This window comes from Melanostigma gelatinosum, assembly GCF_949748355.1.
Source record: "Melanostigma gelatinosum genome assembly, chromosome: 20".
In the NCBI taxonomy this organism is placed as follows: Eukaryota; Metazoa; Chordata; class Actinopteri; order Perciformes; family Zoarcidae; genus Melanostigma; species Melanostigma gelatinosum.
The window spans coordinates 18,821,152-18,893,240 of NC_136653.1; the positions used below are offsets into that span (position 1 = coordinate 18,821,152).

The 72,089-nt window shown below is 44.4% G+C and overlaps 2 protein-coding genes across 3 annotated transcripts; both read right to left on the bottom strand.

Moving 5' to 3' along the window:
- Nucleotides 1-7,154: 7,154 nt before the first annotated feature.
- On the bottom strand, nucleotides 7,155-32,138 carry epc1a (enhancer of polycomb homolog 1 a). Of its 2 annotated transcripts, XM_079292109.1 has the most exons (15): nucleotides 32,054-32,138; nucleotides 31,241-31,352; nucleotides 22,727-22,886; nucleotides 20,501-20,646; nucleotides 19,826-20,032; nucleotides 19,421-19,569; nucleotides 17,737-17,890; nucleotides 16,505-16,663; nucleotides 16,231-16,320; nucleotides 15,877-16,025; nucleotides 14,235-14,653; nucleotides 10,318-10,439; nucleotides 9,910-10,051; nucleotides 9,230-9,629; nucleotides 7,155-8,710 (listed from the first exon to the last, which is right to left on the bottom strand). In XM_079292109.1, exons 3-15 carry the CDS (start codon nucleotides 22,824-22,826, stop codon nucleotides 8,638-8,640), a joined length of 2,310 nt encoding a protein of 769 aa, XP_079148235.1. In that variant the 5' UTR covers nucleotides 22,827-22,886; nucleotides 31,241-31,352; nucleotides 32,054-32,138; the 3' UTR covers nucleotides 7,155-8,637. The 2 variants fall into 2 exon arrangements, with proteins under 2 accessions (XP_079148235.1, XP_079148234.1); XM_079292108.1 differs by lacking the exons at nucleotides 31,241-31,352; nucleotides 32,054-32,138 and adding an exon at nucleotides 29,241-29,604.
- Nucleotides 32,139-51,363: 19,225 nt separating this feature from the next.
- On the bottom strand, nucleotides 51,364-60,496 carry LOC306794357 (serine/threonine-protein kinase H1-like; the record flags this gene model as incomplete). The annotated part of the gene is given in 4 exon segments (XM_079292390.1): nucleotides 51,364-51,672; nucleotides 58,826-59,292; nucleotides 59,295-59,440; nucleotides 60,231-60,496. Coding segments are annotated over 4 exon segments (1,188 nt in total).
- Nucleotides 60,497-72,089: the final 11,593 nt, after the last annotated feature.

Here is a 72,089-nt window from a genome sequence, read left to right on the forward strand (position 1 = left end):
AATGTTAAAAGGCAAACCAATCATGCCACCAGGACTATTCATTCAAAGTGATCTGTACATCAAGAAAAGGTGGAAGCAAGTACAGTACATGGCTGAACTCTTCTGGAAGAGATGGATCTCTGAGTACCTGCCTATAATGCAAGAGAGACAAAAGTGGACAAGGCCAAGAAGAAGCCTCACTGCTGGAGACATTGTCCTTGTTGCGGACTCTACAGCTCCAAGAGGATCTTGGATGATGGGAAAAGTTTTGGAGGCAAGACCAGATACAAAGGGGCTGGTGCGGTCTGTGCGACTTCAAACCAGGACCAGCATTCTGGAGAGGCCGGTGACGAAGCTCTGTCTGCTTTTGGAAGCAGCAGACTAAACATCATGGACTGATGTTTTCTCGACCTCTATTTTCTCTCTCTCTAATCTTTCTTTTTGTTGTAGGAGTCAAGAAGAAGATTAACTTTAGGTCATGTTTATTATAGGAATAGCTCGTTTGAGAATAATAATTGTGATATTATGCACAATTAGGGGCCGGAATGTTGGAGCTATTTATTTGATATTGTATTTTGTTATTTCATTTATAAGTAGTATTGTTTAATTATTGTAGATGTTTCATATGTTAAGATTATTTTTCTCTTTAATAGTAATTTGTTTGTTTCTATTATTTTTTGGGTAATTACTGTGGGCACCTGTTGCTATTTAAACAAGTAGAAAGGTAGGACCAGCATGCACCGGGGTGGGCGTATAGTTTTTACCAGCTACACAGGACAGGAGAGACAGCACGACAGGAGTTTGTTAATTAGTTTGTTTGCTTGTTTTATTTGCTTTATTTAATAAATACACCAAAATTGAATCCTGCTTGGACATTTGACTCTCTTCTGGCTGCGTAAAGATACCGACCACGGTGCATCAGTGGCGTTTGATTATTATTTGTTTAAGTTTGATTTAGCCGACAAATGGCCACTACATCATCTTTCCACAGACGGACGGCTCTGTCAACCTCTGTCTTTTTCCACCAAAGGTGCTGTTTGACATTTAAACATCAGCAAATCAATATCACAACCATTTCGTGTACTTAGGGTAGGCCTTTTAAAAAAAATCTAATTTATATTTAATTGCCGACCTTCATACAATTACTGTAAACACACAAGGCCCGCTAACAATGACCTATCCGCCAATTATACCGTATTTGCTTGTGCATAAATAATGCAATGTTAAAGGAGTAGTGTGACATTTTGGGGAAATGTCACACTACTCCTCTAAGCAAACAGAGGAACATCACTTTGTCTTGCTGTGTATCTTTACACCTGAGCAGTGAACTGTTCAGTGTGTTGAAGCTGATGAGCTGTGTGTGTCGTGAGTCTGTACAGAGCATCCGGCGGCGTCGCTTGTCTCTCAAAACAACTGAATGTCACTCAACATCGCCGCGTGAGAAAACACACGGCGCGGGTCGATGATCATTTGTGTGAGCAAGTGACATGAAATCTGTGCTGACAATTTCTACTCGGTGAGCCAGGAAAGCCAAGATGAAACAAATTGAGAAGCTGGTGTTCAACCACCCCACAGCTGTGCCTTAGAGGGTCAAGCAAACACAGGACATTCACCCAGGAGACCGCTGTCTGTGTCCCGTGTGAAAGCAACAGTAAGCGTTGACTTCACACCTGTAATTTAAAGTCGCTGCGCCTGTTCTGCGACGTCTTCGTGAGTGTATGTTAATCAGATTTGATTGAAAGTACAACAGGCAAAATTGAGGGGATTCGGCAACTGCCGGCGTGACGTCCAACAGTCCGGACCTGGAGCCCGGCGAGGAGCCTCTCACTCCCAGAGCGGCCTTGAATCAAACGCACTCTCATCTCCAGCGACCAGGCAGCAATCTATTTCTCATTCTCTTCTCATTGTTGACACACTGTCACTGCGGGGCCTAGCTGCCTAGCAACAGAATCCGGGCAGACGTTTTTTCCAATCGACTGTCGTAAGCTCCGCCCCTCTCCGTCCCCAGAGGAGCGATTGAAAGGTCAAGCTTCGCTCCTCGCCTTGTCTGACAGCGCGCAGATTGGTAGGGGCCCCATGGATTGGTATTACGGGAAAAAATAATTTCTTTTTTTGGGGTCACAAACTGGATGATAGTATTGTATTTTTGCCCATCTTTCATGAAATGTGTGAATAACTGTCGAAACGGTTTTACAGTGGAGCCGACGGGAGAACCCACGTGAGAGATCGGGCAGGTTTTATAGACTGCACGATGTTTTATGCTCCCTGATTAACTGTCATTATAAATTACATGTGCTGTGTTTAACATTGTGCCTCGTTAAAGATACATCGATAAATGAATCATGCTCTCCTGCCTCACGTTGGTGACACAAACCGATCATCGATGCTGATGGTGTGTAAAGGTCCTTACAGCATGTGTTCCCTCTTAAAAAGCATTGGCCGCAACACAATACAACCAGTTTGATTAATGCCTGCACAGCTGGTGATAGCTCAGCTGCCAATTAAACAGTTTTCAAATGATAAAGCCTAAAACACGTATTCCAAAGACATCATAAAGGTGAATCTTATGCTTGAAGTACGGCTCTGCGCTCGGCACAAAGCGGGAATTGTTTTCATGAATGTCTTCATTCTCAATGTGAGGCACCGGCTGCACAGGCGTCTACAATTAAGTGATTAGCCGCCGGCATAGAGCAGGATCATGTAGAGTGAACTAGTCAAAAACAACAACAACAATTAGCCGTTTATTCCCGTATCAGAAGGCATGTGCATTCAGCTGAAGGAGCTCTGTGATTGTACGATGGAGGATGAGATGCGTCTGCATCTCCAACCAAGTGCTCGCTGCTGAATTGATGAGGTTTGAGTTGTGGACAATCATTTGTGTGCACATCACCAATTTAATCAAATCCCTCTCCCCTGAAGAAACTATTTAGAAACATCACATCCACAAACATCCATTTCAGTCAGTGACAGCAGTAAATAGCCTGTACCAAGCAGTGTGAATACATATCAGGTCAGACACAGCTCGCCATCAAACACCGTAGCGTTCTCACTGGCCTCCATGCTGCTGAGGACCATTTTAAATGATCTTTATTCGGAGTCATTCCATCCAGTGAGAGTTGTTTCTCTGGTTGCACAACATTCAGGTCTTGAAGGTTTGATGCATTTCAAGCAGTTGGTCTTGCTGGCACGATGAAGAAAGACTCCACTTTAAGTCATGATGATGACTTTAGTTTAGCCGCGTGCGAGTCAAATAGTTTAAGGATGTGATAGAACATGTGCAGCGGCTTTCTTGCTGGTTTAGCGTTCTTGCTGCAGGTGGAACATTTTCTTGGTGTCGCAACGGAAGAACAAAGATCAGTGTCATGAAAAAGACTCACTCAAAGCCACTTCTGTCCCCCTCTCCGTCTCTAGATCCACATCTCCGCCCTGATCAACAACGTCTCACATGACAATCGGACGAAGAACAAGGCGGACAGGCAAACCTCCAGAGCTCAGTCCCCTGGATGTATCATGGAAGAGAACTGAAGAACCCGTCTCTCATTAAGATTCCTCAGAGTCGCCCTTCGACAATGCATTCGCCTTCCGAGTGGCCGCACTCGGAGTGCAGATGGGCTCCTCTGTTCTCACGTCAGAATATTCTAATGTGTCGTCAAAGTGGCAGCTCCTCTCTGGCACGGATGGAACACACAAGGCCGAGCCAAACACCGGAGCAGGAAGTCTGTCTGAGGGATAATATTAGCGTTTTGATACGGGAACCGATTCAGACAAGACTTTATTGATGGTGCAGTGACTGTGGACCTTTGTGCCACCGGCATGAAACAGCAGCGCAGGGGGTGTGGAGGCATGCAGCGCGGGTTCCTGTCTCTGATTCAAGCAGAGCACTGTGACGAGTCTCTTAAATCCTAGTTCTGTTTAAACACACACACCGGCTTATCGGGACCTGAATTCCTCTCTGGTTCGAGATTGTAAAGAAGTATATTTCCCCTGAAATGGAATTGCTTCTTTAATTCAACAAAACACACAAAATGAGGAACAAGTCCCAACAGTGCTGGGCTGTGCACCGATTTGGCACGAGGCCAAAGTTGGAAGTGCAGGTCATGTGACACCCCGGGATCCAAGAGTTACTGACGCTGTACACGTCAATTACACAACGTAACAAAGGGGGATAGTTCTGACATTTAAACATGTTCAGTATTTCTAAAATGAGGACAGCGTGCAGATGAACATGCAGCTGAACCTGTTAGAAAGCCACGCGGCAAAAAATAATAAAACGCTGCTGTGCTCATTAGCCTCCACACGCCTCCCACCTTCTGCACATCGTGTTCGCTACATTGTTCCCAGCGAGACTCAGATGACTGTATCATCACACAAGGCAGACTGCTATTATGCTGCTAAAGTCAATATGTTGGTGTTGTCAATGGATCAAATGACTATTTGTAATGTGAAAGTGGTCGCTGGTAGAGAAACCCAAACAATTATCATCAAACTCTCCAGCAGGCGGCTTTGTTTTTACAGCAGAAACATCACAACAGGCACAGTTTACCTCTAGCCGGTAGGAACAGTGATTATTTAGCTACATTTCCAGACATTTCCTTCACGACTTCAAAGAGAGCAATTATTGGACTTGTGTTCATCAGGCGACCAGAAAGAGGCTCCAAAAGAATGCCAATGTTGCTCCACATCTGCTGGATGTGTAAACAGCTGTGTTGACTCGCTGTGTGAACTCTATCAGGTGATAATATGTCGGCGTGGTGTTGACAGCTCGTTGCGCTGCACCCTGGTGGCCAAACAAACCCATTAATGAAGGTTTAAAGTTCTGAAACTATATTTCATGGAATAATGGACGATCCATATTTGTTGATGTTGGATATTTATCGTTGGATATTCTGATGAAAATGTGCAGCGAGTCAAACGATTTGCAACGAAATGACAAAGAGTGAATTTGGGACCACCGGGGGAGTTATCTTCTTCTGGCACATTAATATTATGATGAAGCCAATTCATGCGCATTTACATTAAAAATGAATGCATGATGAAGAGGAACCAGGACAGCTTGTCAGGTGTATGATCTGTTGAATTAGTTTTCAGTGGAATGAATGAGTTTGATGTTTGTATATTGTTAAACAATGTTAATTGGTGAGCTTTAGAGGTGCTGGAAGGCAGATTCCTTCTTCCATTCTTTATGCTAAGCTATGCTAACTGTAACGGACACATTTGAAAGGCATCAATCCTCTCAGCTAACATTTGGCCAATAACCACATTTCCCAAAATGTTGTATAGGATTTCTGTACCTGGTAATATGAGTAAACTCATTTCCTTCTGCGGAGGGTCTGAGCGCTTCAGCCGCACTTCAAAGTCAGCAGAGAGCAGCACGGCCATTTCCATCTCCTGCTCTTTGCTTGGAAAGCGGAGTCACCTTTCAGAGAACCAGGCCGTCAGTCGCGAGGCCGTCAGGCCTCACACCTGTCGTCTGACGCAGAAGTGCGAGCGCCGTGTTAACACGCCCGGCCCTCTGGCTGTCCAATCACCGGTCTGATCGCGACATCTGACCCAGTGGTCGCAGCTGCACGGCGTTTTGGGCACCGCCACGCCTGTCGCGCCTTTAGATGATCCCCGCTTGTTCCCAATGGAATCTGCTGGCAAAAGCCACTCGACTTTCTATTTGTGAGAGTACACGTGCAAGTGCGAATGAACTTTCCTGGTGAGAATGTGGCCTGAGAAGATAAGAGTTACTCAACAGTGGGAGAAAAAGAAGTAAAAAAGAGAAAGAAGCTGCAGACTCCTGTTTGCAGGAACACAAGAAATCATTTCAGGGAGAAAAATGTGGATTGAATTTATGAGAAGAATACACATGTGCTACAGCTGTCTTCCCCCAGAGGACATCGTGATTTATTTCCCCCACAAAGATGCGGTTAACACCCAGAAAACTTGATGAGAAAAACAACTTTATTTCAGCTTTGCAATGGATGACTGTAATGAGAAAGCACGAGGTGCTGACTGATTTCTCTTTTCCAACAGGAATAATCTGTGGCGGAAATGATGCTGCCAGCGCTCCAGCCCGGCTGGAATGGAAAATGTGGGAGTAATTTGGCTTTTGTTGGAAAAGTGAGATCTATAGTTGAGTTGCTGTACTATTGTACTTATACTGTGAGGGAATTGGTGTCCGTGTTGTGTTCGTCTTCCTGAGACGTACAGCTCCTCCTTACAGGACGACTGCGCCGCCAAAGGCCCAAAATTAACACATTTGATCCATTTCTTTTACAAACTAATGCCATTGTGGTGCTCAAAGCACCAATACACTGTGTATATATATATGTATATATATATATATATATATGTATATATATATATATATATATATGTATATATATGTATATATATGTATATATATATATATGTTTATGTGCCAGACTAGCAGCTAGTTTCTCCCAGTCCAGTCTTCATGCTGAGCTAGGAGGAGATACCGCCCCCCCCCCATATCTGTCCTGTAAATATAAAGCTGGAACCAGCAGTCGGTTAGCTTAGCTTAGCATAAAGACTAGACTGGGAGAAACCACTATAGCTGGCTAGTTCGGCACATAATCCCCCAGAAAAAACTATTGTTATTCTTCAGTTTCCAAAAGGATAGAAAGTTAATTCGTGACCTTTGGAGGTGACAGCATCAGTGTCTCCGGAAGAACAAAACAACACACACACACACACTAATTCCCTGTCACAACTCGGCTGCAAAGACTTTTCCATTAGAGGCCAAATTACTCCAAGTGTTCCAATTTAGCCTCGCTGGAGCTCCGGCAGCGTAAGAGACATCAGTCAGCAGCGAGACAACCCGCCTCATGCTGCATCACTACAGCGAGCGATTTTAATATCAAGTTCTCATTGAGGATTCCTGGCAGTGTGTTTTGTTATTTTCTAGTATTGTGGTCAGCCTAAGTCAGCATTAGTGCTCACTCACTCACAGATTTTAACAAATGTGTGAACTAAATGAGAAATAAGAGTTTTGTGCGCGTAGAAAAAGTCTGATCTTCCATTTAACTCGAAAGTGCTGTATGTATGTTTGGTGTAACTCAGCAAGAAGGTGAATAATAAGGTGGAGAGAGAAACCTCAGATGGGTACAGGAGTTAAGACACACACACACACACACATATAAATGACACAGACTCCAGATGATTCACATTTAATGCCCTGGGCTTTATTGTCTTATTTTAGTGAGAGTTTCGTCACATTTTTTTGTTTTTTAGTCTTTTCAGCCTCCAGGTGGGACAAGTAAACCTCAAGGATATATCCTGCCATTGGACTGGGCATTCAGATTGTGACAAAGACGAGAAGCACTACTAAGTAATGCTGCCTTTGTGCCTAACTCTTCACAGAAGAGAGTACATAGAATTCCCCAAAGGAAGGCACCCAATACTTGTGGTTTTTTTGGCCTTGCAGCCGTCTGGAGATTATTTTTTTTCAAAGAAAAAAGAAAGTAAAGAAAAAGGGGGAAGAGAGGGGAGATAACTGACATTCTGTTTTTGTTTTTTTTACCGCCACCCCTCCGCCCCCTGATTTTTTGTTAATAAAACTGGAATGATGAAACACGTACAGCGATTACTGCCCATTCACCTCCCTCGTCACCGATGCATGAACAAGTCACGAACGAACAAAAGAATGAAGTCTTTCAATGAACGAAAAGCTTACAATCAAGTTTACCACAAGAAAAGAAAAATACAAAAATAACTGAATTTTTGTTTTACAAAAATGTTCGTGGGATAAAACGGATATTTAGGGGACTCCGCTTGCATGAAAAAAAATGAAGAACAACCCCTTTAAAAACAAACGATACAAAAGCAGCATTAATATTTATCAAAATCATGACCAAAAAAAAAAAAACATCACAAAAAATAGTGCTTTAATCAGAAGCAGCAGAGGCTTCTGGGAAGAGACTTCACCCCCGTGTTGTTACTTGTGTTTGGGACAATGTTAATGGAAGCTCCCACGAAGAGGGGAGCACTGCCTCCTCTTCATCCTCCTCTTCCTCCTCCTATGTGTGTCACCATCGATTTTCACATGATCCACAGAGAGAAGCACAGGGACCCAAAATAAACGTGTGTGTGTGAGTGTGTGGGGGACCTGCTTTGTGTTCACACTATACAAAAATACCCAGGAGTCCGTAGCTACCTAACATTTACTACAGCACAGGAACCAACAAAGGTACAGTGTACAAATAAAAAACAAAAACAAAGCAGAAACAAAAGGAACTGTAAACACAGCACAATAAATAGATAAAAACAGCAGGCTCCGCACCATGCACATGTGATAAAACTCTTCTCTATACAACTCACACATCTCTCACACGCGCCACAAGTCACTTGGCTTTACTTTTTTTTCTTTTCTTTGCCTCCTTTAAAAGTTGGACTCCCAAGTGCAAAACATCACAAATGGACAGTTCTGTATTCAAGTAATATATATACAAGGGGGATATTACAAATATGTAGATACTGTACAGATACTAATTTTGCCATATTCATAATTTACAGATGTCAATATTTTACTTTAAACAAAAAAAAAGCGCTTTTAAAAAGTATGCGAATCGTCCGTCAGAGTCCTACTGTCCCTTTTGCATTCCCGATGCTCCGATGCACAGCACCGAGAGGGGACTCTGCACCGCTCCGCTACTACGTCACCTCCATGGCCACTGTGTTGTCCGCTATACTGTTCAGTGCTGGCTTGTCTTCGTCGTGATTATCCCTGTGGGGGAGAGAGGAGCGCCGAGATTAAAGCGGATGTTTTTTTTGTCTCTCTAACTGTCCTAGATCTCAGCCAACAGATCTCTACTGACGGAACATGCTGCGAGCTCTTCTTTCAGGCTCATTCATGTGGGTTCTCAGTTCTCTCTGGCAGACATTTAGATCCAAGATCCAACTGAACACCTAAACCACGGACTGTATGTCGATGCAAAGGCTTAACTGTTGCTCATCCACAAAACAAACATTACACAAAAAGGTAATCTGATCGTCAACAAGATTAAGTTACAATAAAGTTATCTTCTCTGCATATTTCTTTAAAAGTGTGTGTTTTCTGCTGTGTCTGGAACATGAAGGCGTTGTTAGAGACGATGCCGTAAGGAACCATCGTCTGATCGCCCACTTCTGTGCGGAGGCTTTAAGTCTGTGCAGCTTTGGTTTCCAGTGTAAACTATTAACGTCTGTTTGTGCTGCGTCAGCAGGAAGTCATTCAAATCAAAGATCTCTTTTGTCATTTCCTCACCGTGAGCCCATGTCCATGGACGATGCTCCAGAGACTTTGGGCATCTGCAGGTTGGTGGTGGCCGACAGCTTTAAGGCAGAAGGTGGCACGTTGCCGAGGGTCCGGGGAATGTGGCGTCCGGCCAGGCTGGCGGCCGACGGCACGCTCAGACAGATGTTGTTCCCGATGAGGACCTGAGTGGTGGCGGTGGCGGCGCTGCATCCCAGGATCCCCAGCGCTGCTGCTGCGTGGGCGCTGGAGGTGAGGGAGGTGGGGACGGCGTTGGCGGGCGAAGGGGTGGCCGAGTTGGAGGAGGGCTGGAGGAAAGCGGGAGCCGTGGAGGTGGTGGTGGTGTGCGTCGACTGGTTGGTCTGGTGGAGGGCCGCGGTGCTGCTGGAGAGATGCAAGCCTTTGAAAACACCTGGACAGAGAGAAGATGAAAACCATGAAACCACAGCAAGCTGCACGTTCATATGAACCTTTTTCTTTGGCGACACTGGTTCCACAGCACAGCACACAAAGACGGATTGTTTCATTTAAAGGATTTTTAGAGACTACCGAAAAAAAGAAATACGTTTCATGTGAGCACTTTCTTTCCCTTTCTTTCAGTACAGACAGACTGAAGATCTTCCTTCTCCACGGAGCACCACGACAAAAGCAAACACTCGTGCGGTGCGATTACTAAAATGAGCGACACTCACCTGAACCCGTCAGGACCCCGTTGACTCCACCTGCCAGCACCAGCTCCTCTTTGGACTTGAAGGCCAGCAGCTGGTCGGTGGTGACGAGTGCCGACGCAGCGAACTGGGCGCTGGCCTGGTCCAACGTCTTGGACGCGAGTGCCTAAACGGACACCAGGGAGAAAGCATGAGGGCCCCGTGCCAAAAGACCTGACCTGTATGAAAACGGCTGAAACCACAGAGTCAGCACTTATGCTGCCAGACAGGAAATGAGCCGGTGGATTAATACCGCTGGTGGGAATGAGGATGTTTCCCATTTCCTAGGGGTGAACTGTAAATGACTTCCATATTGGGAGAACTCTGGCTCATAAAAGCACGTGCGAGGAGTCCACAACACGATACAAACAGCTGACCTCTCGTACGACTGACCTGTGTGTTGGTAGTTGCTGCAGGGTTGTTGGCTTGTAGCTGCTGTTGGCTCTGCTCCTGCTGCTGTTTCTGCATGACGGCCAGCTGCTCCCGGTGCTGCTGGTACTGCTCTGCCGTGAACACTGTGGACAGGGAGGTGAAGACGCACCGGTCAAAAACATGGACTGTGCGGTTCAGTCGCTCTGAGACGCACGCTGACAACAGACCCAACAGGTAGGGTATCATATTTGGAGGGATTCTATACAGCCAATGCAAGGACTTGTATTAAAGCTAACAGCGGCTTATTCTTTGTGCAAATATGAATCTTTTTATCAAGCATTTACGTTTGGTCAGAAGGAAGATAAACCTCTGAAACATAGACTAAAACAGTCGTAAAGCTGGCAGCCTTTTAAGACAGGACCACCTCTATTTAATGACGTAAGAAACTTTAGGACCTGAAACAGCGCTCCTTATCAACATGCTCCCAGGATGCTTGTCAAAAAAAAAAAGAAAAAAAAAAAAAGAAAAAAAAAAAAAAAAAAAGAACGCAGCCACTGACACAAATTGATTTTCTTTTGTGCGTACACAAAAGCGACACCTCAGTGGGCTTTCAGGCAGAGACTCGAGGGTCTAGTAGATGTGGGCGTGTTGCAGAATAACTCAAGAGCTAGAAGTCCAGTTTGAAGGCTCGTCAAACACAAAGTCACAGACACACAGCGGGTAACACTCCTGAGGCCTGACTGTTCAGCTTTCACCCAGATCTGCCCGGTGATACGAGGTATTCTACCTGACTGCACAAATAATCCGTCATAATCCCCCTGGGGATAAATAAAGTACATATCTATCTATTTATTAATTGTTTAATATGCATGCTCCAATCGCATATCAAATCAAGAGCTTATTAAGTAACAGCCAACCTTATATGAAGTCTTATTTTAATGCATATATTTGTACTAGGGCTGGGCGATATGGCCTAAAAAAAAAATCTCCGATTTTTTTACAAAAAATCCGATTCACGATTTAAATCGATTTTTTCCCCCACAAATTTTTGCAGATGACAGAAGCTGTTGAAAACATTTTTTTATTTTATTTTGTGATGATTTTCCCTCGTAGGTTGATAAAAATAAAGTGCAAACAAAACCTGAACATTGTAGAAAGGTGCCTGTAGTATACAAAAAGTATTTGGTCACTCTTTTGTTTCCCTGAATCATTTAAATATAAAATTAAATTAAACATAACATTAAATGGCATTAAATAGTAGCCTTCCATTGTAAACAACTGTGCAAATGTAACTTTTTACACTAAGCTTTTCTAACTGAATACACTGATACAAACACAGCATGAAATAAAATGTATGTGACCCTTTAACATTCACATTTTCAAAAGTGCAACATCTGATCTAACATCAACATAACATATTTTGCACAGTAAATAAGTGCATGTAAACAAAATCAAGTGCATTCACAACATAACCAACAGTATTAAACAGTAGTGCATGTTTTTTCTAAATATTTTTTGCCAGGAAGACGGCATCGCTTGTGCTCCCGCGGTCCTGCTCCCTGCTCAGGGCGCAACGCTTCTCCCACTCGGCGGCATGCCTCTGTTTGAGGTGCTGCATTAAATTTGTTGTGCTGCTTGATTTTGTAGCAATAGCTTTTAGACAGACCTTACATCGTGGTGCTGTTTGTTCGGTGTCAGATGACATGAACCCGAACCATTTCCAGACCACCGAAGACACATTCTTCCCTCTCTTAAGAACGAGAGCTTCACTGCTGGCCGCCATTGTTTTCGTTTGTAAACAATGCGCGCGCACTCAACTACGGGAACCCAACGGGGGGGAGGAGTGGGGGCGATTTTCTCGATTTTCAATAAAACACATCGCCTTAAAGCACACATTCGAATTAATCGATTAAATCGATTTATCGCCCAGCCCTAATTTGTACATTAGCAGGAATGTAACAGCATGGAAGTGCTCCGTTCATGTAAATATGAAAGCACAGTAAAAATATGTTGTCCCTATAATGGTGATGAATAATGGTGTTGTCAATATTGACCAAAAATAAATGAGATTATCCTTTTGGCCGTAATTGTGCAGCCCTAATAGTGGCACATTTTTCATGTGAAGATTGTATTTCACGATCAGCAACAGCAAGAACTCGGAGGCTCAAGCCATAAACTAACGAGGACAGAACTACAAAATGTGCACATCTGCACAATATGAGGTTTTAAAATGGGATCAGTATCATGACTGGGTATTAAACCTCAGTAAACTGTTTAAAATTCAAAATAAGGTGTGTAAAAAAGCACTTGTTCACAGCAGACGTTTTGACTACGAGCCAGTGTTTTGTTAACATGGAGGACCAAACAGAAGCATGAAAGAACAGCCTGTGTTTCAACTAAAGGAGGAAATTACATTATTATATATGTGCCGAGATTAGATTTGTCTAGAAAAACACCAAAACAGAGCAACGCCCACTCATACCTCGGTGCTGTGGGCACACTCTACAACTACTATGTTTTAACCTCATTCCACTTTAACGACCAAAATAACCCTCAAGGTGGCAACCATTTCATTCTTTCACAAAATACAGGCACCAATCACAAAATAAGATATTCCTTACACACGTATTTTAAAACTGGGCCACTACTTTCACTACGTTTAAGGTTAGCAGTATGTTTAAATAATAACATTGTTCTGCACACTGCAGTTACAAAGTAAAAAAAAGCTTTACAGCAACAGAAACATACCACAAATTATTCTTTAGATTCCACAACATGTAACTTTCATTCTTGCAAAATCCAACTGACAGAAACAAAAAAAGACGGTGAAATGACCCGGAAGTACTAAGTGGCAACTGTTGTCTCTTCCTAAGTCCTTCCTCTCCTTCTCATCTTTCCTCGACCCTATATGTTCAAGGAATGTAGGAAATAACACGGGGCGTATTGTTGGACTAAATCATATCCCTTATTTGTTTGATTTTCTATCATTGAGCCAGCCCAACCAGTCCAGACTCAGTCCAGCAAGTCTCATGAATCTATTCATACCATTTCTAATGGACTCCCCCACATGAGAAAGGAATGAATGCATGTTGATGTGGAGAGAGGGGTTTGAGTGATTCACCAGCAACATCTACCTTTGAGGTGTCTCATCAGAACGTGTCACACAAGAGCAGCGGCAGCAGCGAGCCTCAGCTACACAACACTGAGCTGGCTTTCATGTCCAACTTTTTCATAAAATTTAAATTAAAAACAGCACCTCACATCATTTTATGCATAGAGAGTTTTTCCAATTACAGCCCTCCCCATGCACACCACGCAGGCTACAGAGAGGATCCTCTAATTGTTACAGCGGGCAGCATTGCCTGTCACAGCTTCTGGTTGAGCTCTAAACAATCAGGGAGCTAAAAATGAAGCAATCCGATTGGTTCATAGCCGTTGATATAACACCCACAGACGCTATATGTAGTCCAAGCAGGAACACAGCAACACTGCCTCCAGCAACACGATTTAGGAACTATCTGATGCTGTCTCGACACGAAACAGATTAAGCGGCCACACACACACACACACACACGTGTGAAACCTCTCCTGAGCCATCGGCAACCAAAACTCAGGGAGCAGAGACAGTGGAGCAACATAGTTGCCACGCCACACACCTCCACAAATAAAAGGCAAGCCTATCATCCGGCTGACGCTGGACAGCTTTTACCCCCAGAAGTCACTGCCAGAATCACTAACCTTGTAAAATGACAGCTTATCAAAACTGTATTAAATTGGCTCCTTGTGATGCCAAGACACCTTTTGCTTGCAACGCAATACTGCAACAAATCCATCTGTTCCACCAATGAAAATATTTAGCCGTACACTTTTAAGACGTACAAAGCCAAAGATGCAAAAGAACACGCTGAGCAGCATGACGGAGGAGACGGCTGACTCACCGTGGACAGGCGTGGCGGCCGGGCCGGTGCGGTTCTGGGAGCTGGCTCCTCCAGACAGGGTCCGGGTTAGTCCTGACACAGTCCGGCTAAAATCCCTAAATCCTCTGCGAGACAAGTCTCCTCCACCCAAGGGGTGATGGGATAGCGTCCGTGGTCTGAAGTGCCTCCAGCGGCAACATTTAATGTTCAAAAGAATCTGGCTGAGGTCCATAGGTGTTGGCGATGACGACGACGACAAGGGTGATGAAGAGGAGGGGAGGCGGGGGGAGCTGGTTGGGGCCGAGGTATTGGTTTCTGAGGTACTGGCGTTGGCGTTGCGGAGCGGAGACCTTGGAAGTGGCGAGGCGAGCGGTTCGGGCTCCGGGTCCGAGTCCAGCTTGATGCTGTCTAGATCTGTGTGAGCTCGGTCCAACAAGATCCTGAAAGAAAACAAAAACACATCAGAACAAATCCCCATTGCTGAGCTTTTGAGTCATACAATGGAAAACCATGCTGTGGTGATTATCAGTACATTACAACATCCTTAGGTTATGACTGAGGTCTTGGACGAGAGTGGCCATCCAATAGAACATTCGTGTAATTAGGATGTCCAGTGAGCCGGAACAGACTATAGCTGGCTATTGCACAAAAGACAACAGGACAAAAACATGCAGCTCTGCCACGAGTACACAGCAGAACACTTATAAAACTGAAGAGTCAAAGTTTAGTCGCGCAGCTGTAACGCTTAAAATCCAGAAAAACAGAGACAGCGTTTCTATTTTACAGCTCCAAAAAACAGCTGTAAAATGTTCTTTTGTCCTTTTATTTTGGCTCGAGGCTGGTACCAACATTGCACAGGCAAATAAACATAGCAAGCTCCATGTTCTCCAACATGATCAAGGATTGCTATCATAAGAGCACATCGTGTAGAAGAAGACTTTTTAAAATTCAGAGCTAGACGGGTCCCTCGGGCGATGAGGTTGATCGCAGACAGAAACAGAACATCTAATCTCGTGGCGGACGCCTGTGAAACAGATATGGCCTAACCCAGTCGGTCTCCTCCTAACACCTGGCCCCGTGGACGCCGCTGGCTAACTCCTCCGGTCGGTGTGCTTCATTCAATCGTCCCGTGTAATTACCGAGGAGATACGAGACAAAGCTTGCGGCACATTTTGCAGGTTTTAAACTCGGCGGAAGCCAAGTTCTCCGATTCGTCTCGAGGTTCGCAGTGACGGGTGAATCCCAAAATGGGAGTGTCATGTTCATCATTCCACCAGCCAGCTTGATATTCATAATAGAATGTGCCCGCCAAGTGATCGCTGGGAAGCTGCCAAAGAGCCGGTATGGTAAACAACCTCAGCAGCTACAGCCAACACTTGGCTCATTTCCCTCTCTGCATTGGTGCTGGCAGCATTCCTACACACATTTCATTTAATATGTTCCCAGACTTCATTTTCTTCACTGAGTTTGTAGGTTTTCATGCATATGAATGCATGAAGTATGTGCTGTGTGAACATTTCACACTTGCGCTTTACATCGCCAGAAGATCTACCGGATTAAAAGCTTTCCGATGTAGTCAAATTACCACGACTTGGAAAGAATCCTCTTGAATCCAAACATCACGGATGAAATCTCTGAAAAACCTAAAACGGACTGAACTCACCTGCCCCCTCTGCCCACGCGTCGCCGTGCCAGACCTATGCAGCGCCGCGGCATGTTCAGCGAGGTGAGACAGTAGCGGAAGCGCGGGTCTCCGAGCCCACCCTTCGACGGGCTGACCCAGGGCCAGTTGCCACTCTGGTCCGGACGAGACTGAAGGAAGGTGAAGAGGAGAAGCAGAACGAGAGAAAAGGAAGTCACATTAAATTAAGAACAGAGAAAGATAGAACAGAGAACAGGCGAGGCTTTATTATTGCATTGTTTTGTCAAGCAGGGTGTGGAAGACTAACAGCCAGACTGGCCGGCCTGGCTAATGGCTCTATAAATAGAAGCAGGGGAGTCACAGGAGGGCACTCACAGCGTAGTACTGACAGCCGGCCTTCCTCCTGAACGCATAGCAGCCATCTGGGTCATTCTCCTCTTCTGCCTCGGAGGAACCTGAATGGATCTGTACAATACAAACAACGGAAATAGATGAGACAACTTGGACCACACCTTTCTGTACACCGGTCAGCAAATTACGAGCCGACCGGGAAATCTAGTTGCTTAAGAACAGTCAACATTGGCTGTCTATGTTTAATATAAGCATCCGCATGAAAGCTACAGAGAAAAGACTGATGGCATCACGTTACCTGTGAGAAGGGTTCCTCGTCTGAGCTGGGGAAGTCGTACTGGTTGAGGTCCTTGGGATTGAACACAGAGGGCCCTGAATGTTGAGGCGCCGACAGAGGAGGGATCTTGGGCTTCTTTTCATATTTCCTTTTGGTTCGTACCGCCTCCGTCTTCTCCGGCTGTGAGGAGTGGAGGGAAACCGGGCTTAATGCTTATACTACAGTCTGCGTAATTTAGAAAAGGCATTTCAAGATGCAAAGCAACACCGTCGGCGGCAGTCCAGCGTTGGTGGTCTACGCACGAGCGGAGAGCGTGTGGAAGCGGGCGCGAGTAAAGGAGGCATTGATATGCAGATGGCAGCATGTGCCAGATGCCGCTGCCGAGCCAGATGGCTGCCCCCCCCCCCTCTCAATCCACCCCGTGCCACCGTTCACCCCAACTTCCCCACTGGGACGACCCCTCCCTGTCTGAACAGACTCCAACTCCACTAGGATTAGTCAGATCCCATTCAGCCCTGAGACGTAGCGGACAAAGCAAACAGAGAGGCAGGGACTCTCCGGCGCACGACTGCTGTGTAAAATCAGCGGAAGACGTGGGGGTTAGTGTGGTGAGGGGGGGGGGGGGGGGGCGGGGTTAAACCGAAAAATGAGCGTCTGTAAACAAAAGGGAAAAGTCAACCAGCTGGTGGGGCACAAGGAAGCGGAAAAAAGGGGGGAATAGTTGCCTCCCTGCAGGGGAGGGGAAGGGTTGTTGGACACTGGAGCTTATGAAGTTATAAAGAGAAGAGGTGACACGGAGTTCACAACACTGCCGGGTAATGAAGTGCTACATTGTCCGAGCATATGGCAACTTAGCCTTACATTAAATGTTGTGGGTTTGAAGGAGTCAGCACTTTAAGTACGTACCCTACCGCCTCAATGACATCACTGTGATTACCAGTGTGCGCCAAAGAGTGAAACACAACAGTTCCATGCTCCCAAACAGGCAATGACTTTCAGGAATGTATACCAGGTTGCCATTTTAAAGCATGCACCTTTTTACCAATGAAAATGTCAGGATCTCTTTTGAGTCCGTGTTGCATGTACAGCGCACCGCTTCAGCCATCAACAACGTGTGAATAGACTCAAGTGAACAAAGTCAATAACATTTTCTCGCTCATCAAGCGCGGCAAAGGACGGAAATCGTTTATTTCCATCTTGTTCCCGACGGTATCAGGAGGAAGCCAGTGTGCTGTGAATGTAGACGGCCTTACTTTCTTGTAGTCCTTCATATCCGAGTGGTCCTGGTGTCTGTACTGGTTACTGCTGGACGGGGGGATGATGGGGATGGTGTAGACGGGCTTCACCAAAGCCCGCTGTGCAAGTGCCTCTGCCATCACCTCGCTGCCGAAGTCGGGCATTCCATTCCTGACGGAAAGAGAGCAAAGGGTAGAGGCGGTCAGGGGGCAGATTCTCAAACCAACCGCAGAAAGGATTCAGGGATTCTTTTTTGGTTAAATTGAACCACTTCAGAGGAACAGGTCCCAGAAGTCCCAGTACAGCCAGCACTAATTAAAATACTTAAAAATGGACTCATGCATTACAAACAGAGCAATTGATTCAGAGGAATGGCTAAGTCTTACTTCAGACCAGCAAATTAAAAGGCATTATTGAAGTGCTTTTGGAAAGTGTTCTTGTTGTAAATTCATTATCCTAGTTCTGTCAAAGTAAACACTAAACAACGACTTTATTCATCCCAAAAACAACCGAGACTGATCAGTAATAAAAAGAGAATCGCAGCTGTTTCCCAACCAACATGTCAGTTATTTATTGACATTTACTGCACTAAGTTTCGCACTGCAGTAGTCCTGCTAATTATTGCATATTTGAAAACACCATACAGCCGTGGCCAACAGACAAAAGAACCTCAACTTCAGCAAAACACAGTGCAGACTCCACACGCTATGCAGCACACCTGGGTCACGCTACATGATATCATGAAGTGGGCCAGAGAAACCACCTATTGAGAGTGGAGTGGTCCAATCTAGGAGTGAACACTGGCAGCGATGCGCAGGCTGGAACCAGACCGGGATAACCAGAGGAAATTGAAATGTCACTACAAATCAAAAGCACTTCAAGGAGAAGGCTCCAATTTAAGCTCACACTGACAGCTGCTTTCAGAGCAAATTCATTCCATCCACACGTCATGTTTGGATGGATCGCAAAGGCTCAACGGGGGGAAACAAAAGAACAATTCAAAGAGGAGCTCGGCAAAGAAAAAGATAAACGAACACAGCAAATACAAACAATCTAGCGTGCTTCGCAACAGACTGGGAAAAGAATTCTAGCAGCCGCAGAGAAGTCAATGAGCTAATCTGCTCCTGACATGACTGAATAAAACAGCGAGCTCAAAATTCATAATGCATGCAAAACAGCGTACATGACTGTGGCCCCAATTAACACGAGCAGTGAGGCCTGACTCTACAGAATATATTTGGGGGGGGGGGGGGGGGGGGGGGACTTGACACTATCAATCTCCTAATGGCCTCTACTTGGGATTTGGACTTGGCGAGTAAACAAAAGCCTGATCAAACATGAAGGTTAACCACATAAGCCATCCAAAACACCGCACGTAGTAAAGGGCTGACATCGTCACCTTTTCAGGCTTTCGGGAGATAAACAATTAGTGTCGAAGCCTTTTCAGAACAGATCACAAAACACTGCTGGAGAGAACCAGAGCCCGGCAGCACATTATCCCCAAAAAACATATCTGTTCATGAACATGTGCCATCTTATACACACAATGCATTTAGCATACTCCTGCACCAGAAATCCCGGTGAAAAAGCCTCCCAATAGCAGCTACTCGCCTAACGAGCGAGTTGATGCGGTGCAGACAACCCTAACAGCCACTGCCGAACTCTCTCCGGGGGCCAATTTCCCCCGCTGCTCGTCCTTACCTCTTCTCCACGATCTCCAGTGTGAGGTGCAGCAGTTCCCTCTTGCTCTTTTCCCTCCTCTTGATCATCTCCAGGATGGTGACAGCTCGGCTCAGGTCCCTGCGCAGCTTCAGCATCTTCTCATACGATGCCTCGTCGTTCTTTCGATTCTGGAAATGGAACAGCGATGATTCACACATAAAGCCAGGATGTGCTCCCATTTATACCACAACTTTTTTTTCCAGACACAAAGTTACAGAGGCTGTCAATTGTTTTTTTAAACTCAGGAGGTACAGCTCTTTGGTGATAATTGTCCCACAATGGATAAAAACAGCACTGCCCTTTTAAATAAAAGAACAGTTTACAACTACCAGGCCAGCTAGAAGCCATCATTTGCATGCAAACGTCACAGCCACAGATTCCTACCTTCCTGGTCTGCATCTTCTCCGTCCGTCGGCGGAAGGCCACATAGGGGTCGCTGGTGCTAGAGCCGTCCCTCTTCTCCTGCTTGACGTTGGGGATGAAGGAGCTACCCTTGCTGGTTTTCCTCTTGCGGCTCCAGTAGTCAAACACCTCCTTGATCAGCTCGTCGTCGTCCTTCAGCAGCAGTTTGGCCTGCTGGAGACTGACGAGCTGCGGAGCAACAAAGGACAGACCCCGAGTCAGTGGCCACAACAAAACACGGAGAGAAACCATGGGGCTTTTAACATGCTGCAGTCATTTCAAACAGCCAAAAAACACAACAAAAAGTGGCGTTTTTGGCATTCAGCAGTGTGGTGGAGTCTTGTTGCCTTCAGGCACATGTCATAAACTCATACTTCTAAGTTTGACAGTATGGATTTAAGCAGCCCAGTCATTCGTCAGCGATGACAACAACTTAACGCAGTAGCTTGGAGTAGAAAACACAGTACCCTTCCTTAACTGTTAAAGAAACCCAAGGACTCATGCAATGACCGATCAAGTTACTAAATGACAGGGTAAGAACCAGTATTTAATAAAGCACAGCCTAACTCAGTAGGCTTATCTATTATGTGGAAGAGTAAAGCCAGAGATGTGTTTGTGCCAATACTAAGCAAACCAGTATTTCTCCCCACACAGTACCTGCTGTCCGCTGCCTTTCTCCAGTCGGTCGATCATTTCTTCAAACTGCAGGGCTGTGATTTCCATTTTCTTCTTCAGCTTATTCACAAACGTCTCATCCTCGGAATCTAGGTCGTAGTCCGGCTGCTCTGTGTCCAAACTGAAAGCTGTGAGACGGAGAAGAAGAGTTGGTCACTGAGGAGACGGACACAGACGCATTCACTCACAGGCATCGCCAGGAACAGGACTGAACAGGACGCTTCATCGCTTCAGTAAACACTGCTTGAGCCGGCTGCACTGTGCATGAACTTCAAGACGTATTATTAAATCATGATGACATATTGATGGATACTAAACATATTTCGTAACTCAGCGGAGAAGAAAAAAGCCACAGTATGCAGTATGTGTTGGATTTGACGTCAGATTAGGAACCTTAAGTGTTTCAACAGCAAATATGATCTACCAAAGTCTGGAAAACACAAGCCATGGAGTATGAAATGCAGATGCTTTTGTCTTAAACTACTGCCAAACTTTGTTAAAGACATCAAACACTAATTCATGATGACAAAGCAGTAAAGCACTGTGCTAGTGTTTGGTTCTGTGCCTTCAGCAACTCAATGAAGCAGTGCTTCAGGACAAACACCAGCATCCAGGCTGGGAACTTAACCAACCACTTAGTAAATATTTCCCGTATGATATTCATTTTTCACACACCGTCATACCGGTGCATAGCCGAAACAACTGCTGTCACTCTTCAACAGGCAGCTAAGTATATTGTTCGCCGCTTAGAGCGCAACAGTCGGCGCTAGTTGTCTTAACTGTATTGACAGGGACCCCTAATCATGGTTATAACAACAATTAATAACCAACAACTAACGCTCTTTAACAGGGAAAAACACCACGACACAACAGTTTGTGACAAATAAACAATGTGTAACACTAATAATTGTATATTTATAAAATTACACCGCCGAACGGCATGCTGGGTATAGCTCGCTAGCCAGCCCGGTAGCACAACAGTCTTAACAGCTGGGAGAGGTTTTGTTGCCGCTGGTCAACACGAGCAACTTACTCCATCACCTCAGCAGAAAACACGAGTTGGAATACCAAGAGTGTGACGACGGCCGTCGGATTCGAGGCCGTCAACCGGTAACGTTAGTGCGAGTGAAACAGTGAAGCCAAAGGGTCAGACATCGCTTGAAGAGGCATTTGCTCAAGGCACTGCATATGACAAGAAAAGCATACAAATTTTTGGTCATACCACCCAGCACTAATCTCAAGCCGTAGCCTGGAACATAGTGGTCTAGTAAAATGCAGGAAGTGGCAGTCTGTTGTAATCCTTTCTGGACAGAAAACACATGGGTTGACTGCAGTGTCCCCATCTTGGCGCCAACGTAATAATCACATTAACTTCAAACCCTGAAGCATTTGGAAAGGTATGCAGCATTCCTTCACACCGCCCCATATTTAATCTGTTAGATAACAGAAACACTGAGCTGAAAACTTCCCTCAGGTTCACTTTGCTAATTCAAACACAGTGCACCTAACGGCTGCAGTACACAGCAAAGCAAACAAAATGCCTTTTCTCTCCTCCAGATATAATCAAGTCATTGTAGGAACCAAAAAACAAACCAGGTTTTCAAAGACCGCAAACACAGCACAGAGGGATGTGTGACAGCACTTCATTTCACCGGTGCAAACCTGTCAAATTCAATTTTGAATGGAGCGTAGCGTCAGTGAAATTCCTCCTGCAGTCTCAACCGATAACCTACTGACCCCTAATTTGTATCACCCATGCAGAGCGCCGCCAATGCTTTTAAACATTTTCTGAATCCACACATCTGCTGCGAGACCCTCTGGGGACGACAACCATCTCAATGTAACACACAGCGCGTGTCAAGACAGATGTGCCTTCCCCACGTGAAGTCTGCAACACCGCTGTGTGCGATTTCCCACATGTGGTTGTGATATTTAGTGTCCACATATAACCTGCTGCATGACAAATGTTTTTAGCACATGATCTGACATAAATGAGGCCTGCGTATTCAGCAGAAAATCCGGACTGACATTCACAATAACAACGAACAGCTCCACAAAACCCCAAACTTATACAAATCTCTCTCAATCAGCGGCGTAAACCCGCATCAGACACACCCGGCATCATCCGAACGGCAACATCACCACGTGCTGACAGACCACTAACACAGCTAAGAGGATAATCCTGTTTGCGAGCGGGCCGCTACTCACGCTGTATGTGAATAAGCTGCTTTGGCATCTTGAACTCCCCGGGGTAGAGGGACTCGTAGTGTGTGATGTTGCGCTCTGCCTCGGGGACGGGGATGACCATGTTGTCTCGCTTCTCGCCGTATACCTGCTGCGCTGAGATGGCCCGCTGGAGATGGTGCTCCTGGAAGAGAGAGAGAAAACAGCTGTTTACAATAGACTGTCTTCAATCTAAGGAGCTCTGCAGAAGTTAAACTGTCGTCTTGAGTTAGTTGTGTGCCGTTCTTTTTCTCCCAGACGTGATCACACGAACAAAGCAAAGTGAATATCACATTTAGGCCCAAACTGCTTTTCATACATAATCAAATATTCGATGCATCCTAACATAAGTATGGTGGTGTGTAACTGGAATAGAAATGAGCAAGATTGATTTAGCTGGTGAAAAAATACAGCGTTTATGACATTTTTTATTTGTTTCTAGATAAAGTGAATACAGGAACTTTCAGACAGGATTAACAACCACAAAACCAGCAGATTTTCCAAGTTACCAATATCAACATACGGGATTGAGCAGCACAGGCTTAGAGGGTTAATTAACGTGGCTTGTGGCAGAGGATCTTGAGGTCACAAGCCTCAGCACAATCACAAATGACAGCTCACAAGAGGAGCGATTACAATCTCAAACTCTCATTACACTCGCTGGATAATTTATTAGCACAATATGTTCCAGAGGCGATGGTGAAATAGTTGTACAATGTGTAAAAAATAGAAAAACAACATTTCCCCTTTTTTTGGAGCTGTTTTTTTTGTAATGGGAATTATAGCTTGCCCATTACAATGAGTACAAAACATGCTGGCAATTATCCCAAAAACGCATTTCCAAAACAGGATCGGGCTGTCACAGTCACGTAGCAGCCTAAATCCTTTTCAGTTCCTTTTGCTGATCATCTTCCAATGTTTCCTGCCTTTTTCTAGCTGATTTTTCAACTGTATCTCTCATTTGTCTTGGCTTGTCTAGCAGAACATACTATTTGTCATAACATCACAGTTCTCAACGCCGTACCTCAGGAGAAATGAGTCACCGGTAGAAGAATGGTGTAGGATTCGGGGTGCTGAACACAACACGCTGAGATACAAGGAGCAAGTGCACCGGTGTGTCAATCCAATAAGAGTACAAAGAGGTGAGATTCAGTCGGAGTAGTAGTACTTCAAAGCATGCGCTCTCTGGAAAACACGTCATTCTGAGCCCTGCACGGGTAACCCTACTATCACAACAGTGACTCACTGTTTTCGTTTTGCGGCGACTCACAGCGAGAGCCGGTCACAAAGTTAAGACAGAATGTGCAACAGCATCTTCTGGGACGGATTTCTTTTCTGAGTCACGGGATCAAATATTTCTCCAGCGGCAAATCTGGAACTTTAACTTGGCAGCTCTGCAGGAACTCATCAGGCACAGAATGTTTTCACAGTACAGTCGCTTAAAAAATGGATTGGCTAGAATATAAGTGAAGAAGTACTTTCAGCATCACAAATATTGCAGCTTATTACAAATGTATGCCGACTCTGTAGTGAAGTCTCTTTGCAGGCCTTCTCTCGGCGGTTGATGCAACAGATGGCCCATCCTGCTCCAACAAGGATTTTAACAGGGCGCCTACTCATTTTACACATTACACACTTGTTTCACAGTTTTTTTGGGGAGGATTTTGAGATGTGGGTCAGTATTCAAAGACATCGCAATTGTGGCCAAAACCACGGATGTGAGCGGCTAATTGTTATTACATGAAAACCGTTGGACACACTTCCGCACTTTGGTGGGCGTTTAAGTGGTTAGGGCCTTAAGTGGGATGCAAAGCCAGGGGGAGCTCTGAGTGGAGTAACAGGAGAACCATATCAGAGCTGTGAGCTGGCATGAAGGGACACAGCATGTGTCCAGAGCCAAACCATCTGCCCCTGGTAAACGTATCAACAAGCCATTCACTGTGCACGCTCTACAACCAATACACAAAGAAAACAGCTTATTGCGTTGGCCACACCATTGTCAAGTTATCCTTAAAGTGAAAGTGATCGCACGAGAGGATTCAGGGAACATCCATCACACACTGCCTACTCGTTAGTGGCTCTAGAACGACGTTGGGATGTGAACTTACACGTGCCACAAACAACTTGCCATCTATTCACAGATCCCTGGTAATTTGTCACCACGGAAAGCTGAAGAGCTCCTCAAACCACGGCTGAATTTGGCATGTTCACACAAGCAGATCACAAGTTTTGTGCTGTATTTGGCTTTGATTGTTGCAGTGTGTGCAGACAATCCAGCCAAGCTTGATGAAACTTTTTTTTCCCCGCACAGCCTTATTCACTGCCCATAAATACACAATAACCTGCACTGAGCCACCAGTGTGGTGTGATGCTACAGTTAACAACTCTTTACTTAGCCAGTCGAATCCGCTTGGTCTGAAACAGCAGAAGCTGTGGTTTCTCCGTCCCCAGAACTCGGCTTCGCTCAACTTTAAATGTGGCAAAACACACTGTCTAGCATTCTTGCTGTTCCCCAAGCGCTTAGTTGCCGTTTAACAGCTGAGAACACATAAAAACCTATTATATTTGGAGCATACTGCCAGTCTTAACCAATGATTGCAAGCAAAAGCTACACTGAAGGGAGTCGTGTCTTGAAATAGAAAAACATTTAACATTTTATTGACACGTACATATAATAGTTGTGTGTTGGTATAGAAGAGCTGTTGATAAAGACAGTTATAAGTAGAAATGGAAATGTGGACATCTAAATAATACCTCTGATTTTGCTTAATTACATTGTGCAGTAAAACACGGAGACATGCAACCATTCACACTTTCATTTTAAATCTCCAATTCACCTAACCTCAAACTGTGGGAAGGAAACCAGAGCATCCAGAGGAAACTAACCGTATTTCTAAAAGTCCAAATGTAAAATACGTTTCTTCATAAATATTGTACGCACCATTACTCAGCGCCACTAGTTACAGGGCTCCGATGACAAGCAGACGCTGGCAAACACAAGGACGTCGCTTCAAGGAGTCGTCAGCCGATGTGACCTGACCTCATGTACACTTTATGAACCAGCGCTTAACCAACGCGGCGCTGGGTCTGTTCTCCCGAGTAACTTGTCAAACACATCCTCAACAAGCGCCCCCACTGTCTGACATGCTGATGAAACCTGAGCTTTGAGAGTTAGAGAAGCGGCATTAAAAGTGAGCGAGAGGAACCAATTAAACCTGAGCCCGACCCCGAGTTGCCTTCGCACGCGTCTGTAGAGGATATCTAGCGTGGCTCCGCTGAGCTGCCTCAGACTCCAAGATATCCTGATCTTTTGCAGCTGTGATCCTCACAACCAAAAGGTTCACAGCCTGGGATTTCCTCTGCCGAAGAATTGGGTGAGCAGGGATAACGGGGCTTTTGAGAATGGCACATGGGAAAAGGGAACTGGGTATTTATAGGACCTCTTGCAACTGTCTGTTTTAATCAGAGTTTAAAGTTCACATATCACGACTGAACGTTTGTATCAGAAGCACCGAGTCGACTGTATTCTGTATAATAAATACGTAAAGAGGCAAGAGTTGGAGGACACGTGAAGAGAAAACCCAACTGGATGATAATGATGGCTGTTAACGGCAGACAGCGGGCACGAATGCTGAAACCCCTCAGTCAGAGTCAGCCTAGCTCCTACCTGCTCTGCTTCTCACCCCAGGAAATATCAAAACCTACAGTTCTCTTGTTCTTTCCACACAAAAGGATCTGGGACTGCGGAGACTTCAGAGTGCTGCTTTCTGCCATGGCCACAGATATAAAGAGAGAGAGACAAATGAAAATCTATTTTTTCTTTCACAGCACCACGCGTTCCTTTACATTAAATGTTCAAGAAAAATATGACTACTTGAACAAAAGCGTGGCCTCCAGCAGGTGTTTTCAGCAACCAGAGGAAGGAGAGGAAGACTTGAGCAAGGCATACACCCCCACCTAACATCCATTAAAGCACAGCGATGGATGCAATGAAACAAACATGGCCTCTAATAAACCACCACAAAACACCAGAATTATCTAAGAAGCAAAGCATGCAACACCGCAGTTTGGTGCAGAAGAGCCATACAACTGCAGAGAGGGTGTGTTCCTTCAAAAGCTTGTGTGGTCATTGTGACACGTTCTTTTTATTTTCAGTACCGAGACAAATTAATTATCTACGGCACCTCAACACGTACGCACACTTTTCCCTCGTTATCAAAGAATATGGCGAGAGAATCTGAGCGAAACAGGATTCATCTTCTCCGTGTTTTCTAATCTTTACTCGCAATTTATTATGCAAACGACGTACTTCTTTATGAGCTCCCTTGTTTGTTTCTTCTTGTGCAAACGATGAGACTTTAATGAGTCGGCCATTGTCTATTTGACCCTTGTGAACAGGATTTGATTCATCTCCATATCCAACCATCAGTGCAAATGTAACAACCACAGACTCCCTGATTAGGCGATGGGACACAACGTTCCTGCTGGCCACCGTCATGAATTTAATCTGCTGCTTCTACATGGCACTGAAAACGCACGGCCTTAAAAACACAGCACGTCCACATGTGACGTCTGTTGAAAGCCATAGGGGAGCACAGCAGGACAGTTGTTTTATGCTGCGCAGGACACACATTACTAATGAATGAAGTGCAATGTTTCCAGTTCCGTTGCAACTACTAATCGCGCACAAATTATGCTTTTAGAGGTTAATTATTTCTGTCAGGTTTGATGCTGTGAATACTGATGAGGCAGACATACAAACTTATTTTTGGTGATTCAAATGAGCCAAAACAAAGATCAGCTTATCGCTCATAAAACTGCCCCGATATGGACAACCTGGGTTACAAAAACATATTGCTTCCTGTGTGTGCGTCTCTCAATGCCAGCCCGTCATCAAGATAATTATGCGTGTTTCCTCGCTTCTTAAATCAAAAAATATTCTCAGGTCAGCATGTGGTCAGTCTGCCAAGCTCGGCACAGCGAGACTCCATTGTTGCCTGACAGGATGTGGGTCAGGGAGCTCAGCCACGCACAGCCTCGTCGTAAAACTGTCCTCTTTACCTCTACCGTCACTCTGTTATGTAATGCCGCTGTGTGTGTGTGTACAGTAGGTGGGGAGGAGGGCCCGCAGGGGGGGCAGGATTTCTGCTGACTCTGCGGGGGGCCCGTGTGTGCGCTTTCCTAGTGTTTGTGTCTGCTGAGGCATCTCGGCGGCATAGAGGGCTCTCCTACTGATACACTAGACGTTAATGAGTTCTGTCCAACTGTAACATGCTATTGAGTAACGACAACATGCATCTATAAATAATGTAACAAATCTAAAAGCAGATCAGGTAAAAGGTGTAGACGTTAGCGTGCGACCGCGTGCTCTGCAGAATAAGTCACAGAGTTTGACCCATGCTGAGAATTCAATATTGCTATATCTGAGCTGCAGCCAACTTGACAAGCTGTGTTTTAAATGGGTTGTACATGTATGACGTACATGATAGTCTGTCTCATTTCTATAGTTAAACGTGAGTAAATAACCTGCTATGCACAGGTGTAAACAAGCTGGGATAAAGTAGCACAAGAGGGTCCACAAGCTCAAATAACATAAATATTACCCAAAACAAATACCTGATAAGTGAGTAAACTATGGCTCTTAATGACAATCCAAACATCCATATGGTCTTAGTTCTAAACAACATCCTGCACGACAACTTCACAGCAATGTGTAAACATGCTAAGATAAATTCACTACACTCACAACTGTTTACGACCCACACACTTGATCTGTAATGGTGCCTTTGAAGTCTGTTTTCATTAATAAATACACTTTAAATGTGGCCACAGTCAATACAGGTGTCACGCTGAAAAAGCAGGAATGCAGCAGTCTCTAGGATAACACTACCATGCATGTCAAAACGCATTATGCTCCCATGACACTGTTCAGTCCTGCAGGATATGCAAGATATTTCCACCCCTTCTCTCTCTCTCTGCAGACAGTGTGTAGCACACATGGCAGAGCGGAGCTGTCAACACGCAACACCTAGCTGTCAAACCGGGCTTTGGGGTGGTGGGGGGGCTCACTGTCTCCCCCTGGCACTCACTCGCGGAAAGTACACCACGTACCGAGGCCTCTACTCCCGCTTTGCCTTTTTTAACCAAAGAGAAAGTCAACAAAATGGTGGAACAGATGCAAGTCACGTGACTCGGCTTTGTGCCTTTCGGGCCGCGATTTCACGCCAAACGAGCAGACACAACACGGCTCGCGAGTTAAATATCGCACCGCCGCGACCTCGCGACGACCACCGCGGCGGAGCGGGCTCGTAATATGCAGTATTTCGTCGAGATCCGTCGTGTGCGCGAGAAAAAAAAAGAAAAAAAAAAAGAGACAGAAATGGCGGCCATTTTGCACAAGCTTGCGCAGGCAACATAGTGGCGCCCCATCATATGCGAATACACGGGCCAAAGAGATCCGCCATCAGTCGGGCAGCAATGGAAAAAAAAAAAAACATACCGATTCCTCCTCTTTTTCCATCCCAGTCGGCATCTGCGGCACCGCCCGGTTGATCGAGGCATATTCGTGCAGGTCTGGCAAATCCTCGCAGCGGAAGACGGGTAGAGGCTTACTAGCATCCAGCGCCCGAGCCCGAAACGACAATTTACTCATTTTATTTTTTATAATAAAAGATGGAGCATGAATCTATTCGATCTGCTAGAAATAACAGCAGGTCTGCTTCGAGTTCTCATGGATGAATCTGTGACGGTCTCCAGGAGTCAGCCGGTCGATTGAGGTCCGTAGCAGCGCGAACAGAGCCGGGCAGGCCCGGGTCTCGGTCGCTCTCTGTCGGTCTCTTTTTTTCGTAGGCTCCGCTGTTCCTCCCCGGTTCAATACGCCATGGCCAACATGGCGGACATTACAAACTCATGCAGCTCCTCCAGCTCGCTCCAAGCGGCCCAACCCCCTCGATCACACAAACCAGCCATTCCCACGCAGTTTCGCACGCGTGCGCGCTCGCGAGACCCTTGGGGTAGTGGGTAAGGAGGGAGGGAGGACCGACGGTGGGGGCGAGGTGCTGGATGCTGATGAAGGGATGTGAACTTCGGGATGTTCTCATTTTTGGATGATGCTGACGTACTCAAAACATAATTTGTTATCTATGTAAAAAAATGTTAAAAATAACTGCAGACGTGTCTGTCACAGGACAAAGATAAAAAAAGCTCATATTTCAGGTAAAAACACATTCATAAAAGGTTTTCCGACTGTTTTTTAACACACAATTTATAACTTCTGTCGAGCTTTTTAGAATTAATGTGCAACCAAAAATAGGACACCTGTTCTGCTTCAGATTCAATTATTTGGCAAACAGCGCCACCCTGTGGAATAACCACTAACATGCAATTAGAAGTTAACTTTTTTATCTGTTTATGCCTCAAGATTTATAAACCGAGTCAAAACATTCCCAACCCCACAACTGTGCCATCAATATACATTTTTAACACATACATAAATGCACCTTTAAACAATGTAATTAAATAGTTGGGCAATAAATACAAATTTAGTGACTTTCGTGAGTATATGTGATGTTTGATTATGACAAATTTAAAGTTGTTTACATTTTGAGTTCATTTCTTTGAGCTATCCCTTGAGCAGTCGTCCATGCTGACGGAAAATTACGACACGCTTACTAAAATTGATAAAACGATGCTTTGCAAGATGCAAAAACACACTCAAGCACTCTATACATAAAATCACTGATGCTCTCTCGACAACGATCCTGGCCATAAACAGCATGCTACGATGTTATTGTTTTCAAATGGTCCTTATGTTGATGTTATGACCACAACAAGCGCAGGATAGATCCTTGAATTTACCCCTTCTCAAGCAGGAGAAATCTGTCATTTAAGTGTTGCGTCATCCCAGTCTTCTTCTTTGTAAAGTAGTCTTCTTCTGCTGCCGTAGCCTCTTCGATGAGACATGTAAGCAACCTCCAAAGCTAATTTGTGAATCGCTCAAGGCGACGTGTTGTGGCAGAAATGTTTAACACCACAATCTAAGTCAACAAAATGAGAAGAAAATTTGTTTTTTGTCTGCAAACAGCTACTGAACATCTTAACACAAGGTTGAATGTTTGATTTAAATGTGGCCCAAAAAGAGGGGCTAAGTATGAATTCGGGACACACTCTTGATATTTGGTTTCTCAGCATATGGTACGCCAAAGAGTTACACACACACACACGGGCAATAACTGCCACTTCAATAGAACAGTTCAGAGCTGCATGCTTCAGATAATAGGCCTAATTATTAAGTATATTCATTAAGAACTGATATGGAAGCTCACTCATGCCAAACCTCCTCCTTGCGGACCAAGAGCAAGCCTCATTAAAGATGTTTCAGTGTGCAGACATATTTAAGGTGGACCCTGATCTTTACTTTGTTAGGGTACGAGATATGTAAATAATACTTGATATAGTCATATCAACACAGAAGGAGAGAGACAAGAAATGCAAAATAACCTGTAGGCGTTGGTGAGATATCCTGCAGGCATGAGTGCGTCATACAGATGTGGAAGACCGACGTGATCATCATCCATTTGGGAGGCTCACAGCTGCAGACCATAATGGAGACCTGTGAAACAGAGTCACAATAAAAACTGTGAAACACGTGATTAACAGGGTCTAATTACATGATTAATGAGATTTATTAGCCACAGAGATGCACAGTGGGTCAGCAAATTATTGCCACGTTCTTAATTTTCTTCTCTGCTGGGCATTCATTATATTCATAAACTGAAATATTTGGGATCGCTGGTCAGAAAATATGGAGCAGGATTTGACGATTACCTACAACACACACACGAGCGTTCTCACGTGCACACATGTTCTTTAGTCAATTCAAACGATGGTATGAATTTACTCCAGGGAGCCTTTAAGCCTGTCTTTAATAATCACAAGAGTCCACATCAGTACAAATCTATATATCGAAGAGTACAGAGACACGACACAGAAAAGAGTCAGAAATGGTCTCAGCGTATTATGTGGACCATGAAACGCTACGAAGCCGATTACAAAGTAGCTTTTAACGGGTTTGTATTCCCCCCTTTCGAGCCCACAGATCAGACACAGCTGTGTTTGCTTTGCACAGCGACACCGAGGCTAGCTGACATGCGGCTAACGTTAGCTTACCCTGACCCTGCGCCATTTACCAGCCTAAGCTAACAGTGTGCGGACAGGCTGGGCAACAGTTTAATTTGAGCTTTGCCGCAATTGAAAGGCGTCTCTCTCGATTCCCCGCAAGGGAAACTAGCCTGAACAGGAGTTGCAACTTACCTGCTGCTAGCAAAGCCACAGAAGAGGAGGAGGATGATGGCAGTCCTTCTTCTGGTTGTCATGCTAGCCCCAATGCTAACGCTGGTTAGCTCCCTTCAGGACGCCTCTCAAGAGGATTTTTAAATGTTTAATCTTTTGAAAAGTGCGGTGAAGTCGACCGTGAGAGGACGCTGGAGACAAAAGATACGGGCAGAGAACGTGTTATCCTGTCGCTGACGGTAAACTTGTATAGTTCGCTGAGGTTACTTCCACCAAAAATAAAAAAAAGACCCAAACTGACCACCGAGCCACTTTGCAGGCGAATTGTGATTGGAGAGTGAAAGCCACCAATCACCTGTGGAGAGCTCGTGGAGGATGAGCTCACTGGTCCCCCCGCCCACCCACTAATGAAAAATAATAATAATACAATAATAATAATAATACAATAATAATATAATTATAATAATACAATTAACGTTATAATATTAATAATAGTAATTATAGTAATACTCATTTTAATACAATTATAATACAATAATAATAGATTAAAATATACTAGTTTTTTTAAACCACTCTAAGAACAAGTGATGAGATGCAGCTAGTGGCTATTTGTCATGTAACTGTCTTCAGTTCCCCCCCCACACACACCACCTCTGCCACTTCACATGTCGCAGGGCTGCCTACTCGGAAGCTATTTGCACCCCACATTCTTCTTGATCAGACACAGATGAAAGAGAATGCTGCATGGTGGAAGCATATGGAGTCATTTTCTCTGATGCTCCACCACCACCTCCCACTGGCTGTTAGAGCTGCATGCACGCCTGCCCAGTGACTCCGGGAGTGGAGGAGGCATCGCTATGATTAATATCGCTTTGCTCAACTCTCCCAGCAAGGTCATCAGCAGCCATCTGTAGGCAGTGAAAAAAACAAAAAACCCTAATATCCATTTTGATTTGAACATCCCATTATTTCTCTGCGCTTACACGACTCAGCCCTGCGCACAGGCAAAGTGGCTGGTGCGTACACTGGCTGCTCTATTCAAGTTGTATATCTGCACCATATCAAGCCTGCAGTGTTCTGTTTGATGAATTTGCAGGTTTTATGTTGGAGTACGAGAGTCTGAGTTGCATGCTGGTGTCCAAAATAGCACCTTCTCTGAACTGTAAATGAAATGTGTAGCATGCTTCATCATCTCCAGCAGGATATCAAGTTCCTCTCCTCTCATCTAGAGGGCAGTGGACACCCATGTAAAGACCTGTGCCTCCACTGGGACGAGGTGCATAATGCAGAGCGCTCACCTCGCTATCTCTCTGCCTTTAGAGACCCAAGTTACACAGCTGAGTCAACCGTCAGCATCTATGGGAGATTTCCCTTGCATATGCCTTGCAAAATATTACTCTATATGTAATTAGCTTCTGTGGATTTAATGTGAGTAATATATCATATAATAATGTTCGGACATTAACTTTGCATGCATCCCACAGAGCGCAAACCTTGCATAAGAAGCAGTTTATGTAGCCCATGCTGTTTGAATTTGTGAGTGTGCAGTGCATGCTGGGAAGGGTCGGAGACTGGCAGTCCGGTGCTGCATATTGAGATCAAAGGAGAGTAAGTCTGACATCAACACATCCGTCCCCCACACTCACACACACACTCTCTCTCACACACACACACACACACACACACACACACACACACACACACACACACACACACACACACACACACACACACACACACACACACACACACACACACACTCTCTCGCTCTCGCTCTCTCTCTCACACTCACACACTCTCACACACACACTCTCTCTCTCACACACACACACACACACACACACACACACACACACACACACACACACACACACACACACACACACACACACACACACACACACTCTGTCAAACAAGTTGAACCAACTGCTGACAGCAGTTCAGATGAAAGATGTCGTTGCATTGTGCTTCACAACAGGGATCCGAATTGAAACGTAGATCTGTTTCCATAGCTATTACTGCTCTTCATATTTAAGCTTTTACCGCTCTTGTGGATGGGGTCGTTCCTTTGGCAACAGAGTGCAAACAACATGGTTATTCGTATGTTCTGTGTCTTATTGATATGATAAATTGAAGGTCTTAGTGATCAAACGTGATCATCAGGCGTTGTTATGACATGTGCACATACAATGCTGCATGTTCATTTTCTAAAGAATATCTATATGTTGCTGTTTTCTAAAAATATATCGCATGCCTTTTCCATAGCCATCATTGTACTTTCCTGTCCCTATGTACCACGTTTACCGCCGTGCTTTTGTTCTGCCGTGTTAGTTGTCACTATGTCCCTGCAGCAATGTCACCGAGACAAATTCCTGCATCTATTGTACATCCTCTGATCGACAGGCACTGACAGAAGGGTCTGTTTGGGCAGGGCTCTCACCCTGCTCCAGCTCTCTCTGGAAGCGGGTAAAAAACTCTCTCTCCGGGCATGGATGCTGGTGAGTATAGTTTCCATAGCAGCAACACAGCCACACCCAGCACCACAACAGAGGCAGATAGCACTGCAGTGATCGAGATCACGTTCGGGGCCCGATGGGCATTCTTCAGAGGCAGGGGACGCCGTGGCACTTTATCAGGAAACAGATTGTTGATATCTATTGCAAAAATGTATTTCAGATGAAATTGCTATGCTTGTTTGATATCATGGTGGCGAGTGCCAGCAGCATTAAGCGACTATTTGGATACTGAATTAAAATATACAGACCAGTTTACACTGCACATGATACACTAATGACTATCCAATACATCAGTCATAAAACTGCGGTCAAACTATCAAATAATGGGCACTGAGTAGTTTTCACTTTTATTACATTTCTCAGCCAGAGATTGTCTTCAGTCTCTAGTTGAGCGAAGTGATTCGAGTCTGCCCTGTGAGTCTACCCATACCGCCACACTGCAATCCTCCACAGGGAGCTGAAATCACTCCATTCACAGGACTGCCTGTTGGTTAGCACTGCAGGACTTTTCGCTGCTCTTACGACAAACACACTCCACACTTCCGATGTGTTATCATGGAGTGAGTCAGCCGCCTCGCTGCACGACTCTGCTCGATCACGTTCGCACAATGTTCAGACTGTTGCTTGATTCCTTCCTGAGTGACACGGACATTAAAGCTTGTTAGCAAAATTGACGCCATCGAGCCATTTCGCCTAAACCTGCACGAGTCGCACTCACAGAGTGCCATTGCCATGGCTACGCAAAGGGCTGTGAGAGACCACGTCCTTTGGGCATGAGCACTTGCACATGAGGGCTCAGCAGGACCTCAACCTCTTCACTGTAGCCTTGGGGCTTCACAATAATGCGGGGTGGTCGTTGTGATGCAGAGGGTGGTTTCTGTGAAGCATTCATCAAAGCTCACCTGGAGGGGAGGAGACGGGACAATTCCTTGAGCACAGTTCCAATGCTCCACTAATGAGATCATCTTAATGAGCATTCGGGTCGACTCAACTGTGAATGGCCACGTGCTAACGGCACCACACACAGAGCCAGGCACCTAACTTCACAGCTCGACACTTAACGTCGGAGCACTTCCGGCCCTGACGGTGTAATGTATGGAGAATTGTGATTCCACCGGCAACAGCTTGCTGTTCTCCATGGCATCCTCAGAGGCCGGTGCATGCAGTCAATAGAGCGGCTAACCTCTCAAACTCGAGGAGGTGTCAGCGTGCTACCCATGAGGCTAATGACCTTTGTAGGAAGGGAGTTTCAAGCCTCACTTACATGAAACGCTTCAGCTATTATCTCCAGGATGTTGTGGGCGTTGTTAGAAAGCTTTCCGACTGCACATTTTGGGAAGATGCTTCTCAATGCCCTGCAGCCAAGCAACAATATGTCTTCGACACAGATGAATGGATCTGTGTTTATTGACAGTCCGCCAGCTGATTCATATGCTACTCTTTCTAGCAACCTTTTTGTTACGGTGGCACAGACGAGCTCAACGTAGTGCCAAAGCTTGGGCGCTTGAATGGCGGCGGTAGGAAATGCCCTCCTGTGATGGATGAGGATGGGAAAGTTATGTTACCGCGTACGTTTGACCTCCACAGAATGAATGTGTCAAGAGGAAAAAACAAAGTCTGTTGAGATTCTTTATTTTTGACCAAACAATGAATTGATGAAAATAAGTATTGCCTGTGTTGTCAAAGCTTACTCCTGTGTGCCATTTAGAGCTCCACTGTTGTCCAGAAACGATTAAAAGCACGTCAACGAGCAACACTGTTGCGCTGGGTGACATGTGTCTTCGTTACAATGCACTCGGGCACTATAGTTTATTTTGGAGTCGATCATACACACACCATTCTGCTGCTGTAAATACCCACTACAGCACCAAACCCACAGCTCAAAACACTCGCCAACAAATATAAACCATTTATTCACGGCGATGTGAGCCACCAAAGGCCGGTCCTGAGAGGAGATTCGGAAGAAGATGAGAAATATAATGCTGAACACTCAAGATTGTATGTGTAATCAGTAGTTAAGCATGTTCGCCCTCTCCCACCCCTTTCCTCCCATCTAACAACTCTTTCTGTCGGCCATTTCATTCACTCTCCCTGACAGACTTTTCATTTCCTCCAAATAGATAAATAAGTACCATTCAGAGAGGAGCCGCACCAGCGTCTCGCACATCCATATTCGGCCTTGGGTGGCCATTTCCCTGGACAGAAATAGATTAATAACGTATCTGTATTCACTCCACCAGACGCCTGGACTGTAATGAGGTCAAGACACAAACCGCTGAATGAAAGAACTTCATGGATGTTTAACACGCTGGGACAAAGACAAACAATGCACTCACAGGCAGATGATTAGGCACACATACACCCCCCCCCCCCCCCCCCCCACACACACACACACCTGGCCATCTACACAGAAAAACAGAGATTGAGAGATGAAAGCTTCGGTTTGGATTACTCCACAAACACTCCAGCTGTTTCCCATCAGGGTGTGCCTGTCAGCATCTTCTTTACCGAGGGAGCTGTGCTGTTGATTCTGACCTTTAAATCACTGTCTTTGACTCCTGTCTGCAGAGGCCTGGACCTCTATTTCGCTGCTGGGATTGCTGACGGGAATCAATTTAGCACACGCTGCAATATCTGCTGCTATAGGATAAACATTGCACAGTCCTCGGGACCACATGCTACAAACAGAGTGAAAACACACACACACACACCGCTGTGGTCTGTTTGTGAATATAAGCACTTGATATCACAAAGCTGAATCAATCATTTGTTTTCCACTTGAGAACGAACAGGCAGACAACATTATTATCCCATTTAAAATTGTGTTTCTGTCCGCTGAATGATCTGATATTTATTCTCCTTTTAGCTCTTGTTTGGTTACTTCCTGAGAAAATGATCTTGATCTTCAGCTGCGAGACTAATGTCAGACAGCAAAATATGAGTCAACAGGGAAATATTGTCAGGCAAATTGGATCGATACTGATTAATTCTTTAACTGAGAGGATGGCTGGCTTCTATTGTTAGCAGTGTTACACTGATTAATCTCAAGAAGCCAGGCCTTTTCATGACATTTTATTTATTGATACAACATTCGCATTGTTCTCAACCTGTAAATAAAGTTCAAGAAAACTTCAGCTTTCATAAACAAATGAATAACTCACAAACATTTCCAATGTGTATATGACAGGATGGATCAATTTAAATGTACATAATGTGCAGATCAAATATATACAAAAATATAAAATCACACCATGTCTTGCAAATTAAACAGTGAGTGAAATAATCCTACAATATTAATGCGACCACCTCGGGGGAGTTCTTACTTCATCTGAAGCTTTTCCTTTGTCCTCCTGTCCTCTTTGTCTCAGCTTCTCTCTCTTCGGTGCACTTCTTCTGATGCTGTGAAGTTCTGAGCAAAAATGAGTGAAAACTGAAAAAAAGGATTTTAAGATGAGTGCGTACAAATGAGTAAACCCATAAAGTGAGAACATAATATTGATGCATTAGAAGTGCTCTAATTATATATAGATTAAGATGATTTTTGAGTTGTTGATGGTCAACACACAGGTCGTCATTACTGAAGGTATTCACTATTCAGGTGTGTTATAATCTTCTCAACAAATCAAAGACCCTTTAACATCATGTCTTACTAATGGCTAACATTAGCTTAATGCTAGCTGGGACAGAAAGACAATAGTAAGCCTCCTTGTTCTGATGTTTGCTACAAGAGAAATATACCAGAACACTGCCGAAGATGAACTATCTGAGCTGATTTTAACTGAGCAAAGTAGTCTATTGTTTGCTTGCTTCCCATCAGATCAATATTACATATATCAACAATCAGTGGACCAATTTGCCAAGACAAAAATGCAGATATGAGTTGACCTAGCGCTTCATTTTAAAAGATTATTACAGCAACTTTTTTATTGGGAAGGGCTTGGCTCTTCCTCCGATAATAACAAGCGATTTGCATCCATCGCAGTGAAGAAGTGTGTCCCACACCACCCTTAAATATTGCTGTTGTTTCCCAGTCCTCACTTCATTTGTAATTATTTGGCGTAAAGTTGGCGGTAGCTGGCAGCATGAGACAAAATTGATTCAATATTTGATTAAAAAGTTGATGTAAAGTAGAGTTTATAGCAAAACCAAAAAACTGAGCTTCCAAAATTTTTTATTGAAAGATTTGAACAATAATTTGTAGAATTAAAAAGGACAAAAATGTAAAACAGTTGTGCGGAGCTGCATAGCTTGGTGAGAATGTGCTGTGGGTTAGTCCCTACAGTACGGCCCCTTAGTTAGTTCAGTGCTACATGACTTATTTCTAAATTGAGCATTAAACACTCTCAGCTTAATACCAAACCTGTACATTTTCTCGAGTGCACACATTTATTTGCAAGTGACACTTTCCATCATCGGGAGGTACGAGTCCCATTCCTCCAGCCCATCTGCTCCTGCAAGTGAAGAACAGTCAATGAAGCAAGCAGGGCACCGTGACTGATATCAGTGTTTTCGATAGGCTTTGGGGAGAAAGAATTACCTTCCTGCTTTTTTATGTAATCAAATGATGAGTAATATTTCATGCATTCAAGCTCTTTAGGGCTGAAAACGCAAACCTGACATTTTGAAAATTATTAAAGTCGACTCCTCATATTCTAAAACTCATAATGAGTTTAGAATCCACCCAAAATGGACTGGAGCAGTTTCCCAAAGGATGCTTCGTATCCTGAAATACCCCTCTCATGTATTGTCTGCAGTCCTTCCCACTTCCTCCACATAACAAAAGCAACAATCTCTGTACTGCAGTCCTGCCCCCTTGCTGGGCATCCTCACATTACCTCACACATCTGTATCAGGTCATCCTGCCCCCCCCTCTGGTTAATCTTATGTACCAGAGATCTGCTGCCCCCCTACTAGCTCTGCAAAGAGGCTTCCGTTGGCGGTGAGGCTCAGGACGTGGTGGTAGGAGAAAGGAGGGCCGGCGGGCCAGGGCTCAGTCCTCTTCGGGGTGGTTGAGCATGTCCCTCGCAGCGCTGCCGGTCCCTCACCGTCTTATCCAGAGACGCACCAAAGCCTTTAAGAGTGGGAATGAACAGAGGGCAGTGAGAAGTAGCGTAAAGTTTTGAGAAGTGATTTGGGGACTGAAGGGTGGAAAGTGAATAACTAATACTCTCCATTCTCAAAAGCTAGTTGTCCTTGAGCAAAGCACTTAATCCCCAATCGCTACTTGCGGTGCCTCTCAGTGGCCACTAGTCAGATTATGATTGTACTGGCCAGCTCCCAGGTGTGAATGTGACACAAGGGTATAAGGAGTGTAGAGGTATAAATAGTGAAGAAAAATGATGTTAGCCTACATTTCAGGTGTGAGTGAAATGGACAGAGCTTTGTAGAATTTAGAACATCATGTAGGCGGAAACAACATTTTGCTTATGGAATGCTGATACCTCTATTTGACCTCCATAATTAAACAAAGACCATCAGCGAGAAGATTGGCTATTTCTTTACAGCTATTCTGTTTGCTCGTCATTGGTGCCACCGGGTCGGATTCCCCACAAAATCATGCAGGTTCTTTTCAGCTCAGACTCCAGAAGGACCCCCCCGGCAGCGACCTGCAGTCAAAGCTCCAGCAGGAGGAGGAGGAGAGCTGCACGCCTGGCAGCAGCGGCTTCTCCTCCACGCAGAAGCAGCTCTGAAGGTCCCCACTGGGAGCCAACAATGCCGCCGGGCTGCTGGGGGATTGCTGGGCCCGCTGGAGGGGAGGGGGGCACGGGACCGCACGGGGCAGGCTGTCAGACCCTGAAGAGAATCTGGTGCTCGGAAGCACAACTGCTTTTGTCCACAGGGGACTGCCAAAATCAACACGCAATTAAAGTGTCACTGTTACATAGATTGAAATCGGAAGCTATATTCGTCTTTGTCTGGTAACATTTATTTATTAAAGTGCCACATGTATCATTTTCAAATATTCCATCGTGTATCAGTCACAACACAAAACAAAGAACAGCTTGTTTATGCCGACGTGTACCTTCTACTCATACCAGCAGAACCACGTCTCCCACAAAGCCCACTGCTTCTGTTCGCCATCAGGACCTTTGCCTCCCGTGCCACTGCCAAAAACTACGCTCTGTGTTCTCCTGGAAGACAGTGTCTGGAGGAAAGCTCTTCATAACTTTGACAACAAGACTGAGGCAGCACAGCTCATGTGTTTGGACATCTTTCCGAAAGCTCATATACCTTTGTTCGTTTTCCATTGTGTTCCAACCACTTCATGTGCTTGAATTCAACCAGACCACTGTGAGTTTGATGAGACAGACATTTAAATATGAACGATATCTACTTGCAAACATAAACAACTTATTTGTTTGTATCATCACTGAGGGTAAGACATCCCACCTGGCATGAGCTACAGCAGGACAGTTTGAGTCCGGAGGTGCTGGCCCACTTCTTCTTGGCACAGGTTTAGGTTGACTCTGTGTTTAAATGCTCATCCAAAGAAACATCATACTCACACAGCAAAGACCAAATGACACTGGATATACAGTGCAAAACAGTCATTTGCAAAAATACACATCACAGATGAAGGTAATATATAGAGAGGGTGTGAATGTGTTCACAACACAGCTGCATCTTTCGACATGCAAATCAACATAATTAAAAAGTGTTGTTTCATACTTGTATGTGATGGCACATTTCAACACTTGCTTATGGCACCAAATACAGCGTGCTGTTATGACTCAACACACAGCACAATGACCCCAAAAAAACAGAAGATGTGTTAAATATGATGTAAACGATTACTAACGTCTTCAGCATCCTACAGCGTGAGACTGTGCCTGAAGAGGTTGTGGTTCCCTCGCTTGGGATATACTTGTTGAAGTTACTTTACTTTGGATCAGTTTTTCTTTTCCTCTCATTTCTTGTTCCTGAAACACGCCATTTAAATGCCAGAAAAAACACACCGATTAATTATCACTGTATATTTCTGTTGTCATCTACCTAGCAACAGTGTTTTCACAATTTACCACTTGTGTCTTGTACTTGAATTTATATCAGAAATACAACCTTACGATTCCATTTGAAGGCAGCCTGTGATCTGAATTCCACTGCTGGCAGTCTGGAGGCCAACCAGCCACACTGGACAGTTACACATCAACAGCACCTGATTCACATGCAGCGGACACCCATCTTATGGAAATACGACGCGACAGATTCTTCCAGTCATTTACAGGACGCAAAGGGATTTTGAATCATCAGAGCTCACGGATTTATGTATATTCATATTTCTACTCAGACTTGTGATAAGTGGGTGTACGCTCAGCATCTTGCCCGAATTCATTATGTGCCAGACTCATTTATTGGCCGGCAGCAGTGACTTCCTCGAGTCTTGTCTTCCTCCTGGGGTTTGAGCGGCCAAGTCACGAGGAAAACATGTTGGCAGTCTACGTCTCTGCAAACATGGATACACCTTTCATGTGGACATTTTTGCATATTGTTAAGCTGTTAAGTTGCGTTGTTATATTGTTATTTCCACACAGACCATCATCTTTTTTGTAACCGTGTTGTTGCCTGAATCTAAATAATCATTTCACGTTAACCACATGGCATTGTGTGTCTCTGCAAGCATGATACGAGGCTGATATGAAATGTATTTATAAAATGTATTCTTGGTTCAGAGACATTGACATTCAAGGTATGCTGTGGTTTGCAGAAACGTACAATGCCAACATTAGTTTCTGGTGACGGGGAGGGGGTGGAGACTTCAGGAAGTTAATGCTCCCAACTCAATAATATGGCACACAACTTCTCCGAAAGCAACACATTTCTTTCACACTTTTTTTTTTACAGATTGAACAAATTAGATATCGGTGTAAGTGAGATTCAGCGGTGATGGCAGCCTTGTTACCTTTTGACAGAACCAGGGTAGCTCTTCCCACTGTTTGCGATAATGCTAAGCTAAACTAACCAGCTGAATGTAGCTTCAGATTTAACAGAGAGACACGAGATGATCTTCTCATTTAGATTCAAGACGGAAGCAAATCCGGGTAGGCATATTTCCCCAAATGTCAAACGATGCCTTTTACTTCTAATTTGAATCCAACTTGTTTCATTTGATCAACACGACAATGCTGAAATGCCTCGGATGAGCGAATACTGGTCCACCTTCCGTCCCTGCACGTCTGAACCGACTCTGCATTTAAAACAGAGCCGCTCAGCCCCGAGGAGATGACAAGTGGAAATTTTAAGCGTCAAACTGGGATTCAGGCTACAACCTAAATGAGAATTTCTGAGTAGGAAGAATAATGAGACAGTTTACTTCTATTGCATCCTCAATGAGGAAAGTATTGACCCACCTTGTGTTCCTGTGGCGTTGTGTCTGCAGCACAATAACAGGACGGCGGCAAATAGCAGGCTCATCTGGAAAAAAAAGGAAAAGCAATTCACTGGCTGAAAATGTGAACCGTTCTTTCCTCTCAAGTCATTAAGGTGGAGTGCAGTTGTAATTGCCGTTCAAGGAAAATAATCTCTTTGCCGAGCAGCTCACAAAAGACCCCAATATTTGATAGACTGGGTGTTTGGTTTACACAATAGAAATAAGGGGCCCCTACATTGAGCGAATCAACTGTGTGGGAACAAACATGAAGGGAAGACGGGATGTCTTTGCTCTGGGGCAGGGACCAGATGGTTCCGCGATACACACGACTAATACAGCCAATCCCGAAGATCCATCATCTTTATGTCTGCATTGCACTTTTGGGCCACATGAGAGAGCCTGAATGTTCATATTGTTCTGATAATCGTAGTTATAACACTGAATGCAATATAAAAGGCTGGCGTACATTCTGTTTGTTTAACTGATGAAAGGAAATGAAAAGGAAATGAAGAGACCGAGACACCGCCTAAATGCATTTATTTGGTCTCATTTATAAAGTAGAAAAAACAAGTGCACATGTTTTCAATAAAATATATGTTATTATTGAAAATGTTACCCATTTATGATTAAATAAACTGATGCAACATGGCAGTAAAAGTAGTCAGGAACTTTCATTTATGCACAAATTAGCTCTTCTCTCAATTTATAGATCAGGCATATTGTGAATTGGATTGTGATGGTTTGTCATTTTTAAAAAGTCCCGAGATAAAAATGTTTTGGAAACACTGCTACAGGACATGAGCCGGGGGACTTCACCACCACCACCACCACTCCCTCCCTCTGTTATCCTCTCTTTTTTTTTCATAGCAGCCAAGTGGATCTGCCAGCTTATGTTTCAGGGTCCTGAGCAGCAAATGATCTCTTCAACTCAGGCCAAAGATAAAGCAAATAAGTCCCTGGATTTCTGCTGAGCGAAGCCGAAGAGAAGCAAAAAAAGAGCCTTTCTGTCATACTTGTCCTCGTGCAGCACAGGGCTGGTGTTAAGAGAGCACACGCTATCTACTAATCTTTGCTGCGCTCTGCTTTCTCAATTGTCCGGCCTTGCTGACCACCGCATGAGACTAAAGTTCATGCGGTAAGATATGGACCCAACTGCACACGAGCTGAATTAGTTTTAAGAATGCGTTTGGTATTTTCCTCAAAATCCACCAGACCTTTGTAGAATGGATTTCCCCTTTTAGCAGGAGCAGACCCTTTCAATCTCTTTGGTCAGACCCACTGTCCTGCTGCACAGAGTCAATCAATACGAAAGCTGATCCACAGATAACGGCGTGTTTATGTGCATCCATCTGGTGGGATTGCGGTTTTGTCCCACAGAGGAGTCAGTTCCCCCGGGCTATGTGTGCATAAACTGCCCAATGATCACAGAGCATGAGACTCAAATCATAGAAGGATTATCTGTAGTACTCCATAAAAGACTGGAAGTAAATATGCAGCGCAATACTTTGAGATCAAGCGGCTTTCACTGCCCACTCCAAACCCACTGTAACTGCAGACAGAGTTTAAAATAAAAATGGAGAACAAATCATCTCTGTCTCGACCCTGCAGCCAAACGGCATTTGATAAGGCCAGATATGGAATCAATTGCACGATGCAGTTCAAACAATTCAGCCACATGAGGCCGTGTGCAAAGCCCTACTGTGGCTCTTTTTAAAGCAGAATGTGCAGCTGTCATCCGACCACTGAGGAAGCAGACCATGCAACGTTTGCTCCAGCAATTTAAGGAGATTTCCTCTTTGCCCACTAAAATCCTACCTTCAGTTCGGTGCCCTCTGTATTTCTACCGGCATGTTACTTCCAAAATACACCAGCAGTGCTCATCTCCTTCCCAAAGGGCCATTGATCTCAGGTCACTGAGTATGGGCAGCCATTGAAAGGCAAAAAAAATGTTTTAATGCAATGAATGTTCTTAATTGTTTTAAAAGTCAGTTTGGAGCCTTTTTTTGGCAGTGGACAAACACATCCACTTATGTAAGAGTCAGAGCTGGTGAGGTGGCATTAGATCGAGAAAGACCACTAATGCGGGCGGGGAGGTGGGGTTGTTATGAAGTGACGTGTTTGTGGTTTTAATGCCAAAAGATGTGCGTAGTTATTTGAAGACCAACCATTTTTTCCGAAACCTAACTCAATGATTTAATTGCCGAAAACTAACTTTGGTTTTGTGACGTAATGTCGTCCTGAAAAATAAGTTGTTCTGAGCAACACCAAAAGAAAAAGAACCGGACAATGTCTGTCCCTGTAAACAAAACCAATAGATTGCATTTTGTGACGATTCAACAGGCTGTCGTGAGACCTACTGTCTCCATTAGCAAATGAGAAAAATCGGTGGCAAGTTTCAGTGTTTCTGAGGAATGAAAAGCCCGACTTTATCCAGAGGTGTTGATGGTCTTTCCAGTCTTCCGCTGAAGCTCAAGCTACAGAAAAAGCAAGTCAGTGGACCTTGAGTTAAGGACTATTATCTAAAACATGTGACTGAATGCTCTGGGGGAAAACACCCATTTGGTTTAACGATTTAATATATTAAATGATTCAAAATATGCACTTGAAGCCATCAGGAACAGCCCAAAAAAGCTAAAAATATTGAACTTGATTGATTGTTGGTGAACAATGACCTCCGACATTGGGTTTCATCTTACTTTGAAGGAAGTGTACATCTCACATCTACTCTTATTAGACAGTTGATTGCACAAAACATCAATAAATTAAAGTTCGTCCTAAAAGGCACATTTTCTTTTCCCATGGTGTTAACATTTCTTTTGTCCATTCCTTCTACTATAGTCATTCTGTTCAAATCTGTAGTAGTTCAATACATGACTTATCATCTGCAACCAAAAGCATTAATCATAAAAGATTAAAACATAACACGGGTACAAATCCACAATTCAAGATGTGTGATGCTGCTAAACATGACTGAACCTCATTGGTAGTTCAGTGGCTTTGTAGCACAAAGGCAGTAAAACTGCCTGAGCCAAAGCACACTGTATATAATCCATCGGGCTTAATCATACTGATAATAATAATAATTGAAGCAGGTAAATAATGTGCGTTCACCTCCATGAATCTCTTTACAATAGATTTGACTTGGTGTTAGCAGAAGCCCCTCACACATGCATGTCTATTATTCCCCTCATCAATCGTCAGTATTTCCTGAGCAATTCTGTGGCACTATGAATGTGTTCAATAATGCATCTAAAATATTGTCTTCTGTTGCCTAAATCTAGCAGCTCATCGGTTCAGTGGCTTGCTGGGTTTATGAATACTTGTTCGTGTGGTCAGTGTTTCTGTTAGCATTGCTTGAACCAAATTACATGCAGGCTAAATAATAAATAATAAAAGGCTTTTTCCTTTCTTTATTATAATTTGGGTGAACTGAGCCTTTAACTGCCACAATATATCAGCATGCTACAATACATAATGTGTGAATATTGAGAGGACAGAATACACTTAAAATACAGTCAACATCAGTGTTACATTTAGCAAAATGTTTTTTATTCTCATGTGCTCAACAAGAAGCAATGAACATCGCACAAGCAAACACATTGTAATAATAAAATACTGCAGAAGTAAAAAATATTGGGATATAAAATAATAAATATATTTGTATAATTATTTGTGGGGGCGTTCTAATCTCCCAGGCTCCCTGAAGTACTCATTGAGACTCCAGTTGAAGCTGGTTCAGTACACGCAGGTCCAGACGGCGCTCACCATTTCTACCAGCGGACCACAAGTGCTTCAAACACTTTAATGGAGAGTAAACGGTGTTTTTGACTGTCATTGGTGGATTTTCTCCACGTGTCATACGGAGCTAATGAAGTTAGCATGCTAGCAGCAAGTAGACGGACCTGAGCGTATCCTAGCAACACAGCGCAGGTCAGAGTGAGCGAACCGTTTTTAACGGTTAGTTTGTGTGGAGGAGAAGTTTCTGTGGTTTCGTGAAGATGTCTAAAGGGCAAATGCTGAGATGTTTAGTCAACCAGCGACTAACTGCGGCTGCTGAGGAGATCTTTGGTCTGTTTGAAAGAACCATCGCGGAGTACGAGGAGGAAATTTCTCGATCAAAAGAGGAGAACGAGCAACAACAGAGACAACTGCGCGCTGCTCTCACCCCTCATCTCCGGTTACACAGAGCAGGTTGGTTCACTGTTTATTCACTCAGCTTCTTTATGACAGAAGATATTTACACGTTGTTCTCTTTGATAACACCACGTGGATTTTGTAGCTTGTTGAATTCTAAAATGATTCATAATTACGTTCATGGTCACGTCCACGGTTACGTTGTGGCGTTGTGGTTTCTACGGTGGCAGGTTTACGTACGTTAGTCGACTATAACTGCCCACATGATCACATCTCAGCCGCACTTTATGGACGATGCAGGTTCTTTGAATACTTCTTAACAATGTTGGGGAGTGCCACACTTTTTTGCCATGTAAACTATTGATGACCTCATCGCTTCTGTGCGTTGTTTTTACATTTTGTGTCTGCATGTCTGTTTGGTAACTGTGCACAGGGCGTGTGAGAGGGAATGATGGCAGGAAATAAAAGTGTATGTACAGGAGACTATCTGCTCAATACTAATGTTTCTTTATACGTCTCTGTGTGTGTTTACTGTTTTCCTGCAGACGTCCAGCAGCTGTTGGTGGTTCAAGAAGAGGTTCCCCCTGAGCAGCAGGAGTCCAGTCTGGACCAGGAGGAGCCAGAGCCCCCACACATTAAAGAGGAACAGGAGGACCCAGAACCCCCACACATTAAAGAGGAACAGGAGGACCCAGAACCCCCACACATTAAAGAGGAGCAGGAGGAACTATGGACCAGGCAGGAGGGAGAGCAGCTTCAAGGTCTGGAGGAGGCTCATGTCAAGTTCTCATTCACTCCTGTGAAGACTGAAGATGATGAAGAGGAAGCTCAGTCCTCACAGCTTCATCAAAGACAAACTGAACAGATGGAAACGGATGCTGATGGAGAGGACTGTGGAGCACCAGAACCAGATACTGATGAGAATACTGTAGACTCTTCTGACACTGATGACAGTGATGATTGGAAGGAGACCAGACCAAGATGTAGTGCTGGTGAGAAACGATTTAGTTGCTCTGACTGTGAGAAAACATTTAACCGGCGTTCACATTTACGGGTGCACATGAGAATCCACACAGGAGAGAAACCTTACAGCTACTCAGTCTGTAAGAACTCTTTTAGCAACAGTTCATCTTTACAGAAACACAAGAGAACCCACACAGGAGAGAAACCTTACAGCTGCTCAGTCTGTAAGAACTCTTTTAGCCACAGTTCATCTTTACAGAAACACATGAGAATCCACACAGGAGAGAAACCTTACAGCTGCTCAGTCTGTAAGAACTCTTTTAGCCAGCACTCACATTTACAGGTACACATGAGAACCCACACAGGAGAGAAACCTTACAGCTGCTCAGTCTGTAAGAACTCTTTTAGCCAGCACTCAAATTTACAGGTACACATGAGAACCCACACAGGAGAGAAACCTTACAGCTGCTCAGTCTGTAAGAACTCTTTTAGCCAGAGTTCATCTTTACAGAAACACAAGAGAACCCACACAGGAGAGAAACATTGATTATTTGAATCGTTTCCTCTTGCATCATTTTGTTTCTCTTTGTACTTGTTTTAGTCTCTTTGTAATATTGTGTCTCTTTGTGGATGTGTTGCCCCTTTTTGTACTAGTTTTCTGTTTCCTTCTCGGCACTCTGAGTCTCTTTAAATTACATTTTGTCGGTGAAGGCCAGAGGGTTCCCCTGACACTGACAGCTTGTACATAATTCACGCATTCTTTGACAATTGTATGAACATAAACTTTGTGTTTGAAACAAAAATAAAAAACAAATGTGTGGACATACGTGCAGAGAAGCAGCTGTCAATGAGGAGCCGTGTAGGTGTGACATGCAGGATGTTCCTGCTATTCCCCCAGATCTTCCAACCAATTAGACTCTAGTGCAGGCATGGGCAAACTACGGCCCGCGGGCCATATACGGACCGTTGGGCTTTTTAATCCGGCCAATCGAATATTGGTACAAAATTGTCAAAATTATAGTAAAGGCCGCATTCATTTTGCCTTTTTCCTGCAATACCTGGTGTTTCAGTTGATCCCACTGGATCGGCGGTCGGCAACCTTTACTATCCAAAGAGCTATTTTGTCCTATTTTTCACCAAATAAAATTTGTCTGGAGCCGCAAAAGCTATTTGATATCACAGCTTATAAAGTTTTCTATATATTTATATTATATATACAAAAACTACAGTTTGTTGTATTTATGAAAATATAGAACAAGAATAAAGACAACTCTTGACATTTTATTGCTGTTTTACCTGTTAGAACAATATCAAACTCTTATGAAGAGGAGAGTTTCTGCATCAGTTGAGAAATCGCTCTTTTTCGCTCATCTCCAGCGTGACACTTTTCAGCAAATGCTGTGTGCTGGTTCTGGGAGCATTTCGCTAAAAGGGAACTCAATAAAGTATCTTACAGTAGCTTAAAGGCTCTAACATGTTTTACCTCAGACAGACTGCCAGTCGCTGCTCTGGCTCAATAGGATGCTGGTAGTTGGTCCTCTGCCTGCGTGAATCTGTTCAAAGCTTTTAATTAAAAAGTGCTGCAACAGTCGCAAATACGCATCTCTGCTGGTGTTAATAGTTTTGTTCCAAACTATTCGCAGGCTCTTGTTGCGTAAAGTCCATAATAGTGTACAGCCTGTTAGGTATTTAAACACAGCAGAGCTTTGAGCTAAACGCTAACATTAGCATGATTACATGCTCACAATGACAACGCTAAGATGCTGAACTTTAGCAGGTATGTCTGTTTTTAATGACATTTGTTCTGCAGATGTTTGCTTGTAAACCAAACATTTAGACAAAGTGAAAATTTGACCTGAAGATGGTGCTCGAGGAAAAGTCAAGAGATTGCCAAAGTAATTATGATTCATCCTTCGGGGAATATGAACATCTGTACCAAATGTCATGGCAATCCATCCTGTGGTTGCTGAGATATACATAGTCACATGGATGCATTTTAATTTGTCTCTCCGCAATGAATTTGTCTCCTAATTGACTTTCCATTGGCATTAAAAAAAAACAGACAAGTCGTGTCCCTGTAAACCAAACTAATATATTTCAACATGTGACACTGGGCTGATGTGAATTGGTCCTCAGACAACCTTGGTGTTCCCTGTGTACACACACACACACACTTTTTTGTGTACTATCTATTTTTTTAGAGAAATCTGCCCCATAATTAGCTTAGCCATAGTTAGCTCCCATCATTTCCAAAGGCTTCTCAAACTAAGATGTACATGTCCAGCACAGAAATGACGGGAGCCATTTGTGGCCCGTCCATCGCGAATACAAGATTCAATCCAAGAATCTAAAATGCAGAAAAGAGGAAAGCGATATCTCAATCGAACCTCAACGATACTACCGGTAACATCGGCGTGTGTAGCTATATGTTGCGACGTCTTCGGGCAGTAGAAGCCACACTGTCAAAATTTCTTGCGAAATGTTCTAGTTATGTTTTGCATCCTACTCACAGTTTAGTGCACTGCTGTCGCATTCAAATATTGCCATTTTATTTAAAACTACTCACCGGAAAAAACAAAGGGTTATTTTGAGATTTGCTGTTGTTTACAGCTGGCATGATGTTTTGGGGGAGAGCTCTTTAAACCCAGAGCCTCATTTTAACTTGACAGAGGCCTGTCACAAAATATCTGGATTGTGCTTTCAGTGGGTGCTGCTATGGAGGAGGAGTGAAAACAAAAGAAAAGACCACAGCGTTTTTGCTTCTTTCAAAATGTGAAAGAAACCTTCCTGCTGTGCGGTGGTGGTTATTCTTTTTAAATAAAGGAAGAAGATCGTACAGCCGACAAAGCAAGTTCTCTACTTTTACATCACCCTTGTTAGGATTAGCTCCCATTTCTCAAATGATTTCTCGTTTTTGGAATGAACCTCCTCCCAGGCAGGTAATGTGGTGACTCATAATGATCTAGATGAGACCTTGGATCCATTAGTCTGAGCTGTGTGAATAACCAGGGGCTAGAGACCTTGTGCAGGAGGACAGCTCTGTCTCAATATAAAGCCGGACCTCAAAACTGAAGGATATTCACGAACAGCTTAACCTGACCACGACAAAACGAATGGAGGAGGAAGTCAGCCTGCAGGGGAACCTATTAGTCTGGCAGAGAAGACCGACTGAAGTCCAGAGAAGACAGGAAACTTTATTTTCGTCCCGTGCCTCCCAGTTTCTGAGGTTTGTGAAAGCAATACACACTGAGGCAGCTGGTTCCACCTATTAGCCTTCTCATGAATGTGGTGCGCTTCAGTTGGACGGTGATGATGCACCTGGGACCCTCTGGCTGGATGTTGTGCGGCTCTCACTCCAGATGCTCTGCCCTGCTGCCGCTCTTGGTTCCCCCTCCAGCGACGTCAGCCTTCCAAGGCCCGCGCTGTTGGACTCCGCCGGAGCTTGCGGCCCTGCTCGGGTACCGCGAGGAGCTACGCGACGTCCGCTGCCTGAGGTTCTGAGAAATCGATCGGTGGAGGTTCCTCACGGAGGAGCCGACAGCCATGGTGACCACCCAGGGGTGACGGATGGCTTGGTCGGCGGTCAGGCGCGCGGCCGGGTCCGACGACAGCAGGCGCTGGACGAAGTCCTTCGCCAGGTTGGACACTGAGGGCCAAGGCTGGGGAACAGTAGACAGTAGAAGCGGAGCAGAGGGATTGTCGTCAGTGTGATTATAAAACCCACTCACATGTCAAATCAGCCCACACACACACACACACACACACACACACACACACACACACACACACACACACACACACACACACACAGGGAACCCGCAGCCCTCTAAAAGCAGGGCCTGGGTATCTAGACGATGAGGCGCCTTCACAGGTTCAAAGCCCCCTCACAGTGGGGATGAAAGATTTCCTTCTAATAAAGAAATACAACTGTGATCCCTGTGGTCTGCAGGCCTAACAAGCAGAACTAAACTCAAAGGAAAGCTAAATGTCATGTCGGTGTCATTATTTTTGGTCGACTCCACATCGTTCTCGTGCTCTTCCACCTTTGGCAGCTGCTCGGTGTCATTATTTTTGGTCGAGTCGACATCGTTCTCCAGCCCTTCCGCCTTTGGCTTCAGTTCGATGTCATTATTTTGGGTCGACTCGACATCGTTCTCCAGCCCTATCGCCTTTGGAATTATTTTGGGTCGACTCGACATCGTTCTCCAGCCCTTCCGCCTTTGGAATTATTTTGGGTCGACTCAACATCGTTCTCCAGCCCTTCCGCCTTTGGCTGCAGTTCGGTGTCATTATTTTGGGTCGACTCGACATCGTTCTCCTGCCCTTCCGCCTTTGGCTGCAGTTCGGTGTCATTATTTTGGGTCGACTCAACATCGTTCTCCAGCCCTTCCGCCTTTGGAATTATTTTGGGTCGACTCGACATCGTTCTCCAGCCCTTCCGCCTTTGGCTTCAGTTCGATGTCATTATTTTGGGTCGACTCGACATCGTTCTCCAGCCCTATCGCCTTTGGAATTATTTTGGGTCGACTCGACATCGTTCTCCAGCCCTTCCGCCTTTGGAATTATTTTTGGTCGACTCCACATCGTTCTCGTGCTCTTCCACCTTTGGCAGCTGCTCGGTGTCATTATTTTTGGTCGAGTCGACATCGTTCTCCAGCCCTTCCGCCTTTGGCTTCAGTTCGATGTCATTATTTTGGGTCGACTCGACATCGTTCTCCAGCCCTTCCGCCTTTGGAATTATTTTGGGTCGACTCGACATCGTTCTCCTGCCCTTCCGCCTTTGGCTGCAGTTCGGTGTCATTATTTTGGGTCGACTCGACATGGTTTTCGTGCTCTTCCGCCTTTGGCTGCTGCTGAATGTCATTGTTTTGGGTCGACTCGACATGGTTTTCGTGCTCTTCCGCCTTTGGCTGCTTTTTTTTACGAACATCCGGTTTTCAGAATAAGATGCCAACAAAGTATATACATTGCATAATGGAAATGAGATTAAATGAATTATATTCACATGAAGTATACAACATGCTACCTGCATCTCCTGAGAAATGCCGAAAGAGGGAAAATACACCTAAATTGTGCGTAAAGTGTCTTTATTCTTTGATTTGAGGGTTGCTGGAAGTTAATAATACCTGACTGACAGTCAATTAAGATATTTTACGAAGCAAAAACTCGGAACTGAATTTGTATCTTCAAATGGCAAATTTTTTAATGTTTAAGGTGCTATAAAAATGTTTTTCTCAATAATTCCACACAATGACTAATGCATATATGTTCAGGACAAAAATGGGTAATATCACAATATTTAAGGTGCTATAAAAACTATTTTCTCAATAAGCCCAGACAATGACTGATATGTATGTGTTGAGGACATCGTTGACTCCGCCCATACTGAAAATTTGACATTTTTACTGTCCTAATTAGGAGATATTTCAAAGTAAATGTCATACATTTGAATCGAGAAAATATCTAATCAATGAATATTTGAAGTGTAATAAAAAGTATTTTCTCAATAACTTCAGACAATGACTGATATACATGTGTTGAGGACATCGTTGACTCCGCCCATACTGAAAAGTATACATTTTTACTCGACCAATTAAGAGATATTTCATCGTAAAAGTCATACATTTGAACTGAGAAAACGTCTAACAACTGAATATTTGAGGTGCTATAAAAACTATTTTCTCAATAAGTCCAGACAATTACTGATATACATGTGTTGAGGACATCGTTGACTCCACCCATACTGAAAATTTGACATTTTTACTGTCCTAATTAAGAGATATTTCAAATTAAAACTCATACATTTGAATAGAGAAAATATCTAATAAATGGATATATATTTGAAGTGTAACAAAGTTGTATTGTAGAGGGGAGCACGCCAGAGTCCTATGCAATTATTCACAGCTTCACTAAATACCGCAGAGTGTCCTCCTTTTTGGTGTTATGGATATGGTCACCCTAGCTTTATTGTGTTCGGAGGAGAGGGGCAGGAGCCGGTGTTATACATCACTGTTGAGCAAGGAGCTGGAGGAGGGAGAGGGGGGGGGGGGGGGGGGGGGAAGTGGAGCTCAGATATGGCACAAGCAGTGGAGAAACCTACAGGGCTTGCTTGGCAACAGCTTGTTAGAGTGAATGAGAAGCTGACTGCGTTAGGGGCGCGCTACATCTTTACCTGACAAAGCCGTAATTGCAACAAATGAAGAAAACGCTAGAAGGTTGGATTACGCTAATGTGATCACGAGGATAATGCACTTTTGAGTAATGAACCGCTCCACGCGAGAGCCCCCGCTTCACAATCCGACCTGCCAGCATTTCCTGAGAAACAAAAGCCAAGTTTAAATATGCCTCGTCATAATGCGTCCGAGTGGGAAAAGGTGGGCCCTGCTGCTAATGCAGGTGGAAGTCGCAGCTAAACCACAGTAATCAAATCATCAATACCCGGATGCAGGAGGCCTGTCATGTGCAATGCACCGTGGCCGAGTGGAGGCTGGGTTTGTTTGTGCAGTGCTCACTAGGGGGCAGACTGGGCTAACCGTTACCCAGGGTGCCCTGCTGCTGAGAGATGCAGATGTTTGGGGCTGGGCCCCGGAAAGTGTGTGTCTTCAATAACACAGCCGCAGAATGCAGAGGAGGTTACCAGGCTGCTGTCTGGCCTGAACTAATGCAAAGTATGTGCTTCACGTACTAAAAAGGCTGCCATGAGATCGTGCGTGCACGCGCACACACACACACACACACACACACACACACACACACACACACACACACACACACACACACACACACACACACACACACACACACACACACACACACACACACACACACACAGGAATCCACTCACGCATCTGTTGTGGATGCCCTGATTCTGTGCGAGGGGAAACGCTCCCGTCCTGCGTGCGAGCGAGCGGATTGAGCGATAAGGTGTGAAAAACCCCCGAGGCTACACCCGCTCTTCCTCTGTCCTCTCCTTTCTCTTCCCAGCAATCTCCTGCCATCCATCCCCGGCTCCCCCACCCCTCCCGCTTCTGAGTAAACACATCAGTGTGACTCTGCACTACAGGTCTCCAGGCCAGAGGGCTGTTGCACCAGTGGGGGGGGGGGGGGGGGGGGAAATGTATGTGCAGTGTGTTGCTATAGTGTAGCGAAGGGGTGGCGGATGCTGGGGAGACAGAGGGACCTGGTCCGTGGGCAGGTGCCGGGGGACAATAGCATTTCTTAGTGAGTCTCACCTCCATCTCACTGCTGAAACCCCCCGGACCACCCACACACACACACACACACACCCTATTCTGCTACAATAAACACACAAGGTTACCGATACTTTCGGAAGAATGTTTGTAATTGCAGCCCCCGGGCATTCATTTGCATCGTGGAGACAAATTGTAACTTACAAAATCTTTATATGTCCATCTGGAGAAAGGATACCTGAAGACTTTCCGTTTTCACTACAATGCTTTGTTAAACATTAATGTGTGATCTTCCAATGACAATATTCTGCTGTCTGCTGTTGATGAATGACACAATGTATGACAGTATATAACTGTGCAACCCCACACTCATATTTGACCCGGTTAGAGTGACACTTGCCTATTTTAAATTCATAACTCAGTCATGTTATCAACACCTAGAAATAATTTAAAGGGGATTCAAAACAGTCGATTCAAATTTAATAATGCAGCTTTTCCAAAGAAAGCTACAAGCAGTATTTAGGTATTCATTTGCATCTTCACTTCCCAAATAGTTTTCCCTTTTCTATTCCATTTACCAAAGCTGTTATCATTTGTATATCCTTCTTGTGCACTGTTATCTTCAGTCATAAAACTCCTGGGTTTCTCCTCCGTTTCTTTCAACAATCCAAAAAGACTACAGCGTTATCAATGGGCGGAGAACAAAGTGCCTCTGGACGCAAAGACCTGGAACCAATTACAGAAACGCAACATGTGACGTAACGCTGAGCTGAAAAGGTGAACAGACTACAGTGTGCAGAAATGAGCTGTGATGGTGTTGCATCAATCAATGTCTCTGAACGAGTGTGGCCGATTTCGCCGTCTGAATTCGAAGATAAAAAGGTGTTTTTACTGAGCATGACATCGCCAGAGCAAAGCAGGCTTTCAACAGAAAGGTCCACATCAGCTGCAGCCATCTTGGTTGGCAAATACCTCAACAGCGCTCTGCTTTAGAGTCATCGTCAAAGACGTACACCGTATTCCATAAATGGTTGTGATTGGCCTGTCAGATCTCAAGTTGCTGGGAATCTGATCAGACAAATCTGCCAGAGAGCAAATAAAACAAATGACATCTGTTCCAAGAAGCAGGTTTACTGAGTTATCGGATAACGTTGCTGAATAAAACACGCTGCTTACAACTGATTATGTTAGTTACAGATTCATGATTCACTACGTGATCCAGATGTCTTCCAATGTCTTGCATCAGAGCTTCAGTTATTTCTTTTTGCTCTGTATTGTGAATGTGTCTTTGGCCCGTGTCCCCCTGACGCACTTCAGTATTCTTTTCATTCTAATTTTGAAGTCTTTCTTGGCACTTTGACCACTATTTCTCATGCGATCATTATCAGTTTTATCCTGGTGTGTCGGCCTATTTTCCAGGACGCCATTTTGACACATCAAATTCGGAAAAGCCCGGGTTTAAGTAATCAAATGAATTCCATTCAGCTGCCTTGGTTTCCAGGGTCCGGGTGTTGTGCATGCTGGCTCACGGCCACACTGTCATGGCTTACTGGGACACTTGGATGGAACAGATGAGGTTATGAGTAACACCTGTGCTTTTCCTACTACGACAAGTCAAAATGTCTGCGGTGTAAAAGGCCCATTTTATTGTCATCTAATTACTTTGACAGATAACATCAAAAAAGACATGCCTCCATTACTGCAGTGAAAGGCGTCGCCCGGGCCTCTGTGTCGCTGTGTTGGTGGACAGCTCATTTCAAACGAGACTCTTCAAGTCAAGTTTAATATGCGATGGGAATTCCTCGGGCTGTTACAACCGTTCTCGTCCCGAGGAGAAGCGCCCTTCTGAGTGACATGAAGAACCCTTCTGGGTGACAGAGGTCCACATTTTGTGGATACTTGTGAACCCTCATCACACATTCCAACATTACTACCACCGTGTGCATGTGTGTGTGTGACCGTGTTGTCAGTCTATCAGAGAGGGTGGATACTTGCACATGACGGAGAGTAAGGGTCTGTCGACAGGTAAATGTGATTGATGGCCGTTCCATGAAGCCCTGGACAGCCACTCAGTCATGTCAGATGTCTTCATGTTGTTGTCATATGAATTCCTAATCTGACGTCTTCATTGCATGTCAGTGGGCTGTAAGACGCTGGTCTTATAAAATGTGGCTTTCGGCTTCGTTCCCAAGGATGTTCCTCCGCTATTGTGGCCTACATGCGAGCTGTGTCGAAAGCCACCATGACAAACGTGAAATAAGCCCTTGCATAAACTCGAGATGGATTTTGGACTATTGTTCAGTTGGTGGTCAGTGCAGCGGTAAACACAGGGATAATAGTCCAGGGCCTATGTAAGGGAGCCTCTTGTATGCCAGACTAAAATGTCAGACTGCATCCCTGAGAATGGGCCAGGCTTAAAGCCCAGTGAATAATCCAGCATTGGGTGTAATCAGCGTGAAAGAACAAGCTCAACCTCACAACCGAGCTCGACAGAACAGGCCGTTAAAAATACCCACGTCAGGTGTATGACAGAGGCAAGGGGAACAACAAAACATGCAGGGTCGTCTTTTTCCCATTTTGAAGCGTCCTTAACCCGAGACGCCACAACAAACTTTCGCATATCCATTCCTGTGCGTTACGAGGTTGCAGGAGAAGGGATGAGAACGAGCCGCACTGCTACATGCTGAGTTGAACATGTTCCTTTTATCCCAGGCAAGGGTGGATTAATGTAGCTATTTCTGGTAGTTCTAATAGCATCGTGATTAAGGCGTGAATCATTCTTGTGCAGCTAGTAGATGGAACGGCCATATGTGAATGGATGTGTTGCTAAGGTTGGATAATTCTAAAGCATGCACATTGTACACAAAAAAAACAGATTGTGTTGTTTGGAAAAGGCTAAATGTCAAAATAGAAATGTCAGATGGAGGATTTATCCACTTAAAGGAACATTTTCCCGCAGTCTCGATCTAATACTGATGCCTCTTTATGACCTAAGTCAGCAAATGAGACCATCATCAAGAAGATTGGCTATTTCTGATAATTATCCTTAATGCCTGTCACCGGGTCCGCATAATCAGACGAAACTATTTACGACACAGGTTCACGAGAACTCCGTCCCTCCTGTTAAAGGCCGTATTGCTGGGCCTGCCAGAGGGAAGGGTGTCACGGGAGAACCAGAACCAGGACTGAGTGGGGCAGACTGTCATACCCTGCTGCAGTTAAATAGGACATTTTCTAAAGTCCGGTGCTCAGAAACACTATACTTTTGTCCGCAGGTACCGCCAAAATCAACATAAAATGAATATTTCTTTTTCAAATGGTCATATTCATTGAGTTAACTGGAGCTTTTCTAGCCTGTGCTCCTGAGCTTTAATATCCACATAACAAACAAAACACGTCTCCATGGTGACTGCATGGCAGCACAGCCGTGGGGATTTTGTGCAAGACTGTCAAAACAATGTCAAAATTGCATCACTAGAAGCAGAGGTCAAGTCTGTGAAGGAACCGGTAAACTATGAGAATGACAACTTCCACCTGTTTGAGGAGAATATCTCAAAAAAAAACTACTTGCACAGTATTGGCTATTTATTTTCACTCTTTGCAAAAACAAACCTTCAATCACCCCCAGGGCCCACATGTCCACTGCACAGGAATAGGGTTTCCTCAGCAAAACCTCAGGGGCCATGTACTCAGGAGTTCCACAGGTGGTTCTGAGGGACCAACTCCTGTCTGCTCCAGTACAATCTCCACCGATGCTTCCGTCAGGACCTGAGATCTCCGACCCTGTGCCGCCAAAAGTGGCCAGTCCGAAGTCGGTCAGAAGCAGCCTGGAGTCGGCCCCGGGGTGGTAGTACAGAAGGTTCTCAGGCTTCAGGTCCCTGTGGGTGATACCCAGGTTGTGCAGGTGTCCCACCCCAGCCAGCACCATCTGCAGGGCCTGGGTGGCGTCCCTCTCTGTGAAGTGGCCCCTGCTGACCACGCGGTCCAACAGCTCCCCGCCGGTGGCCAGCTCCAGCACGACGTAAACCCGCCGCGGGAACTGAAACACCTCGATCAGCTGAATCACAGGAGAGTGGCTCACCCGCGCGGCACCGCCAGCTCCGAGGCGCACACCTCGCGGCCCTCTGGGGCCTCTACCTCCATCATTTTAATGGCGAAGGGCTGGCGAGTCACCCTGTGCTCCACGCGCACAACGCGGCTGAAGCTCCCCCGACCGATCAGGGCCCTGATGTCGTATCTGACAGGGCAGGAGGGGAAAGACGAGTCGCTACGGCATCACTATCACATGAAACACTGTTGCAAAGCAGTCGCCGTCTCTCACTGCAGCTCTGATGTGATGTGATGGGAAGATACCAGCACGGTGCACAGCGGACTGCGGATATAGTCGACCTGGCAAATTCACATAGACATATACATGCAATGATTTAGATCACCAACAAGGCGATAGATAAGCTGTGACTAATAGGTTGCACACAGAGACACCACATGCGCTTTCCTTAAAGCCATCTGTTTTCCTGCTTTAATTGTTTCTACGCTCCAATCCGACAAGTACAGAACGCCAGTCTTCAGGTATTACAAGGCCTAGGCATCTCAAATAAATGTCTGGTGTTCGCGCTAATAAATCCTAGCGCGGAAAGGTTGGTGGTGGCAGGTTCAGTGAACGAGGAAGCTGCTGACATTAAAGTCTTCCATGAGCACTGCGAATGTTCTTAATGAGTCACTTCACCTGGTGTCGTGCTGCAAGAGATCTATTTTTTAAATAAATATGAAAAACTGTCTGCTCACAGGGCAGAAAGAATATTACTTGTTTGCAGTGCAGCTTCAGTTATTCACTATTTCCTTTTTTCTCTTTCACACTGTGAGTTACTTGAAATTGATAAAAAAAACAAGATAGCAGTTGAATGTTTTTGGCAGAAAAACAAAAAACACATTTCAACATGTATTACTAGATTCAAAGATTACTTGAAAAATGGGGGTGCCAAAAAGCAGACTTCTTTTGAAAAATGTTATCAACTTTTCCGTCTTACCTTGCCGTCACACGTGGATCAAACTCGTCCTTGTACTTTGTAACTTTGTCCCGATGTGGAGCAGCTCTGAGAATCTGCCGTTGGCTGTTGGATGCTGGTTGGAGGTTCTTAACGCTGGTGGAAAACCACAAACTTCTCCGCTTCTCTGCGCGCTTCTTCGGCTCATCGTCGCCACGTGCTTTACTGAAGGCAACAAGCGATTGCACGACACTGACATAGCCCTTCTTGGATGCCTCAGGCAGCACCTTGCCGTTCCCGCAGCCCATCGCCGTGTGGGAAAGAAAAATAAAATACCTACATGTGCTGATGAATAAGAACACGAGCCCTGCCTTGCAGCAGGAGCAGCTCTGCCAGAGCATTCGGGTACGCAGTCATGCAGGTGTGCAGTGAATACTGCATCTAGATTACTGGAGTCCCATAATGCAACTCAATAGTGTCTTGACAGCATCATGGTTATTTTTATCAAAGTTCAGAAAGCTCCTCCCCGAGCCACAGTATACATTACTCAACTGTGTTCGCAGGCTGAGTAGTGCTGCTGATGAAGAGTACATTTAACTTTCACATGTAAAAATGATGGAGTGCCCCTTTAGGACTATTCAAACCACATATTCTTAGCCCGGGGCTATCCTCAACCCTGGGCTAAGAGCTGACCCCTTTTCACTCACATATTATGATTATATTATAGCCCGGGGCTATTCATGGATTGAATGTCAGTTTTTAAACATGTGACTACTGTTGATATGCTAGAATTTCAAACAGTTCTACTGCTTACTTTAGCCCCGTTTCACACTCGCAACTTTATTTTAATCGTCCTACACATAACTTCTGCATTTGACCCGTCATACGGACAGTCTAGGATCAAACCGGCAACCTTGTGATTCAAGGAGCACCCATTCAAACATACAAACTCAGTGCTCACCCGGCACCAGGCCAGCAAGCCTGTGCTGAAGTCTGGTTCGCCCACGTTGCATGTGGATGTGTGCCAGTGTGAAAGCTTTCTAACCTTGGACTAACAGCTGCCTTAGCCTGCGGCTAAGTGTAAAGGCATTTTTAAATTGCGTGTGTATTGTCACTAAATGAATTGTTCTTCCACCGCTGTCAACATAACAGCATGTAACAGAGTCAAATCAACCACTGTTATATTCGTGGATGTTCTCCTTCTATACCAACAACAAGTGAACTCAGAAGTGTAGTATGTTTCTTGTTTTTTTTCCCCTGAGACAAAGCACCCACATACAACTAATCCTGTCAAACTGTCACTGGTAACATAAAGAACTCATCACCACAACCACATTTCAGCCTATTATAGCCCCCCCCCCCATGACACGTTTACTTCTATAAAAGTGAAATAAGGAATAGTTTATTGTGTTTTTGGCTTGTATCCCCACAGCATTTCCTACTGGTTGCAGATTTTGTCTTATTGTGTCAGGAACTAATGCAGAAAAGTATACATGTCCATGCTATTGTTCATGTTGTTGCGCACACGTGTCACAGAGTTTCCCTGCTGTCGAGCCTGAAACTAGCGCTAAGCTACTTTTCAATTTTCTGCATTATGTTGTGCTGCTGTCACCATGTGTCCATAATCTTCAGCGAATGAAAAAATACAACATGCATCCTCTTCTCCCTGCCTGCCTCTGTCCTGCACAAAGAGCCAAACCTCGTAAAAACATGCACATATTCATTCATACGAGACTACAGAGAGTAAGCAAAGTCGTGTGCTCTGCACAGAGGTACAATTATTAGTTTTCACTTGAGCAGGGCAGGAATAATGTGGCTGTATGAGGTTTGTTGAATGAGTTCGTGAATAAATTGCACGGCGTGTTTGTGTTTTTCAGGAAGATTTGCAGAGCATGCCTCCAAAACAAGGTATTCTATATTTGAGTGGTAGCTCTTGCTGCTCATGCTAACTTTCTCTTTCCCCTTCATTGTCTGGTGCTGACTAAAAGATATGTGCCGCTGTTTCTGCATGAGAGAAATGCACCATGTGTGCCGGGAGGATTATTCCCACTGAAGCCTACCAGGCGCCGAGTGTTTAGAAGCAGCGAATGGAAAAGCTTTCGCGAAAAGCTGAGCGGTTTAATCGCTATTGTGTTATATCCATTGTCAGTGAAGAGGAGGGAAATATGTATTGAAATGAAAATGTCATCGATGCTATTATATATTGCTCTGTCTTTTCAAAGGTGTAAATTGTGTTGTCAGTGGACACACAGAGACGGGCTGCATCATCAGTCGCTCGACTGCTGCAGTTTCGTTTTTATTTTCATCCAGAGGAGCCAAAGGGGATGCTGGGCCTATCAGTTTGCTCTGCTGTCACACAATGTCTATCCCTTCTCAAAGGACTGCACACACACACACACACACACACACACACACACGAGAGAGATATAGAACCCCAACATCGCCCGCCCCCCACACACAAACACAAAGAGCCAACAGAGGATAGACATCACATCAGCACTGAGGTGGTAAATCGCCCTTCAGAAGCCTTCCTCAAGGGAGTCAGCAGTTCAGCGTTTATCGAACCACTATCTGATTACTAAAAGGCTGTCCTTGGTTATAAATGAACCCGCAACATGCGCGTGGTATTGGTGCCGCCTGTTCCCCGGGAGCAGAAGGCATTATGGGCTGTTGAGAACCAGTTTAGGCCGGAGGAGCGGTCAGAGCGCAGCTGCCACTTGCCAGTCAGTTCATTACTGTTGTTATTGTAGTCAGAGGATGTGATACCTGTGTGTGAGAGGAGTGGACTGCAGCCAGGGCCAACTGAGAGCTGTGGACTGAAGTGGATCACGAGCACAGAAAAGTGAAAGGCTGCGAACAAGCTGTTGTTCATATAATATATATATATATATATATATATATATATATATATAATATATATATATATATATTATATAAAAAGTAGGTTTTGAAAAAAGAAAATGAGCACTTGACCTTTTGAAAATGAACACTTTGCGTTGGCAAGACAGCAGGGGGCCTACTCGTAGTGCGCACTTAACATTAAAAGGTAGCAGGGATGATTACAGCGCATGCCAAAAAAGGCTGTACCTCCAGAAGGTTGCATTCATCATGAAGACTAATATTCACTAAACTATCCACTCAGAAGCACGTGGTTTGACCGAGGCCCCTTAATTCAGATGTGACAGCATTCAAAGACCAACCCTGCCTGCTACAACGTGACGTTCCCAGACAACTCAACGACATTTTCTCTCAGATTACTGTCGCAGTTTCAAACATTTGTGTAAATTGGAACAAAACAAAACTGCAGCAGTTATGTTCAGGCAACAAAACTACTATGTTGAGTAGAATTTTCATGTTTTGGCTTAAAATAAGTTTGTTATGTTATTTAAGTTACGGAAGTAAATTAAAATAGGTTAACCTTGACTTTTGGTTTCACGCAGGACACAAACAACGGTCTCACGGGTGGACGTCCTGTCTGGTGTCTAAATCCTGTGTTTTGTTGTATGGGATTCCCATAATCCCATCAGTTTTGAAGGACCCCTTGAAGCCAGGTCTATAAATAAATGAAGAACTTGACCCACCTGCTCAGGGCTCTGACAGGAAGTGTGTGCAATCCACCTACTGAGATTGCTTGGATGTGGAATTTGGAATTTTTTCTCGCATGGAAATGATCAAATTTGAATGTGAACGTGAGAGACGACAAAGAGAATGAAATATGATGCCTAAAACGGAGCCTTGTGGTACTCCACAGGAGACAAGTGCAGAGGACGCAGAATAATGATGAGGCTGAAGACAATGTTTTTGAGGTAAGGGGCAAGGAAAGAAAGGAAGGAAAATGATTTTTCCAGAATGTATGACACCAACAAATCACTAAAAATGTGTAACAAATGTCCATAAACATTCATGTCAAGTCACCTGAAAAGTATGTGAGTGCACAGAATACGGCCTCGATTATCATCTGCACACCTGTCCACCCTTCCTCTACCCTGGTTTCTGTTCCATGTCCTAAAATCCTGTCCACACCAGATGAGTACTTCTATGAGTGGGTGGGTGAAAAAAACACTGCTGCTGTTGATCAATCTCGGCGATTTGCTCTCCCATCCGCGATGGGCCAAGTCCCCTCGTGACCTCTTTCATCCGCACTGAGCCCGCATGCAGCATTATCCAGCTGATTAATTAAAGCCATCCCCGATTCATCAATGGAACACTGGCCCGTAATTGTTGTTTTGCAGAGGGACACAAATGAATGGCGAGCTGGACAAGGAAGTACGTTTGCTTATTACGAGCTGTTGAGAGCAGGAGAAATCAATGCTGGAGGAGGATGCTTGTTCTTTTTCATGTCAGGGCTTTTAAACCCAACCCACTTTAATACAAAGCCGTGGAATGAGCCCTGACTGCTATATGCAGCAATAAAGCAGGGCTGCTCAGCACAATGGTAGCGAAAACAAAACTAATTACAGTGACAAGTGAGGCAGGCGCCAGGTCTGTCGGCAGAGGGGGAGGATGCTACATCTCCCGAAGGCAGGACCCTTAGGGACGGCTGACGGATACTCTAATTTTCTCTTCCGCGCGGAGCTCGGAGGTGGCCGAGGGATGAGGCACGCCAGACAAATTGTCTGTGACGTCTTGATTGGACAAATCATGAACGTTGCGCGAGTTGGCAAAATTGGATTTGGCTGACAGATGCAGTCACCTGCCCGGGCAGCGCGGGGACGTCTGGCCCTTGGACTCACATGTGTAATTAATGAACAGCAGCGCTAATTACTCTTTAGCAGACAGAGGGACAAAGAAAACAACTGAGGGAGGGTCAAGTGGTCTAATAACTCTCAGTTTGAAGCAGAGCCAATGCGCCGTGCCTTGTAATGAAATGCAGTGAGTCATATCCTGAGTAATCTCTGCAGTGGTGCTTCATTCAGTCCTTAAATTCATTGTATGAACAACAGACATAATTGATGATGTGGGTAATTGTGCCTTAAACCAACATTCTTGGATAATATTTTGCTTACATTTCCTATATTCTGGAAGAAGAGTTAATTTTCCTCCACGGGCACAAACTATTTGACATTTCAGATATATATATATCTTTTCAAGTGTACAACTTGACCTATGAGAAGTTTCCTTCCAAAGGCTCTCAGGTGAACAGCCGGTGTTGCTCTCTCCGTCGCTCAGAGACGACAATTTCCAACCATCAGACTTGGCCTTTAATAAATTGCAAGGACAAAATGTTAAAGCTCTTCCCAAAATAAAGACAATTTCGTAAAACACGTGCAGAAATCTCAAGATATTAATATCTACTCTCCCACACGAAAAAAACACACACGTGTGTAATTCATATTCTTACATGTTAAAGGCGACACGTTCCCTCCGGACCATGGAAACAGCAGTTGAGAAATGCTTGATTTGGTAGCTGTTGAGGAGGTTTTGATCGTATCACATGATCTTCTCCAGCAGATGGAGTTGGCCCAGTTGTAATGGAATTGTGGACTTTATCTGATCACTTCGCTTCCACGTTCCAGCTTCCACGTTCATTCTTGACCTCGGAAACGTCAGTCGAGAATCCCACCACCAGGTCCTCTTGATTGCTATTCTGGAGCTTTCGATCGAATTACAAGGTAGTAATTAACATGATGAGTCTGACAAAACATCAGCTCAAAAATTATACAATTTTACTGATTCTAATGAAAAAGCATATAATTATATGTACAAATGTGGCAACAGACGTACTTTTACAGAATAAATGCGAGGCTGAAAGTGAGTCATTTTAATAAGGCCTCCGCTTACAGGATAGTGATGCTGCCGGGGACAGACTCATCCTCACTTTTGAAATGTTGACTGATAAATTTGAGGAAGCAACATCTTTCTCAAACAGATATATTACGTTTCTTATGGGAGAAGTCTTCAATTATTTAGTCACCCAGTAGCAGAAACTTTAGAGTTTGAAGTGATGGAAATCTAATATCTGTATCACATCCATCAAGCCTTGGGGGGGAAGTTACTCAAACGGAGGATGTGCCCGCGAAGAGACGAGCACACACACACACACACACACACACACACACACACACACACACTCCTCTCACCATGAACACCGGAATTTAATTTGAAAATGGGCAGCGGGATTATTTCCATTATCCTGCTCCCAGACAGACACTCATTTCTAAATGACAGCCAGAAATATGCAAGCGGCTGTAATTATATTGCATGCATACAAAGCCCCCCCCCCCCCATTCTTTGATTGTACCATTGTGGTATTTAGATGGGGTTATTGAACACTACATGAGGGTTTAATTAACCTCAGAATAAACCAAACAGGATTCTGAATGCAGGCTGATTATTGGTTTGATTGTTTGTTTGGAAACCAGGTCAACCTGGAGGAGCAGCGGCAACACTGAATGCATGTGTGTGTGTGTGTGTGTGTGTGTGTGTCACATCTGTGGGTGCAGTAAAAACTAGGATTTTAGTTGTTATAGCAAAGTTCACAGAATTTACTTTTTCCCGAATTCACACTTGACAGCAGCTCTAGAGAACGCAGAGTGCTCCATTGTTGCTATGTTTGAATTACCTGGTTAAGTTTATGCAACAGAACGACGTGGTTATGTTAAAATAATAGGTTTGTTACCTTCCTGTCACACGGGACACAGACGGCGGTCTCCTGGGTAAAGACGGCGGTCTCCTGGCTTCATTTTTTCTATGATATATTCCAGTGCGTCACATGTTCAAGGTTATAGAAGTAAATGGGACAAAAGCACCGGTGGGATTACAACAAAGCAGCGGCAAGACTTTTACCAGTGAGGGCTAATTTGTCACTTGATAAAAGTTGGTCTGAATCTAAAATTAGACATTTCGTCACCTCATCAGATTAAAACATTGAGAAAGAAGGAAATGGAAAAATATAACAGAACGTATACGTTTTCCACAAGTTTGTACGTGTCATCGCTCTACTTCTCTTTCTTTCAAGTTAAACTCTTTGGGAAGAAGGTATGAGCAACTTCCGCCGTCATTTAGCTGAAGCATGCAGAAACCTGAAGTGTGATAATGGCACTTTGGTATTGCTGACATTACCCGGCTGTCCCTCTCACCTCTCAGCATTGCTGTCAAAACCATAATGACTGTAACGAACGCCCTCTCAGGTGCTATCACACGCCGTCATCTCTCCCCAGTCTTATCATCTCCCAGCAGCTCTACCGTGGAAAATATGCCTCCAGGGGGAAAAAATGGACTCATAAAGTCAGGCGACTTATTACCAAGTGAAATCATTGCCGCCCACTTGGTGAGCACAAGGTGTCAATATGGAGTGTAAGGGGAAACGTCTATCTCGACGGAGCGATGCTGCATGGGAGCTGCTTGGTTTTCAGAGGTGTGTGTGTGTGTCTAATGTAAGGTAAGGTAATGCAACAGCAAGTACAGTTCCATGTAATATGTTCAGCCACTCTGCTGGGAATGAAATCCTTACAGAAGCAAACGTGGGGACTCTGTAATCAAGGCACGCTCATTTTTTAAGGTCGCAGTGCAAGAGTGGACTGAAAGATGTCGCAGCGTAGTGCTGGGGTTGCAGTGTTGCTGACGGTGCACAGAGGTAGAGCTCCTGACAAGATCCGATCCTGCAAAGCAAGCACGACTGGTGATTGATTTGTAAAGAGATGTGTCAGTGTCTTGGACCCCGTTTATACTTCATGCGTCTTGGTGGTGGGAGTAAATGCAACCAAGAGACATTAAGGGATGGATCGAAATCTGATCCGATATGTATTCTACAACTAAATAAAACATGTTATTAAATGGGCGGGAGGGCTAAATTATGCAATGCCAATTTAAATAGGATGCTCGTTCGTGTCGGACGCACAAAGTAAACGCATGCTTGTGACTGTGCAACGCTCAACGGATAATGTGTGTCCCTGTAGCCAAAACCAACAGTTGCATGAGACAAAGCAGCCCCTCCGCCCTCCACCAGCGGCACCTGCAGGCAGTGAATCACCTCAGCAGAATATAAATACATTTTAATCACGTTCTCAAATTGTTTTTAAGTTAAAATGAGCAATTATTCAGTAATAAAAAACAGCTTATAACAGTATTAACAAAGAACAGAAGCGATAAGGAGTATCGATAAGAGACCTAGGCCTAATATCGATAAAATCCTAACAATACCAATCCCTAATTACACATACATAATAATTATCTTAATTGAAGCGACGGGTGGACGTAGTCAGACATTAGTCTCTACAGAGTCTTTGCTCCTGTGATTGTGGCACCAATAACACAGAAATGGCATTACAATTAGCCATTCCTCCCATCTCATATCGAGCAACAGCAAAGAAATGGCTTGTTTTTAACACATTAAGTCATACAGGATGCTTAGTGTGCTAGCATACCACATTACAACTGCTGTTAATGGAGTGCAGAGGTCACGAAACAGCTGAAGCTACATCACCACCACCCTCTGGACGGGTGCAGTACGAACCCTACTTTGAATGTGTCCCTTGAAAACAAAGAGTGACGTCATCACATTTATGAATGCAGTGAAGATAGAATATCTGCATTTTTTTTCCGGATATGAGAAACTTGAAATGACAACTTACATAAGAGATGTTCCTACATGATATTAATTATATTTCATTCCTGAAATGCTGCCGTTACCGTTGTTACATGCAGTGACCCTCTACCTCGTCTATGATGCAGCTTTAAATCCCACCAAACCCAGCTGTCACATCCTCCAGTGTTCTGTCCTCTTCAAGACACATTCAATTGTCAGAAATAACGACAATTTAACAACCGGTTTCGCCATAATTGTAGCTCATTGATTGATAATTGTTTTGATTGATGTGCAGTGAAAGACACTAATTGGGAGCTTCTGAAGTCATCAGAGCGGTTGTCTTTGTCCCGCCTGCTCCTTCAGACTTTGATCGTTATGATGAACGGCAGGTTGATTGACAGGCAGATGAATGGAGTCCGCCAATTTCACTTGAGTGTGCGATGACAGAATCGAACACGCGCACACATTGTACTTATGCAAGCGGGTCTCTCAGTCGTTGCTTTTGATACATTTTCAATGGAAAATTCCTGGATTGGGTAAAAAAAAAAAAAAAAAGACAAAAATCATTCGTTGCTCGAATCTCTGAATTGAGGTTTTTTTTTTTGCTGAACGCTGACAACCAGCCCCACGCAGACACACGCACGCACACGCACGCACACGCACACACACACAGAGCAAAGGCACAACCACGCAGCTGCAGCCTAGGCCACAACCTTTCAACAGCCACTTCACATTCATTTGACCCACGATGAACCAAAGGCCGAGCGCTAACAATTTCACAATGACGGGACAAGGGGAGGGGGGAGGGAGGGGGCAGCTCATGACATAGACAGAAGATCATCTCCCGCTACAGCTGCAGGTTAAAGACACAACACAATGGCAGAGCGATGCTCGCTTTGTCTCGGTCGGCTCGGCTCTCATTCTTCTTTTACAAGAGTGAAAACACTTCCTGATGGTGGAGATAGCCGACAGGTTTTTACTGCACAGTAGCTCGTTTCAGAAAGTCTCCGTCTAATTGACGACGAAGAAAGTCGAGTGAGCTTGAACAAAGAAAACGATGAGCTCAGTAAGAAACGTTGAAGCACGTGAGGAATAATTGAAAACAAGCTAAATGATCTCCTGATCCTAAGGGCAGTTCCTCATTTTAAATTAAAATCAGACTTTTCTTTTTTTTTACCGTTCTACTTAAAGTTGTAATAGTTCTTGTCGAAATGTGTCAGAGGAAGAAGGAAGTGGAAAGTGTCAGAGTTTCTACTGCTCACCGCAGGCAAATGCATCCGCGTGGCTTTTTACTGCACACTGTTCTCAAACATCTGTATTAACTTTGCAAAGTTCAGTTCTCACATCACACAACAGACACAGCACACATGTCTCTTGACTGTAGCTCAGCATAAAGTACGATAAGTATTTGGCACACAAGTATTATCTAAAGTATAAATACACTCGTGATAAAAAAGCTACTTGAAGATGATCCTCTTTCTTAAAGCCACCGACAAGCTGCGATTGTTTGGTTGTTTCTCAAAATGCAGAAACAGATGTCAGTGATCTTTTGATGAACTACAACCATTTCAATCGATGCGCAGTAATTCAGAGATGTGGGACGTAGCCGGGACTTGCTTCACACTGTTACCATCGTGCGTCAGACCTTCACTGTCTCACTGTAAACCTAAACGCCATTGATTGTAACTCTCCCGCTCTTCACCGTTGTGATAAAATACAGTCAATTCAAAACATACGGAACTTTAAATAAAACCCAAATGAATCTCTGCCTGAGGTGAAATGAAAGTAATTGTCTGGGACTGACAAAGCAGAGTAACAAACCACTGGGAGATGGAGTGCTGCAAATCATTTTGAGATGAATTGATATGGCAGGCTGTGAAGGTTATGAACCCCCGGGATTAAATGCACAGCGCATTGTGTTTGTTGATTGATTCTCGGTTGTGGCTATTTTTCTCTCTCGCGGGCACTGACACGCTGTGCATGAACAACACACACTGAGCTGAAGGGAAATGGTAGATTGAACAGTGTTGAAGAGCGAAAAACAATCTTTTTTCGGATGCAGTCGTAGTTGTGGAGAGTTATGAACCCGAGCGCTCAGGTATGCATCACAAAGTAAATATTGAATAAGTTACGGATGTATTTCATCCATCCACAAATCTATTTGAAAGAGTTTGTACTTATCACAATCAAAGATGGTGGAAGGTGTGACAGTTTTTTATGGCCCTCAGATTTGGGATTTTTTGAATAAAAATTGGTGGAAAGTGTAGCTACGTGCATTTACTGCAGTATACTGCTTGCTTTCACTTCGATTAAACTCCAGTTCAGAGTGTAATATCGTACTTTACTCCATCATATATGATCTAACATTCATTAGTTAGTTCTTACTTTGCAAAAACACATTTTACATATAAATGATATGGTCAAATAACAACGTAGTTCCACTTCAAACCAACATTTAAATTCTGCTGACATATCAATGCATCGATAGTGATGACACGATCACGATAGTTCAGTTCATATCTCGATCATTTAAATCACGATGTGGCATGTCTTCTGGTACTTCAATACAGAGACGTAACCACATGGTTTTGTATACTCTGAATGAAAGACTACAAATGAAAAGTACTGATGATTCAATCTTTACTTGTTGAATTTCTGAGAACTTTGAGTTAGCGTGTGCTTGTTATAATCAGTGTAGACAGCATGGTTGTGTATATCTGGATATATGATTTCAAGACGATAAACGATCAAAATGTAGTTTCTATAACTACTCAGAGCTTCTTCTTTCCCACTGGCTTCAGTTTAACGTGCCAACATGGCTTCATTGTCCGAGGTTCAACCACTGAGGTTATGTTTTGCCGTCAGAGCTGCTGCCTCGGAGAAACGTTTATATTTGAAACCCCGCGAGGAGACTGATTAACGTGATTAATGAAGTCATGCTCAATAAGTCACGGAGATGATTCCCATGCACTGCTTTATTGGTTTCCTGAGTGAACTCTGGTAACCAGGATGGGGTTAGCGTGTGACTGCTCACTTACTCGGCATGTTGCATTACAGTTTGGAGCCGGAGGGAATCCTGATAAAAAAAAATGCCATCTTCCATGTTTGCTCCATTTTTTTGCAAATCAGTCATGCATTTTTCCAATTACAGCTCGACAGTCACCAGCCCATTCACAATCACTAGAGCAGACACAAGCAAGGCGATTAAGAATAAATGATATGACACACAATCGCATCGCTAACCAGACCATGACAGAACTAACCGGCTCGGCCTGACTCTCCGCGAGAAAGGGGAGAAGCGGGAATCTTTCCGTTAACGGTGCGAGCAACGTGGGAAAGAAGCAGAGAGGTTCGTGGTCGACGTTAGACGTTGT

Bases quoted from the DNA above. Each gene is read 5' to 3' on its own strand.
- epc1a (XM_079292108.1), bottom strand. From the start codon at position 29,393: ATGAGTAAATTGTCGTTTCGGGCTCGGGCGCTGGATGCTAGTAAGCCT. The intron at 16,321-16,504 runs GTAACGTGATGC...TGTATTGTACAG, and splicing joins ACGAGGAACCCTTCTCACAG to ATCCATTCAGGTTCCTCCGA. The intron at 10,052-10,317 runs GTCAGTCGTACG...GTGTCCGTTTAG, and splicing joins CAGCAACTACCAACACACAG to GCACTCGCGTCCAAGACGTT.